At 56.5% G+C, this 60,353-nt stretch overlaps 2 protein-coding genes, 2 long non-coding RNA genes and 1 pseudogene across 4 annotated transcripts; 3 read left to right on the forward strand and 2 right to left on the reverse strand.

Annotated features, from left to right (window-relative positions):
- Window positions 1-1,182: 1,182 nt before the first annotated feature.
- LOC125120462 (uncharacterized) lies at window positions 1,183-4,762 on the forward strand. The gene is made up of 3 exons (XR_007133324.1): window positions 1,183-1,777; window positions 2,184-2,348; window positions 4,635-4,762. It is a non-coding gene; the product is annotated as an uncharacterized LOC125120462 (long non-coding RNA).
- A 737-nt stretch (window positions 4,763-5,499) lies between these two features.
- Window positions 5,500-18,131, reverse strand: FAM78A (family with sequence similarity 78 member A). The gene is made up of 2 exons (XM_047768721.1): window positions 17,346-18,131; window positions 5,500-6,028 (listed from the first exon to the last, which is right to left on the reverse strand). The coding sequence occupies exons 1-2, from the start codon at window positions 17,666-17,668 to the stop codon at window positions 5,500-5,502; spliced, it is 852 nt and encodes a 283-aa protein (XP_047624677.1). The 5' UTR covers window positions 17,669-18,131.
- An 11,452-nt stretch (window positions 18,132-29,583) lies between these two features.
- Window positions 29,584-44,403, forward strand: PLPP7 (phospholipid phosphatase 7 (inactive)). The gene is made up of 2 exons (XM_047768723.1): window positions 29,584-30,587; window positions 43,112-44,403. Exons 1-2 carry the CDS (start codon window positions 30,137-30,139, stop codon window positions 43,474-43,476), a joined length of 816 nt encoding a protein of 271 aa, XP_047624679.1. The 5' UTR covers window positions 29,584-30,136; the 3' UTR covers window positions 43,477-44,403.
- On the reverse strand, window positions 36,773-38,151 carry LOC125120464 (uncharacterized). The gene is made up of 2 exons (XR_007133325.1): window positions 37,583-38,151; window positions 36,773-37,195 (listed from the first exon to the last, which is right to left on the reverse strand). It is a non-coding gene; the product is annotated as an uncharacterized LOC125120464 (long non-coding RNA).
- A 492-nt stretch (window positions 44,404-44,895) lies between the features above and the next one.
- Window positions 44,896-51,864, forward strand: LOC125120957 (U6 snRNA-associated Sm-like protein LSm3; annotated as a pseudogene).
- Window positions 51,865-60,353: the final 8,489 nt, after the last annotated feature.

Here is a 60,353-nt window from a genome sequence, read left to right on the forward strand (position 1 = left end):
CAGTAACACTGAGACCTGTGTTGGGGCCAAGCCGAGGGAGGAACCAGCCCCGTCTCTGCATTCCCGTTTGCAGAGACAAGTTGGGAGGGCCCGCCGGGTCGGGCCGGGCTGGCTCCTGCCAGGACCGATGTCAGCTGTGCGGGTGGGCCTCTCTGGACACAGGCGCAGAGCCCGAGCTGGTCATCAGATGTGTTGTTTTGCATTTAATGATTTCCGTCTTCCAGGGCCAGCGGGACCACTGACGACTCGTGTCAAGCCTCATGCTCGGGGCCTTCTGTGCCCGTTAACGAAGGAACAGTTACGGACGGTGTGGTAGAAGTGGGATGTGGGAAAGCCAGGGACGAGGTAGCCAAAAAGGCAGTGACAGAGCCGGGTCAAAGGGCAGCTATTTGGAACCAGCCCAGGTCTGCAGCTTCCCTGCCAAGCGACCTTCAGCAAGGCCCTGGCTCTTTCCGAGGGTCAGTTTCCTCATCTGTGAAAAGGAGGAGCCGGCTAATGTATAGGGAGAGGCAAGGGCCGTGGCAGCACCAAAACGCTCCCTGTTCGGACGCGTGTCATCAGAGGATCTCGTGGCGCTGATGAGCTGACAGGTCGCTAGGGGATGGTGTGTGCGCAGTGGCCTGTGGCTGCCTACAACATTCGCCTTAATTGAGGGCCTGGCCCCCAGCCAGGTGGGAAACAGTTTCCATGGGGCCGCTCAGGCCGGATGGATGAGAACCAAGAGGCAACTCTCAAGCTGGAGGTGAGAGAGGGCACCTGGGCGGTGAGAAGTGGCCAGCGGCCTGAGAGCCCTCGCCTTTCTGCAGTTGCCTGTGGGCTGCCTCCCTCTTGGACCCAAGTGGGTTTTCTCTAGGCCTCAGGGCTTAACCTATGGTGAGTCTTTGTCCAGCACAGAGGTTGGGCTACACCCACAAGTGGCTTAAGAGGTAGAAGGCAGGCTGGGGGCGGGGGTGGTCCCAGTGCACCTGCTTCTCCAAGACATCTTGGGGCAGGTGGGCTTAGCCCAGCCCGGACAGCCGGCTCCTCAGGCCTGGGCTCCTGGGGAGGACCCTGCAGCAGCTGCTAGAGCCTGGGCTCTGTGTCTCGTCCCAGTCTGGGGTTTCTAAATTTAACCTGCCATCAGCTAGAGGGGCTAGAGGGCTTCCACAGGGTGATCAGATGCCACTCGGAATCCACTTTACTCATGACCCCCTGCCCTCTGCACACATTCCCCTCCAAGCGCTACCCCCAGATGCAGGCAGCCGTCCTCGCATCCTTGCATGTCTCCAGGGTGAAGATTGAAGACCCGAGCCACCCTGGATCCTGATCAGATCCAGCTCACTTTCTTCCTGCCATTGGCCAGGGTTGCACCCTGTTCTCTGTTCACACGCAGACGCACACACACCCACCATGGTCCCAGGGGCAGAGCCCAGGAGCTGACTCCACAATTGAAAGCCAAACCACGACAGAGCTGCGCCACCCATAAGCCATCTGGGTGGAGGGCGGCCAGCCGAGCCCATTACACAATTTCCTGCTTTGGTGTCGCAGCCCCAGGAGACAGGATGCAGAATGCCGTTGGGTTGCTGCAATGTGGGAAGCCCAGAAAAGAGACCAAACCTCCCATGCCCAGAGTGGATAAGGCCACCGCCTGCCCAGCAGATGAGCCTACGACCTGCAGCTGCCTGGACAGCCCTCGAAAGGAATGAGCAGGCCCCCCATGGGCCACAGAGAGCCGAGAGCACGAAAAACTTCCTGTGGGCAGAGGAAGGCGTTTCCTGTGGGGGGAACCCAGGATAGAGTGAGCCACAGGCAGGGGGCCGCCTCATCATTAGGCACCATTAATTACTGCGCCAGGAATTCCCATCATGGCTCAGTGGAAATGAGTCCGACTAGCATTCGTGAGACCCCTGGCCTTGCTCAGTGGGTTAAGGATCCAGCACTGCCATGAGCTGTGGCGTAGGTCGCAGACGTGGCTCCGATCCTGCATGGTGGTGGCGGAGGCGGAGGCTGGCAGCTACAGCTCCGATTCGACCCCTAGCCTGGGAACTTCCACACGTGAGTGCGGCGCTAAAAAGACAAAAACAAAACAAAAACAATGCAAAAACACTACTGCACTGAATGTGTGACCTTGCGACTGAGAGCACGTGGAGGGAAGGTTTGGGTCCCGGGGCGGCAGTTCCGATCCTGTCTCTGCCTCTCCCCAGACGCATGGCTTTGGGCGGCTTCTCCCCTCTGTGAAGCGGGGATGAGGAAAACCCCTAAACCTCAGGATTCAGCGAGTTAACACCCAGAAACCAAGTAGAATAGCCGTGTTGTCGCTGCATCAGCCAGGAGGCGGCTGCTCGGAGAACCCCCATCTTCCATACAAGGTAAGTGGCTCGGTGTCTTGCCCAGACTCACAAAAGCGGCCTTGGATCCGTGGTCCACCCTCAGAGGCCCATACCCACTCCAAGACCTCTGGCCGCCCGACCTCCCATCCTTCCATAAGGAAGTTCTGATCCAAGGAGGATGCTTACTCTCAGCGCTCCGACCCCACACAACCCCTTCCAGCAGCCGCGGGCGAGGGCAGGGCCAGGCTCTAGGCTGACACGGTCCTAGCATCCGCATCCACGTCTCCCTATGAAGACAGGTTTGCAAGTCTCTGGGGAAAGACTCAGTCTACACACCAACCCCCCTTGTCACACCCCTTTCTGCTGTTTGCCAAAAAGCCAAGCTGTCCTGGTCCCCTGCCCCTCCTCCCCGCAGGGCCCCAGCCAGGGGGCCCTGTGGGTGGGACTGAGGTCCCAGGGCGGAGACCGCAGAGGAGGCATCCTTGAAGGGGCCCGCCTTCGCCTTCCCAGGCCCTCAGCACAGGATGCCCACCCCCAGCTCCCACCACACGCCCACCCCGCCCCCCAAACACATTCATCCTTAGCGCCTTCGTCCACCGCCCCCCCCCATGAACCGCCACTCCAGAAACATCCAGATCCTAGCCAGGCCTACTTTAAAATTACACTTTATTTCTCTTTGTGAATATTCCTTGTGGTTTTATTTAAAAAGGTTCATTTTACATTTTTCTTCAAGAGTCTCGCGCCTCCTGGTAAGTGCATTGGTTTGTTTTCACAGTACTCTCCACGACCACGGACGGTCCTTATTGCTGGAGGAGGGTGTCCATGCTGGACAGCAGGACACCAGAGGGCTCGGGGGCCCCAGGCGAGGCCTGGGGTCTGTGCTCCTGACATGAGGGAGAGGCCGGGGGACCAGACCCAAGCTAAGCCGAGCATCCTTAGCCAGACCTGCAGCCTCCCCAGGGTCTTCCCAGCCCTGACTTCAGAAAGGCCGGGAGAGGCAGAAAGAAAGGGCCAGGGGTTGGGGGGGGAGGGATGAGCCAGAGAGCAAGGTGAGCTGGGGGCCCAGGCCTGCGGCAGGTGGGGGGGGGGGAGGCATCCAGAGCAGCGTTGCCCCTCCAAGTGGGCACAGCACTGGGCCCCTGCCGAGGGGACCAGCTCACACGCAGGAGACAGGGCCCCCTGACAGCTCCAGGCCACCCCCCGCTGTTCCTTCCTGCTCCCACCCCGACCCCAGTAAGAACTCCTTAGCTGTGACCCAGCCTGGAACCCCAAGTCCGGATCCTGACCCCTCGCTCAGGGCCCTTTCTCCTTTTTAGTGCAAGAAAAGACCTGAGTTCAGAGAAGGGCCTTGCCATCAAGAGGCCAGGTCCCGCCACGGCAGCCGCTGCCACCCAGCCCCTCCCCAGCCTGTTCCCAGAGGAGGTGCCGGGACCCCTCAGCCCCCTCACTTGAGGCTACAGCCTCTCTGTGGGGTGGGCCTCCAAACACACCCAGGGGGCCTGGCACTTCCCAGGGGGAAGATTCCGGGCCTGACAGGGGTTCCCCCAGCACCAGGCCAGCCGCCGGCCACACCAAGCCCTTTCCTGTCCAGTTGTTCAGGATGGCTGCATGCCCCCCATCAGGAGGGGCTCAGGAGACGGCGGCACGGTAGCACCCCTTGAATAAATACAGTGTCTCATGGGTCAAGGAGCAGAGCAAGCATTTAGTGACCCACACCTGCCCACACTGTCACTGGGACTCCTACAAGTGGCTCATCTGCAGCAGAAATGGAGTTTGTTTCGTATGGGACAGTTTTCTGTGCTTGATTATTCTTAGTTCGAATGGGGGGCCCAGGTGATGTGGCTGTGGGTTTGGCAAGGCTGGAGGGAGGGGCTTCCGCGGGGTGTCACCTCCGCACCTGCAGGCAGCCCTCAAGACAGACACTGTTACAAAAAGCTCCAGGCTCCGGGGGGCCCAGGCCCTGAAGGAGGGTGTCCGCAAGGACTGGCCCACCGGTCACTGTCTCAGACCAGCCCTGGGCCCTGGCTCACTTCCTTGAGGGAAGGCAGCCGGGTGGGGTGGGTGGGGGTCTGCCTCCCACCTCCCCAGACCCAGAAGTGCCTACTCTGGGTGTCCTCGCCTCCGGTGCCTGGCACTCGAAGCCTGTCTGTGTCCCCTGAGAAGGTGCATGGAGGGAGGGGACTATGGCTGGTAAAGCAGCTGGCCCTCGGAGTGTCTGGGACAGGTGCGGGGGAGACAGAGAAGCTGCAGACCCCCCGAGGACCGAGGCGGCGGAAACTCCCAGGGCTCGAGCTCGAACTCAGGACCTTCCCTCTCTCCTCCTAGACCCACCCGAGGCTAGTTCCAGCTGCGGAGAAGAGAGACAACAGAAGCCCCTGGCAGACCTGCCCGGACCCGCGCTCACACAGGCACAGGGTAGGGCAGGGCTTCCACCCGGGGCGGGGAGAAGGGGCCTTTTACGCGCCGTCTGTCTGTGGTCCCAGCTCTCTGCTAAGGAAAGAAGGAGCAGCTGGTTTTCGATCGAAATTGGTACCCGGGCCCCCTCGGCAACATGCAGGTGGGGGGCAGGGGCAGAAGCATCTTCCTCTCGTCCCTGACCCGGCCCCCTCCTCCCGCACCTCTGGCAGAAGATGAAAAGTCCAGTAGAAAAGAGATCCTGCTTTCTTTGTTTCGGGTTTTTTTTTTTTTTTCCTTTAAATTCAGCTTAAGGCAAAAGTTTGGCAAAGCAAGTCTACGTAAGGCCGCGTGACGGAGGACGAGGGGAGCTGCCACGGGAGGGGCTGCTGCGCCCACGGATCGGCCCCCATGCCAACCGGGCTCATCACCAGCTCCTGCTCGTCCCACCCCTGAACCTCATAAAAAGGCGGTTTAAAAAAAAAAAAAAGAAGAAGAAGAAGAAGAGAAAAAGCAGTTGTTTCAGGGAGTCTGTTGCACGTGAATGACTGAAATGATGAGAAAAGGAGAGGGAAGGAGACCCAGGGTGACACCGAGGGCGCACGCGGGGTGGTGGGTCCGCCTGGGTCTCCACCTCCCCCGGGAAGCAGGTCCTGGGAGGGCGGGGCGTTCGCGAAGTGAGATCCGCCCGCTGGAGAAGGTAGAAAGGTTGTATTTTGCTGGATGACTGCAGAGTCCGTGTGGGTGGTCTGAGCAGTGCTCTGGTTTGGACGGAACCTCAAGGGCGCCCCGGCTGTTACCGGTGCTTGGGCGGGATCACCACCAGCGGCTGCCCATACTTGGGCCGCCACATGAGGACCTGAGCATCGTTGGCGTTGGGCTTGACCAGGGCGCTGGGCGGGATGGGCTCGTTCTTGCTCAGGATTTTGGGCTGGTCCTGGGCGATGGGCTCCCGCAGCCGGGCGCGCTGGCCCAGGGGCCGGGTGGGGTTCACCTCGATGCTGAGCTGCATGCGCCAGTGCAGCGTCTGCAGGACAATCATGTCGTTGGTGGAGGTGTTGGTGGCCACCAGCCACGTGGTGAAGCTCTGGTCCCGGTAGATGTTGGTCAGTTTGGCCACGTTGCTCTCGCTGACGGGCACGGCCCACGTGACGCTGGGGTAGAAGTTGTCGTTCATGCTGATGATGAACTTGGAGTCTCTCTTGGTGGGGCCCACAATGGTGCAGGTCTCCGTCGTGTTGCCGTACCAGGGGTAGTTCACCCCGTCCGAGTCGCTGATGGCCTCGATCTTGCCTTCCTGGAGGTCCGGGAGCTCCCAGCTGGACCTGGAGATGGGAAGGCCAGTTGACTCAGCCAGCCACCCACAGGCTCCTCTGCGTCCCTTTGTCCCTGGGGTCCAGCGGCATGTGGGGAAATGGGGCTCCCCTAGACACGGTCCCGCTCTCTGCATCAGCTCAAACGGGTCTCCCCCCGAAACCACTGTCCACGGGACTGGACTCCAAGGGGGTTTCAGGCAGCCCCAGCGGCCCTGCCCTGGGCAGGGGGGGAGCTGGGAGGGGCCTCATGGTGGTGCACAGAAATGGGGAGCCCTGGCATGCATGGTGCCCCCACCCCGTGTCCCAGCAGCTGATGGCATGGCCACATGCACCTGCAGCCAGATGACCTTGGTCAGGGTGGAGGCCAGTGGCTCCAAGAGGCTGGGATGGGGGGACTCTCCTGGCCACACATGCGTCCAGGGGGCCTGGATGGGATGCGAGGGGCAGTGAGTCTCCTCCTCTTGGGTGAGGGGCCTACAGGGGGCTTCAGAGCCCAGTGGCCAGTGGGGGTGGCATATGTGGGAATGATTCAGGCCCCGCCATTGATCAGCATGTGCCCTGGGTCAAGGCAAAGGCCCGCCCTCTTGGAGCTTCTGAGTCTGTCCTCACCTGTGATGGGTGCTGCCACCTGCTCCCTCCACACCCCCACCCCACCCCCAGCACTGGAGGCACAGGAACCAATGCCCAGAGTCCCCCCTCGGACTCAGGCCCCTCCCTCCACCTCTCCTCCACCACGCACGGGTCCGAACTCCCTGGCCCTCCATCCAGCCACAGCCAACACCGTGAGTGGTGCCCCTTCTCCCTACCACCCACTCTTCCCCCTGCTTTCTGCTCACACCCACCTAGAAGAGGAGGCACAGTGCAGCCAGAATTGCTCCTGCCTGGTTTGCCCTGTTTTTGGAGCAATAGAACTAGTAAAACCTAACCAGCCCCTGTCTCAATACACTCTACTCCGTCCCAGCCTTGGGACCAGCTTTGTAACTAATGCCTCCTGGCCTTGATGCAGCTGCCAGGGAACCTACCCTTGCAACTTTGGGCTGGTCTGAGTACCAGCAGCACTTGGTCAGCCTGACTTGCTTTCAGAGGCTCAGCCTTCCTGGGGTAGAAGCAGCATCTGGGCTGTCCAGAGCTTGGACTCGGAAACCTACTGTCCCTGCTACAAGTCTCAGCCACCCCCTCACTGGTGAGACCCTGGGCAAAATCCCAACCCTCTTGAGACCCCAGACTTACCGCACACATCCCACCCGAGGTCGCAAAAGGACTGGGGCAGGAGCATGCCAGCCTAGGGCAGGGCACGAGGCAAATGCCAGTGCCTGCTGGCTGTTAGCGCCATTGTCATCACCACTGTTGCTATAATAGCAACTCTCAGACAGAGGAGGATGCTGGCCTGTCCCAGGTTGCTCTGAGGACACAAGTGGCTAGGGGCACAGCAGCATCTGGGGAGCCCCCCCCTTAGAGAGTCGTCAGCAATCACATCCACCCCACTAGACAGATAAGGGAAGCTGCAGGTGGGGGTCTTTTTTTCCCAAAGTGAGTCAGCTAAGCAGTGAGGCCTGGGTACCTGGTGTACTGAAGCTCAGGACGACTTGCCCCCGGAATTCTGCACACCTGCGTGCACTGGCGGTGCATGCCAGCACATAGCGCTTTACAAAACACGGTCCTGTTCATAACAGCGTTATTCACAACAGCCAAAAAGTAGAAGCAACCCAACTGGCCATCAACCGATGATGGATAATGTGGTCTCTCCATACAATGGAATAGTATTCAGCCTTGAAAAAGAGGAGATTCTATAATACCACAACATAAATGAACCCGAAAACATGATGCAAGGTGAAATAAGGCAGACCCAAAAGGACAAAAGCTGTATGATTCCAGGCCAATGAAGACCTGAGAGGCGTCCCATTCATAGGGACAGGAAGTAGAATGGTGGGTGCCAGGGGCTGGGAGCGGGGAGTGGGGGGTCTGTGTGGCATGGGTGCAGAGCATCAGTTGGAGAAGATGCAGAAGTTCTGGAGGTGGATGCACAACAATATGGAGGTACTCGGGGCCACTGAGTTAAAAATGGTGAAAATGGTGAATTTGATGTGTATCTTATCACAGTTTAAAAATGCATTCCCCCTGCTGAAATGCATTGTTTAATGAGAGCAGTTAGCAAATTTGGGGCCCCTACAGGAAGAATGATTAGGAATGTGATTTTGCAAATTTTTCAGTTTATCTCCTTAAAAAGGTCACAAATTAGGGTAACCCCTGCTGAGCAGGCCATCTCCTGCCCTGGGGCCTTGCGCTCATCAGACTCCAAGGAAGGAGCTAACAGCTGTGAGCTTGCGGACCCGGCTCCCCCTGGGGGCGGGGCAGGCGCCCTGGACCAGAGAATGGGGTCAGGGTCCCTGTCCTGAATTTCTCAGAAGCCTGGGCCCCACCCGTGCCCAGCGTCTTGCCATGGAAGGTGTCCGCTCTGCTCTCTCTCGGTGGTTACACTCGCTTGTACAAGGGTTTTTTAAGGCAGAAAGCCATCTTGCCAAAGGACTTGGCTTTTGCCGCTTACCCCCTAAGAGCTGGTTTGTTTGGGGGAGTGGGTCTTGGCACAAGAATGCCCCCCCCCAAGCCTCTGACCACCAGCTTCGGGTTGCCTTTCTCCCCTCCCAGCCCCCAAATGCCCCAGCCCTGGCTCTGTCACAGACGGATGACAGTGCCCATGAGCTGGCAGACAGCTCATGTGGGGTATTACTCAGAACCAGGGCCCAGGGCGTCTGTTTTCAAATCATCACAGGCCAGCTGGGACTGGCTCTGGTCCCGGGTCCCGTCTCTGGGTCGAGGCGATGGGAGGGAGCGCCCTTAAGGGCGCAGCTTCTGAGGGATGGGGCGCAGCACCGGGCTACTAGCTCTGAGCAAGTCAGGAGTCTGAGCCCCACTTTCTCATCAGCTCACCATGGTCGTCACACCCACCTTGCAAGGTTTTTGTGATGATTAAATGCGTCGATACACACCACCTGGTACGCAGCAAAAAGCAATTATGTGGAAACTTCCAGAGACCATCAGAGGGAGGTGTGCCTCTGACACAAATGGATTTGCCAGCCCTGATGTGACCTGACGCCTTTTTGACCTCATTTATGTTTTCAGGATTCCATACAGTTCCTGCCTCTAAGACTTCCTGTTTGTTCTGGAATGACCTTGGGCTGACGTCAAGGCAGACCCTCAGTTTTCAGCTCCTGGGGTGGAGGGGCGAGCTCGGACCCCCACCCCGCACACCCTGAGCCTTCTTGTTTGCACAGCGGGGACAGTACAGGCTCTGATGGGCAGATCCCACCAAAGGGTGTCGGCGAGGCTCCCAGCTCCGTTCCCGGGACACGGTGCTCACACACCAGATCGGGGTGCAGGAGGGGGGCTTTGTGAACGTACGCAAATGCCCATCCCTTTTTTTTTTTTTTGTATTTTTGCCTTTTTTAGGGCCGCTCCCGCAGCATATGGAGGTTCCCGGGCTAAGGGTCTAATCGGAGCTGTAGCCGCCAGCCTGCACCAGAGCCACAGCAACACCGGATCCTCCACCCACTGAGCAAGGCCAGGGATGGAACCCGCAACCTCATGGTTCCTAGTTGGATTTGTTAACCACTGCACCACAACGGGAACTCCGGCAAATGCCCATTCCTGCCCCAGCGTCTTCTCTCCAGACCTCAGACGAGGTCGTGTCAGGCGCCCCCCACAGGCAAGCAAGAGGCACTGATCTCCCCCTTTGCTCGCTGGCTTGCGCTGGGCTTCGGGGCAGCACTGGCTACAGGAATTGTGGCCAAAGTGCAAAGTGAAAACATGAGGCACCTTGTTCAAAAATTAAGAACTTCAGGAGTTCCCATCATGGCGCAGTGGAAACGATTGTAACTAGGAACCATGAGGTTGTGGGTTCGATCCCTGGCCTTGCTCAGTGGGTTAAGGATCTGGCATCGCCATGGGCTGTGGTGTAGGTCGCAGATGCGGCTTGGATCTCATGTTGCTGTGGCTGTGGTGTAGGCTGAAGCTATAGTTCCGATTAGACCCCTAGCCTGGGAACCTCCATGTGTGGCGGGTGTGGCCCTAAAAAGACCATGGAACAAAGAGCATGGAACCACGCAAGGGGCCCCTCTGACCGCAGGACCCAGTGGGACCACCACTGGCCTCTTCCGTGTGCCCTGGACACTGCCGCCCTTGTCCCAGAGGTATAGAAACCCATAAGACAGCAGGCAAGGCCAGGCTTGAAGCTGGACCTCAGAAAGCTTGCCGGGCCCCCACAGCATGTCTGAAACAGACTCCTCCACGTCCCTCAAGGCCCGTTCCTTCTGCAGCCTCAGCAGACGTCTGCGCGGACCTGCCATTGACACTGGCCATGGCACCGTGGAAGGGATTGTCAGAGCTGCTGACCTGGTTGTCAGGGATGCTGGGGGTGGGGGTGGGTGGGCAGCACTCTCAGAGCACCCATCACCAGCCCTGACTCTCCCTCTCGCCTCGAGACCACCCCTCACCCCTCCCAGGTCTCTCAGCCGCCTGCAAGCTTCTCCCTAAAGCCTGTTATCTTTCCCCAAATCTGATGGCGCTGTTCCTCCCTCCAACCCGTTAAGCCTTCCGAGACTCCCCATCACCCTGAAAGGTGGATGCAGATGAAGCCAAGGGCCCTGCGTGCGCATGCATGCACACGCACACGCATGCACACACGCATGTATGCACACATGCTCTGAGCAGCATGGCTGACCAAGAAGAGAGTGAATCTGAAAGGGTTACAGAAAGGCTCTGCCAGAGGCCAGAGGGGGACAGAGGCTATGCCGAGGGCATCCACAGGGCTGGGGAGGGTCACCCTGGGGCTCCGGGCCCAGCCACCAGCCAGAAGTGGCCCCGCTCACAGGCCTCTCGGCGGAGGGGGAGGAAACCAGGGAAGCCCACTGGCCAGAGGTGTGCCTGGGGCGGGGGAGGCAGGGGGCTTGCCCTCTTCGTGACCTTGGACCTTCAGGAACGCACCGTTCCCGGCGGCCTTGTGCCAGGCCGGGAGGCAAGCCTGGGCCTGGGCTCTCCTGGGCATGGAGGGGCCCTCTGACTGTATTTTGAGTTCTGGACGCCGGCGCTGGGCCATGCCAGCCCGCCCAGTCTCAGAACAGAGCTCCCAAACCTCACACGACTTTCCTCATTTTGGTTCTGGTCTACGTATCTCCTGCGGTCATTATCCACTTACTGCTGTTCCTTAAAATTAGCCACTTAAAAAAAAAAAAACTCAACTAAGTGTTTCCTAAGAAACACCTTTGAAATAATGAGTTGGACATGCTCATATATATGTATATAGCTCATATATGTTTCTAATATACATTAGAATAAATGTTGCTTTACATTGCAGTTCCACTTAAGCTGAAACAAGGTCACCTAAATATTAGTTCATGTCCCACAAGGGGCCCCCTCGGGCACTCTGAGAAACATGTTTACAGATGGCGACTTGGGGCTCGAGGGCTGCCCGGGGCACAAAACTCTTCTGCCCCGAGCAGGTTTCAGTGTCCTTGCATCGGCCAGATGGCACTTAGGGGTTATCTTACCTGGTCCCCAATTTTACAGAGTTTACTGTTCTTTTACCACCTGCAAAAACTTCAAATTCGGTAAAATTGTGCAGTTCTGCAGGAAATGAACCCAAGAGCCCCCCTTCCAAACCCGACTGGGCCCCTCGTGTCCTGACTCCCGCCCCAGACGGCCGCCCCCGGGGCTTGGCCCAATCCCACCGGACAGGTCACTGGGCACCCGTTCCCCCAGGGAGAGGCTGGAGGTGTCCCCTCCATGTCTGCTCCTGGGGTACCCCCCAAACAACACATACCTCTTTTTCCTCCCACCTCACCCACCCTCACCCAGGCCACAGCCCTGGGGCCTGACACCCCAGAGGCGGGGGAAGGACCAACAGCGCCTGTTTCAGCTTTGAGTCATAAAAGCCGTGTTTTTGTTTAAAGAAAAAAAGGCAAGCCATAGAGAAGTACATAAAGTGAGAAACGAAAGTCCTGTCTTCCTGCCTCCCCCTCCCTTGCCGACGTTACTCACTCTGGTAAACATCCTTCTAGAGCTTTCTCCCTGCACAAACACTCAGTGTCTGTTCCGGTTTTAGCGTTTTCTCTTCACGGAAAATGCGTCCCCCCGCCACCTGTTTTACCCCTTTGTTTAGTGCAGCGATGAGAAAATGATCTAGAATCTCTAGGTCCTCCTCCTCGTGTGGAGCAGCCACGTCACACACAGCGCTAAACACAGACGGGAGTTTCACCCCCTATGATGGGCGCTTGGGTTGTTCACGGCTCTTTGCGACGGTGAACAGCGCGGGCTTCTGTCCCCACGCTGCCATCCATCCTTCTGCTTCTCCCATTCATGGATCCGTCAATTCATTTGTTCCGTCAGTTATTTTTTGTGTGCCTACTATAAGCCAGGCACCGGGCCAGGGGCTCCCTTGCTGCAAGACAGACTCTAGAAGCAGAATGGTAGCCTTGGAAGGTGTCTGGACTTGAAATTGCAGTGGATGCAGCCACGCTCACCTTCCAGAAGCTGCCCAGATTGTACCCCCACCCCCAAACAGTGTGGGAGGCTGTCCTACCGCCTCCACCCAACGCCGGGCATTATTGGTCTTTTTCATGTGTATCCTGATCTGATCAGAAAAAAAAAAAAAAGCAGCAGCACCTGCCGCCTGTCCGTATTTCATTTGCCGTTTCCCCGGTCACTGCAGCTGTCTGTGCTTCCCTCAACATCTCCGGGGGCCGCCAGCTTCTGTCTTCCGTCCCTCGGAAGGTGAGGGCAGGCGGGATGGCTTGGCCGGGGCGGCCCAGGGGGAGTTCTTTGGGGACTGGGCCACCCCTCTCCCCCACCCCCACCCCCACCCCGCACTTCCTCCCACCCCAAAGCCTGGAAGCGAGGACTTCCCTCTCCTGCCTCCTCCAGGGCCCCGCGGGTGGGGGAGGCCGCCTTCCGGGCACAGAGAGGAAGCGCCGTCCTCAATTGTTCTGCTCAGCCCGCCTCAGGCCCAGGTGCAGGAAGAGGCCACGTGGTCACCAGGACCATTCCTCCTGGCCCGGCCCCAGATCCGCTGGAGCAGAGCAAGCGGGGCAAAGCGGCCTCCGGTCTCAGTGGCCGTGGCTTCATCATAAAATGAGGACCTCACGGGTCCTTGGGAGGCGAGAGCGTGGACGGGAGCCGCGGGCAGCCACGCAGCCGTGCCCATCACCCCAGCTCCAGCATCCCTGGGCCAGAGGCCTCAGCCCCTCCACCCCTGCCTGGCCCCCTCTCCCCAGCCTCTTAGTCCTGTGACGGCAGATGTCACCGCAAGTTCTGGCTGGAAAGACCCTCGGAGGTCTCACGCTGTGGACGGGAACGTGAAACCCAACCCGGGAGAAGAAAGAACAGCAGCTATTCCAACACAGCCATCTCATGGCCGCTCGGCCGGGTGCTGGGCAATTCATGATGGATTATTTCAAGTTATGACATGGACAGTGACCACACACCCAGGGTTTCTTGTGCATCAGGCTCTGTGCTGAGTTCCCGCCATGGAATATCTCATTTAATGCTCCCACCAACCCCGGGAGGAGGCACTGTTCTGCCCCATTTCATAGATGGGAACAGTGAGGCTCCGAAGAGTTGAGAGCCCGGCACAAGCTCACCACACCAGCATATGATGGAGCTGGGCTCCATGCCCCACTGAATGAGGGCACAGGGAGGCCGCCCCGTCAACTCAGAGAGACCCCGTCGTTTGAGCTGCTCTCCTTCCCTCACCCTGCGCCTGCCCTTTGGCAGAACCCTGAGCCAGAAGCTGGCCTTGGCCTTGGCCTTGGCCATGGGCCAGGTTCCCTGGGGGCTCCAGGGAAGGGCAAACCGGGGATAAGGTGAAGCGTCTCCCACACAGGCGAGAAACTGTGACTTGTCACTTGGAAGACTGTGCCAGCTGACAGGTGGCGGCTGAGGATTGCGGAGGATGGGGGTGTGGGGGCAGGCATCTCCAACAGTTTTGGGGGGGTGCCTTTTAAAGCGATGTGGGTTGGACCCCAAGCCATATAGAACCCTCTCAAGCTGGCACAAGAAACTCACCATTTTCTAGCTCTCGTCTAAGGTGGGGCATGACTGAGGTGGCGTGTGGCATTGTTCCACTTCAGATCATTCAAACCCAGAATGTCATTCAGAAGAGTTCTCCTCCTGGATTAGAGATTAATTTCAAGCCGGGATAACGTCCCGGGGTATTATGGGTTTGGGTTAAGTATCTGGAATTAATATGTTTAATACAAGCCCGTTAGTCAAGAACGGAAGCCCTAACCTAACCTTTGCCACCTGGCCGTCCCCTTCCCAGGCCACTAAAGCCCAGTGTATGGGCTTCATTTTAAGGGTTCACATGGTCTGGGTCTCAAGCAGGGGTGACTTCACACCCCTCCTGGGGACCTCAGGCAGTGGCTGCAGATGGTTTTGGTTGTCAGGCCTGGGGGAGGGAGGCTTCTGGGGCTGAGTAGGAGGAGACCAGCGACGCTGCTCCATGTCCTGCAGTGCACAGGACAGCCCCGGCCCCAGCCAAGTTAGGGGACGGTTGCAGGCAGCCTGAGGTCACTGGTCAGGCCCACTGCTCACCGTCCCTCACATTCTTACACATCATGGGGCTAAAGACATACAGAAGCCGAGTCCCCACAGGAGGCTCGGGATGGGGAGGACGGGAGGGGCTTTTTAAGCCCCTCAAAACGCTTCTGTCGACATGCAAGCAGGGGCAGCTGTCCAGCTTTTTCTAGATGGACTTTGTGGACTACAGAGCCTCCCCACGGCCCGAGGAACCACGCTATCTGGTGATTCGGTTTCTTAATACAATTTTGTTGATTAATAACCAATCGGGAGCAGTTCCCGTCGTGGCGCAGTGGAAACAAATCCGACTAGGAACCATGAGGTTGTGGGTTCGATCCCTGGCCTCACTCAGTGGGTTAAGGATCCGGCGTTGCTGTGAGCTGTGGCGTAGGTCCCAGATGCGGCTCGGATCCAGCGTGGCCGTGGCTTTGGCGTAGGCCGGCAGCTACAACTCTGATCCGACCCCTCGCCTGGGAACCTCCATATGCCTCAAGTGTGGCCCTAAAAAGATAAAAAAAGATTTTTAAAAAACGGAGAGCCAAGAAAACAGCTGTTAACCACTTGAAAACCCCTATCATTCATGACTTCTACACTCTCGTTCAATGTTGAAAAGTCAGAGAGTGGGCCTGGTGTAAAAGAGGAAGCCCTGGGCTGGGGAGAAAATTCCACGCAAGGGGTGATTTACGTCCGTCCCAATTCTGTTGTTTCAGCCACGATGCGCAGCTCGTTACAGATACCATCGCCCGCTCCCCACCTGACAGAACAAAGATCACAGCGACAGTCCCTTGCAGTAAGTGTTCACCCTGGGCTTGGCACCGTGCCGACTGCCTGACCAATGTCATCTCCCGTCATTCACTCAGCCCTGGTGCGGGGGCTGTGACTGGCCCCAGTTTGCAGACGAGGAAACCGAGGGTCAGAGTGGCTGAGGTCGCACCTGGGGAAAGTGGCAGAACCTGGACTTGAGCCCAGGCCTGCTCGACCGCGGTCTGGGTGTGCCCTGGGTTCCTCTCGCCAGGAACCAAGGACTGGCGCAGACGCAGAAAGGTCATCTCAGGTCTCCTGACCCAGGCCTGCCACCAGCCCTAGTGCCCGAACACGAGCACAAGGCCTCGAAGGCTCTTAAACCCCTTGCCCTGATGGGGAAGCTGAGGCTTCGAGCCAGGCCTGTTCCTTCCCGACCACAAACCACTTCCATCTCCTGAGAACTCAGCCCCTTGAACGCGCCCCAACTGTCTTCCTACTGGCCCTTGGATCTTTCCAAGTTCAGAAGGACCCTCTGGCTTCCCTACCCTTTCGAGGGGAGAAAACAGGCTTAGCCTAAAAGCCCTAGAGAAACCTTTGGTCTTGCCACTTGTCCTGGATGGCTTGCAAAGCCGGAGAAGACTGGGGGCCTAAGGCTTCTTAGGGAAGGTCCACAGCAATAACTAAGCATGGTGTTTCCCTTCTTGGAGTGGAAAGCCAGCCCCCAGCCTGGTTTCACGGCCCCCCTGAGAGGCAGACTTGGATGTCGCATCAGGCTGAGGGAGGGGGGCTGACGGGCTCCGGACCAGCCCCCTGTGCACCCCTGGGGCGGCCGTGGTTCCGACTCGTTTTCAGTTTTTCCGTGATTCTCTTGTTCCCCTTGTAATTTCAGAGTCATTAAGAGGAGAAACCACAAGATGTGGGACCCCTCCCTACCCTCTCTAATTTCGGGTGGCCCGGGATGTCTTTAAATCAACGACAAGGCCTAGGTCCTGGGGAAAGTCCCTCGGTCCCTCATCTGCAGAGTCAGGAAGGGACAGTGCACAGGGTGGCCCCTGAGGGGCAGGCCGTGGCTGAGAGTCCGCGCCACGGCCCAGTCTCGGGGGGTCAAGGTGGGGGGGCTGCCCACCGGGCCTGCCTGGCCCTCTCAAAAAGCTCCTCGTGCTCCGAAACAGCTATTGTCACCACCTGTCTTAGGGCGGCCCTTCAAGTTAAGTCACTTCCCCCTGCGTCTACCACTGCTCTTTCCACACCCGGGATGGCCATCTCTAGGAACAGGGACCATGCCAGGGCCCCAGGTGCCACACCAAGAGCCACATTGCTCTGGGGACATTCTGGGGCCCAGGCTGGAGAGAAGAGGCCAGCGGGCTCCTCTCAGCTGTTAGGGGCCCACTGGCACCTTCTGGGCACAGACACTGGACGTCTACAGAAAGCGGCCTTCTGTCTCTGAGACAGAAAACACAGCACCGCAAGGCCAAGCAGGTCTCTAAAACAAGCCATCCTCTCCAACACAGCTCAGAGCATTCCCCCAGGTTCCCATGTGCCTCTGAAAACGCCGGGGGACAAGTTCAGGCCTAACACGAAGCCCTGCACACTGACTCCGGAGGCTCCAGGGGTCCGGCCCTCCTTCCCTGAGTACCCGTGGGCGGGGGCCTGAGCCTGGGCCGAGCCCGGCCAAGCCTCGGCCTCTCTAGGGAGCCAGGGCAGCCGGTGTGCTTTGCCAGAGGCACCCGGCGGGCATGTCCCTCTCCTTTCCGGGCCTCGTGCAGGGAGGGAAACAAGAACCCCAGGGGCCAGGGACAGTGGAAGGGAAGGTCCTAGAGCCGGGACCCCAGTGTGAATCAGCAGACAAGCCCTCTAGTGCCCCTGGCCAAGGAGGCTTCAGAGGCCACTGCCAAGTCTGCCTACCGCTCCCCTCTGGCCTTGGCGAGACCCCTCTGGAAGGCCACCCACACCCCGGCCTCCCAGCTCCCTGACCCCAAGCGGCCCCTGGAGCTTGCTCCTAAGCGGTACTCACATGCCCTGCTCCCCATACTGGTTGTAGAACTCCATGTGGCTGCACGCCTGAATCCAGCCAACTATCCAGGTCTCCTTCTTGGGGATGGGCGGCATGACCACCTGGGCAGAGGCACGGAAGTGGGGTGTCCGGTAGCGGAGCACCACGCTGGAGGACTCATCGATGCTGGTGGGGATGGGGTCGATAGAGGCCTTCACGTCGATCACCGTAATGCCTTCCCGGAAGACTCTGGCTTTGCCCCCGATGCTCTGAATACAGCCCATGGCACACAGTACCGCTCTGATCCCCAGGGAAGGCCAGCAGTCCCAGAGGAAACTGGGCATTGAAAGGACGGAGGCTGCGGGACCCAGTGCAGACGGTACTGCTCTCCAATCTCAAATCTCAAGGCCGATATCCATAGGATAGAAAACTCACTGAGCAGAGGGGGTTTGCATGTCACTACCTAGGGCCTGGTTTTATAAATAAGGATTTTGCTGCATTTCAAGGGCCTTGGGTTCTCTCTTCTTCTGCTAGCAGTGGACAAAAATCACCGATATTCTTTGGGTTAAAAAAAGGAGAGTTTGGAGGTTAGTGGATAATCATGTTGTTCAGACATCCAGCCCTTCCGTGCCTCACGCGTGGGGAACGCAGCTCAGAGACGCTCCCTGAAGTCTTGGGAGAAGAAGGCAAATGCCGGCAGACACATAAATAAGGAAGGCTCCGGCGGTCCCCTGCGCGGTGCCGCCACCCTCGCTGCACAAGATCGACTTCCTGCCCTTCTGCCTTCCGCACGCGCGCTCGGGGCACAAGCAGCCGGCCGCTCGCCCAGCCCGGCCGAATCAATGGAAGAGCGGTTTCTGTTCAATCCGCCGAGGTCCGGGCGCCTTCAGGGGCTTCCAGGAGGCGAGCTCCCGGCTCCGGTCGCCCGCAGCGTCCCCGAGGAGAGCGCGGCGCTGCGCGGGTCCCCGTCGGCGCCCACTCGCGGGCGCGGGCCGAAGCCCCCCAAGCGAACGCACCGCGTCCCCTTCGCCGCTGGCGCTGGCGCTGCCCGCCGCCGTGCGGGGCCCCGGGGCTGCGATCGGGCCGCTGCCTGGTTCGCCGCGGCCGCCGAGGACCTGGTGGGAAGTGGAAGGGACAGGGCGTCAAGGCCCGCCTCAAAGTTGAGCCGAACTTTGCTGCGGGGGGCCCGCGGGGCGGCGACGCGTGTGCGCAGGGAGCGGGCTGCAGAGCTGACGGCGCAGCTCTGGGCGGTCTCCCCGGAGGCGGCGGCCCCCCCCCCGCCCCGCTCCCGCCCCGTCAGTGGCGGGCACACCACCGCGCGCACCAGCGAATAATCGCCGCCCGTGACATCTCCGCTGACACCTCTCCGTCCGGAGGCGGGGTCGGGGGGCGACCGGCTGGCACTGCAGTGAGCCTTGTGGACTTTCAGGTCCTGGCACTGTCCCCACCGCCCCGCCGCCGGCGCAGCCGTCCCTTCCCCGTCCGGGCCCCTCTGGGCCCCTGGGGGCGCAGTGCCTCCCCGCAGGCAGGTCTGATCGGGCTCACGCCCCTTCCCGGGCTGGGGTCCCCCGACTCCGGAGAGTGCAGTGCCTCAGCCCCGCCGCGTCCGGCGCCTCTGTCCCCACCTCGCCAGCCCCGAGCGGCCCCCGATCCCCGCGCGTCCGGCGCGCTCGCCACTGCCGGGGAACTTTGGCGCGCACGCCCCCACCCGGGCAGCGCAGCCGACTCACCTGCCCCTCGGGCCGCTCCGCGTGCCAGGGCCGCCGCCCTCCGGACGCGCCTGACCCCGCCGCAGGCACGTCCTCCGGGCGCCCCCACCCCCTTCCCCGGGCAGGGTCCTTTAGCTCTACTGGGGTCCGGGGCCGGCGTGGGCGCCCCCGGCCCCCACGTTCTCCTAGCTCGGGCTGCTGGGGGGTGGCCGGGGGCGGAGGGGTGAGGCTGGTGGCTCTCTCGTCCCCACCCCGCGCGCCTGCTTTTATTTTATGATCATTGTGAGCATGCTGTCGCCGCTCAGCCCCGCCGCCGCGCCGCAGCCGCCTGGCGCGCCCCGCGCTGCCTGCTCTGCTGCAGCATCGGAAAGGCAACCAGGTCAAACTTTGCAGAAACTCAGCCCCTGCACCAGCCTGGCCCCGGGTCCGCCCGCAGCCGCCGGCCGGAGCGCAGCGCACGCAGGGACCGCCGCCCGCTCGCCGGCCCCGCGGGGATGCAGGTCCGCAGGCGGCGGCGGCGGCGGCGGCGGCGGGCGGGCGGGCGCCGCCTCCTCCTCGCCGCCCGCCCTGCTCTCCACCCTCGCTCCCGCACTCAGCCCGCCTCCCCCTGATAATCCTCTCCCCCTCTCCCCCCTCTCGCTCCCTCGCTCTCTGCAGCTGCTGGGGGAGCTGAGCCTCTCCTTGCAGAAACGACATTTCCTTTCTGGCCTCCCCGGGAATTCTGGGTAGTGTAGTTCGGCTTCTGTCTCGGGTCCAGGTGGGCTGCTCCTCGTGTCCTTTGAACTCGGCAGGTTTTGCGGGGCTCAGGGCAGGCGGAGAGGGGTTGCGCTTCCCTGGCATTCCTGGCAGCAGTGGGGCCTGGCTGGGTGAAAACGGTGCAGGGCTCTGGGAGGCTCCAGGGCTGGGACGTTGAGGGTGGGGAGAGAAGTTTGAGGAAAGGGTCTCTGTGTTGCTGTGCTCTGTGCTGGGCCTCTTGGCGCCCTGGCAGATGATCAGGCCTGTTGGGCCCCAACCGTGATGGGCACTGTACAGGCTTGATCATTTCATCCACCATCAGCCACCCCTGGGTAGGAGGCCTATCATGTGTATTTCACAGAGCAGGACTCCAAAGCTAGAAGATTCCGAGACTTGCCCAAGACCCCACCCAGGCAGGTGTCCCAACTGGAGACTGGGATCCAGGACGTCTGTGTGCAGAGGTTCAAAAGGAGTGTGATCCTGGAAGCGGGGAGGGGTCCCTGTTAACCCCTCTAAGCATCCTCTATCCAGGAGCCCCACCCCCCCTTGCACCCCCACCCCCACCCCACCTGCCCACCCAGGGAAAGGCCAGGTGGTTTGTGACATCAGAAAACCTGTAGCCACATTAGAGCCAGGATCTTCTGCCCATGACTCTGACTTCCAAAGCTCCCTCAGACGGACAGGTGCAAGGCAGGTGGTTCCAGCTGCTCCCAAGCCAGAGCATCTTGAGCACCAATGAGGGCAGGATCAAGGGAACAGAGGATTCCGGCCACACTGAGGTCTCTTCTTTGAGAGGTATTGAGCCAGCCTAATGCTCCATCTCACACGAGCACCAGCTCAGGCCACAGGCAGGAAGTAGCCTGTTAAAGTGGCCACTGCCTCTTGCCCAGCTCCATCCCCTGCCCTCGCCCTACTCACTGCCACAGGCCCTCTGCCTAGTGAGGGGCCTTCCCTTCGCAGGTCAGCTAGTAAGTGGCTTATTCCTAGTCCTGCTGACTGAGGACCAAGGTGGAAGGGCCCTCAAGATCTGCTTACCGCTAGAAGGCAGAACACCAGGCAGCACAGGTCTCCCAAGGCCCCCGTGTAAACTTCCGTTTCTAGAAAGAAGCTTCCCCTGGCCTCTCAACCCACAGTGTCCTCTCCCGGCCTTGAACGCATGTCCCCGACAAAACATTCTGCTCCCCTGGACACACTTCAGCCTTCGCGTAATTTTTATGCTATTCAGTTTATATATAGATATTAATTGGGGGGACGTCCATCACCCCAGTGTCTGGAACAGAGCAGACCCCAGTGGCCGAGGTGCCCCCTGAGGGCAGGGACACTGTTCTGGTTATGAGGACATAGGCGCTCCAGGAACCGGTGCTGAGCAGTACATCTTGTTCATCTGATGTGAAAAGAACAGAGTTCAGAGCCCTAACCTGCTTGCTAAGCGGCCAAGCCCGTGGAGGTGGTTTCCTGGAGTCATGGCCTTGATGCCTGTTGGAAGTGAGGTTACACCCTGCAGCCCTGGGCTTGGTAGGCCCGGGTTTGGGATGGTGGTGATAAAGCGCCCACTATGTGTCCACACTGCTGAGCAAACGTTGTCTCCTTTATCCTCCTTGACCCCCGCAGGTGGGCTATGCAGAGACACCCAGGGGTCAGGTGACAGTGGCTTTCCAGGGTCTGGATGCACACTCAGATCTGGCCAAATGCAAAGCCCACTTATCTCCTCCTCCAGGCACACCACCCTGCTAGCTGGGGCCAGCCCCTCCAAGCTCAGATGGAAGTAACCAGGGGGCCCTGTGTCTGATAAGTCCCACCAGAAGACTGCTCGGGTGCCCATGGGGCGAGGAGTCTTGCAAAATAAAAGACCCTGGGCCCCGGAGCTGCTTCCTCTTCCTCATTACCTCCTGTGCAGTGCTGTGTCTTGGGCTCGTTCAAGGGCCAGTTCTGTGGAGGGGGGGCGCAGGCAGTGTCCATGGGCCTGTTTGCAAGACTCTAGGCTGGGGACCAGCTTCCGCAGGACCAGGCCCGACAGATGGAGGGTCTGAAAGGGCTCAGCTCACGCCTGCACCCCCTGTCCCAGCTCCCCCACGGACCCTCCAAGGTTCTGGCTGCGTCCCCAGCTCTCAGCCCCTGCAGCCCTCCTGCCTCCCCACGCAGCCCTTCTCCCTGCTCAGCATTTTCTGGAGGTCTGTGGGTGTTGGGCACAGACCCACGGCTGTCTCAGCATATGTGGAGGCCCAGGATGCATCCACCCGAGAGTGAAGTGCTGGCGTCTGCAGAACAGAGGAGGGGGACATCTGTTTGTGACATGCCCAGCACCACGGAGACACTCACAGGACCCCCCAGACACAGCCCCCGCTCTCAGATCTGTCTCCCCAGACTCCTTTGCCAGGATGTCACCAGTGAATGGAAAGGGGAGGGGGTGTCCAGATGCATAGCCCCAGCCCCTCCTCAGAGGGGGTGAACGCCTCAGTGTGGCCACTTGGGAGCTCCAGGTGCTGTCAGGGGAGGACAAGATCCCTCAGTTCCCAGCATGTTGGCCCAGGGAGGTCGTCGTAAAAGCCCAAAGTCACACAGCAAACCAGAGGTGGAAACAGTATGACCCCATCCAGCCGGGTTTTAACACGCTGCCCGAACGTGTCTTCCAGTTCTGCAAAAAGAGCCGGCTGCAGCGTCTCCTTGCTGAGCACCGCTGTGGCTGGGGCCTTGCCAGGCATCACCTTCATGGCGCTCCACAGTGACCCCGAGAGCCAGTCCTGTCACCATCCCATTCCACAGGTGAGGACACTGGGCCCTGGGAAAGAGGGACGTGTGCATTGAACCTGGCCGCCTGGCCCGGAGACCCCGAGGCTGCGAGAGCCGATGTAGTAGATGCCCTCACCGACATTCTCTGCATTGTAGGAACCTCATTTTTATGGCCAGTGGAGACAGACGCAAGGTTCCTCGTGGGCCAACATCCAGGGCCATAGCCTGTCTTCCAGGAGCCCTTGGCCTCCCAGGGTGCAGTCATCCCGAGACCAGAAAGGCATTTCACAGGCGGGAAAAGCCCTGGTTCTGCAGACGGAAATGTTAGCGCTGGAATTCTGTTGCCCTGGGAGACGTGGTTCTCTCCTTAACTGTTTAGGACCAGCCTGGAAGCCAGTGGTGAGGCTCGAGCAGGGCCGGAGGGCCAGGCAGGTGGCTGGCAGGGCTGCCCCGAGAGGCAAGGAGGCTGCAGAGCCCAGCCGGCCTCGCTTTCACCTGACCTCCGCAGGGGTGGGCTCGGCCTGGCCAGGCCAGTAGGATCTCAGAGGGCTGGCCCCACAGCCTCCCCTACAGATGGGGAACACAGGCTCTGGGACTAGAACCCGGGCCCCCTAGCCCCCAGACCCATGATAACCTCTCTCGCTTGAAGGGGCAGCAGTGCGGCAGGGGGTGGCTGGGAGGCCCAGAGCCCTGCGTGAAGCCACAGCGCTTTCCAGCCAAAGGTTCAAAAGGACATTTCTTCCAGGTCGTGTTAGGTTTGGGATGGATGGGCTGCCGCCCGCCCGCTTCTCACGCCCGTGCATTCCTCCCCCAGGATTGGCTGGACACCTGGGCTGGGGGCTCAGAGGACACCAGGGAACACAGCCAGGACCCAGGCAGATGGCAGGTGAGGTCCGGGCAGCACTCACTTCCTCGTGGGTGAGAGGTGCCAAGGGATAACTCAGAGAATGATGACGAGGTATTAATTAACATAAATAATAAATAGGTACAATTTCATACTCAAAACGGTTATGCATAGGTATCGATTGCTATAAATCAGGCCAAGTCTAAGCTGTCTTGATGGGTCTGTGTCCAGCATTGAGCTTGGGGAGGGGACAGTGAAGGATGCCTGTCCCAGGGGTGGGAGGGGTGGGGTGGCGGGTGAGGTTACAGTGGTGATCGTGTGTTTAAGTGAGTGTGCGATGGTGTGAGTGTGTGACAGTGTGAGTTTGTGTTGTAAGGATATCGGTGGCAGTTGCGTGTAACGGTGTAGACTGTGTCTGTGTGTCCCTGCGGGAGTGTGTCCGTGTGGGTATGTGTATGAGTGTGTGCCTTGTGTGAGGATGTGTGTGTGAGTGCAGACGGATGTGTTTGTGTTCATGTGTGTCTGTGAAGGCGGATATGAGTGTGTATGTCTGTGGCTGAGTGTGTGTGTCCTTGTGAATGTGTGTGTGACAGTGAGTGTAGGTGGGCATGTTTGTGGGTGTGAGTGGCCGGGATATGGGAGTGTGTGTGGGTGCGCGTGTCTGTGCCCGCCGGTGTGTGTGTGTGTGTGTGTGTGTGTGTGTGTGTGTGTGTATGCGCTATTTGGGGCTCCTTAGTGCCTGCGAGATGGAGGAGATTCCCGGCTACATCAAGGTCAGGGAGGCAGGGGACGGCTGCTTCGCCCAGCCTGGCTGAAAGGGCGGTCTCTCTGCCCCTCTTCCCCATCGGAAGCCCGGCTTCCCCATCGGAGCCCAAGTTCTGGGCGAGAAACGCCGTCTCCTGCCCGGACGGACGGCCTCTCGCACGCACCACCGTCCCGCTGGCGAGGAGCGAAGGCTCAGCCTGCAGAGAGCACAGGTGTCCCCCTCTCCCGCCGGGTCCCCTGGCGCCGCCCCCAGCATCGTCGGGCACCAGGATCCCGCGTGGGGCAGATGCGGGAGGACCCGAGCGCCGCGCCGCCGAGGCCGCCCCTGCGCGGGGGCCTCCCCACCCGCGGCGCGCCCCGCGGCCCGGGAAGGACGGGGACGGCTGGGGGCGGCGTCAGCAGGCTGGGCGCGGCCCTGGCGCGGGTGCGGCGCTGGGAGTTCTCCAAGGTGCTAAAATAAACCCAGGGAAGGATCAGGTTTCCCGACCGAAATAACCCAGGAGCGGCCTTGGAAATGCGAACGGAGAAAGCGATCCGGGCGGGCGGGAGCCCGCGGGGTGGGGAGGCGGTGAGGAAAAATGCTTTCCGCGGGGCTGCCTCGCGGTCCTGGCAGGCGACCCCGCCGCTGTCCCTCCATCCGCGCCCCCGCCCCCAGCTGTGTGTCTCCCCAGAGCGGAGCTTCTCAGCCCCTCCCCTCCTCTTCTGGGGTCATTACCCCAAATAACCCGGCCCCTCTTGGCCAGCCCTCTTTGAGGGCAAGATCTGTAGCGGATCAGAGCCCAGGCTTGGGATGAGACATGGCCATTCATTCAATAAATACTTATTGAGTGCCTACTAGGTGCCCAGGTGGGCATCTGCCACGTGGGCTGACACTCTGTTAGGAGGACACAGGCCCTAAGCGTACGTGGAATAAATAAGCGTGGCCCGTTAGAAAGGATACTGACCCAGGAAAAAGGAGAAGAGTGGGCGAGGGTACAGGGTATTGAGGTGATGTTCGAATCCTGGGGTACCCTGCTGGCACGGGTGGGCCCGACAGAATCCCTTCACCTCTGAGCTTTGGTGCTCATTTGTGCCATGGGGACAAAAGCCTGTCTGTGAGGTCGCTGTGACAGTTAAGGGACGTGCACTTAGGTCCGAGTCTGGCACAGAGCAGTGTTTAGTACAAATGAATGATAAACATGCTAGTGGTGGCGGTAGTCAATTGATCTTAAATGTTTAAAAAAACAACACGTAACAAGTGCCTACAATGTACAAACGGCTCTGGGACAAAGGTTCCGAGAAGCTGCCTGAACATCTCTCCCGATCTCAAGTGGGAGGCAGTATATACAAAGGGTTGGGGCAAGAGCTTTAGTCTGAGTCACTTCGTCCCCCACCGCAGCCCTCTCTCAACAATGGATAGTGCTAGAACAGGGGAACTATGTGGACCAGAGGCCAGGTGGGGCAATGGTTCAGGGAGACCAGGTGATCTGCAGGCACAGGGCCACCTCAGAGCCATCTTTACCTTTCCCCCGGTCCTCGCATGAGGAGGGGGCTTGGCACACAGCAGGTCTCAGAAAATATTCCAAGGGTGAGCGAACAATGAGTGAACGACAAATGAGGCCAAACGGGATCAGAGAAGCCATGGGACACATGGCCAGGAAGAAAGCCTGAGGGCTCAGAGTTAAGGGGACCAGCCAGCCCACATCTTCAGTCTGGCCTTGCTTGGTCAGCTCTGTGGCCTCACAGATGTTGTCACCACCCTAGACCTCTCTTCCTTGACTCTAACATGGAAAAAGTGTGGTTGATTTGCCCTGTTGCCTAGACGTGTCTCCAACACTGCTCTTCCCCAGTGTCCCCTGTTCTGCTCTTCCAGGTCTGGGCTCTGCAGTTGGTGACTCAGGATGACCCATCCAATCTCACAGGGATGCGTCTGAGCTGCTTCACTTGCTACCTGCCACTTTAGCCACTTATTTATACTCTGCTTCAGCACACGGGGGTGTATTATAAGGATGACTATGCCAGAACAGTTTTGAATAGTCACAAAATAGAAGCAATAACACGTCAAATTGTAGGGAATTGCTTACGTAAAGTACGGCCCATTCACCTGACAGAACGCCAATCCGTTATCAAAAAATGATGGATTGTCATGGAGACATTACCAGGTTCATACTGTTAAGTTAAAAAAATGTAGGTTATTTTTGGAGTTCCCATCGTGGCTCAGCGGTAACAAACCTGACTAGCATCCATGAGGACTCGGGTTCAATCCCTGGCCTCCCCCAGTGAGTTAAGGATCTGGCATTGCTGTGAGCTGCAGTGTAGGTCACAAATGTAGCTCAGATCCAGCGTTGCAGTGGCTGTGGCATGGGCCAGCAGCTGCAGCCCTGATCTGACACCTAGCCTGGGAACTTCCATATGCTGCAGATGCAACCCTAAAAAAGAGTAAAAAAAAAAAAAAGTAGGTTATTTTTTAAAAGAGCAGGTAATACAATCATATTTTTAAATGTCTATTTGTTTATATAAACACGATATGCATAGATATAGTTGTTGGGTTTTTTTTGGCTGTGCCTGCAGCAAGTGGAAGTTCCCGTGCCAAGGATCAAACCCACACCACAGCAGGGATCCGAGCTGCTGCAATGACAACGCCAGATCCTTAACTCTCTGCACCACAAGAGAACTTCTAGATATAATTTTTAATAGAGGCGCTTTTTGATTATTAAAGGAACACTTGGTTGTTGTAAAACATTCCAGTATTTGGAAATGAGACAAGTGAGAATCCCTTTGTAATCTGACCGCCCTCTTGTTAACAGTGGTGACCTCCAGGCAGTAGGATTGCACCTATGTCATCTGTATCTATTGTATTTATTACAGTGAGACTGTAACATTTTGACAGTAAGAACAAAAAAAGGCTCTTGGTAAAAGTATATCGTTTGTAAGCCGACTAGTTGTTTCTTGGGTGTGTATGCTATCAGCCCAACTATACTGCACGAAGAGGTCAATGAAAGCATCAGTTCAATGAATGAATGGATTCTAAGACTCTTTAGAGGTGGGACTGTGTGGCCCATGGCAGGTGCTCATAAAGAGATGGTTCCTGCTTCTCAGCTGCTTGAGAATATGAACAGGAGCACCCTGACTTACAGATGGAAGATCAGCCCAGTGCTCCCAAGACACCACTGATCCCGTTGCACCACAGTCAGAGTGAACCTTTACATAATCCGCTCGCCAGCCCCCTGAGGGGAAGACAGAGGCCAAGAGTGCTGGCGGGACTTGCCTGCAGTTGCTAAGGTGGAGATGGTTGAGCCAGGGTTTGAACCCAGGGTGGTTCCAGTCCAGAGCCCACTTTTCACCACTCCTAGGCCAAATCCCAATCTGACTCCCGAGCCCTCTCCAGCCTGGAGCCCACCATAGCCCTCAGAACCAGCTGGCAGCTCTTGCCAGGCCAAGAGGCTGACACAGGCCTCTGGGTATTAATAACAACTATCTGGGCGGGGTTCCCCTGTCCCTCCTGAGGTCAGCCCAGGTCACAGTCCCCACCCAGGGAGAGTGGGTGAGCGCCCTGATGGAAGGCTGAACAGGCACATCCAGGTCCCTGTAGTCTGAGGCCCATGTATCCCACCCCAAGGTCTTCTTGGCAGTTGGGCCTCACCCTTTTTGGGTTTCACCCCTCTGAGCCTCAGCTTTCCCATCTGTAAAATGGGGATGAGATCATGACTTCACAGGAAGTTTGGTTAGACGGTGTCAATAAACTAAAGTACCTAGAGAGTGCGGTACACAGCCCACTCTCCATATGCTCAGGGTACAGTTCACGTGCATCTCCAGGGACCAGGATGAGGCAGCATAAGCCATCATGGCCACACCCAGAAGACGGGATGGGACATAGTCTGGGTCGTCCTTCTCCGTGGCTGCATGGTCTGAGTGGAACTCACTAGAAGGGGAGTGCCAGGGAGTCCACAAGCATCAGACTGAGGGCTCTTGGTGTCGGACTTCACACCAGCCAGGCATGGAGTGGGCGCCAGACCTTCGGGGTGGGCCCTTTGGGAGGGGTACTTGGGGGGAAAGAGGACTTTGTCTCATTTGTTTTTCATTTGTTTGCTTTTGTTTTCTTTTTGGCCGCCCAGCACGCAGCACGTGGTGTTCCTGGGCCAGGGATCAGACCTAAGCTGCAGCTGCAGCAACACCAAATCCTGTGCTAGGCCAGGGATCGAACCTGCATCCCAGCGCTCCCAAGATGCCACTGATCCCGTTGCACCACAGCAGGAGTTCCACGTTTCATTTGTTAAACAGCATCATTCCTAGCCCACAGGCTTGGAGGCTAACTACGTGGCAGGGACCCTAACCAGCATCTCGTAAACATGATCTCATTGACTTCACGACAGCTCTTGGAAGACGGACACCGGTACTCTCTCGTTACGAGTGGAGAAATCGAGGCCCAGAGAGGCCAAGTGACGTGTTGGAGGTCCCACAGCTAGTTGGTAGCAGAGCCCCGGGTCATCCCCCACCTGTCTACCCCTAGAGAGCAGTCACTCCCAGCCCAGGTGGCGTCCTGTCCTTAGGAAGCTCTGGACCTGCTACGTGGGAGGCTGTGGGGTGGGCCTGGGTCTTCATGGGGGCCTGCAAGCTTGGAAGCACTCCTGCCTTCATCCCAGCCAGGCAGGCAGGCCTTGGCTGCCCTGAATCATGAGATGGGGCGTTCACTGCCGACTCTGCTGACTGCCCTAAACCAGGGGCTTCCACTTGGACCCAGGCCTCCTGGGCTGTGGAGACTCCAGGTTCACACAGTCATCCTGTGAGTGCAGGTTGGCCCGAGTCAAACCCCAAAGCCTCAGCTGGGCCGTCTTGGCCTGCCCCTCTCTGGGTCTGCAGCCTCTGTTGCCCCCTGGCTCCATGCACCACCACACAGGCCTCCCTAACGCCACGTGGGGTAGGCGCTCCCCTGCCTGGGACCTCTCGCCTTCTCTTCCTTCCAGGGGAAAACGCTTCGTAACTCCCAGGCCAGGCCGGGGGCCCTGGTCTGCGATCCTGCAACACATCAGCCCACGTGCAGTCATTCCACGTGTCATTTGCTTAACTCCTGCTGAACGATGAGCTGCCCCGGGGACCCGGACACAGCCTGTTCCGCTTACTGCGGTATCCCAGGCCCCAAACGCAGGGCCCGGAGCTTGGTGACTATTTATGGGTTGCCTGAAGCTGCTGGAGTGCTCCCGTCCTTCGCAAAACTCTGGGCAGTGGAGGCAGCGGCCTCCAAGGGGCAGATGCGTTACCAGCCAATTAATTACCCCTCCTTCTAATGGAAATCAGATCTTACAGATGGCCATTTGATGAAACTGTAAGGCATGGAAGCCAGATCTGAGACTGACTGGGAAAAAAACAAAAAAAAGCAAAAAACATAACAAAACCCCAGCCTGCCAGCTTAATGACATGCTGTCATGGAGGGGAGGGGCTGGGCCGGCCCCCGAGGACCCGAGATGATGCTTTCAGTGACGTCATTCACTCCATCTGGTGCCCGGAGGGGCCTTTGGCCTGGACTCCCCAGGTCTCGTCTGCGGGACCAGGTCCAAGCTGTCCCAGGCCAGTGGGGCCGGCAGGCCTGGCTCACCGGAGGTGTGGTCTGCTCAGAGGGAGGCTGGTCAGGGCAGGGGTTCATCGGGGGCCCACATCTGGGCCTCTAGCCCCGGGCACAGCCAAGGCCAGAGCAGCAGGAAGACTACATTTCCCAGAGTCCCCCAGGCCCTGGGAAGGAGCCATTGGAAGATTTAAATAGCCAGGCCTGAGGCAGCCAGGCCGCAGCTGTGGACTCGTCCGCCTCCCGGGTGGCTCCATTGGCGCTGGCCCGCGCTGGGGGGCTCGATTGGCTGCCCAGCTGGCACTGACACTCCCTGGGCGCCTGGTGGCAGCCGGAGGTAAACAGCCATGTGCGATCCTGCTCTCTATATTTAACAGCTGCCGCAGAGCAGGCAGGGAGGCAGGGAGCAGTGGCGGCTCCCGGGCTCCCGTCTTGGGGAGAAGGCCCTTGCAGCCAGGCTGGCACCGGCCCTCGCCCTGTGATCGTCACCATGCCTGCCTCCCAGAGCCGGGCCCGGGCCCGGGACCGCAACAACATCCTCAACCGGGCCGAGTTCCTGTCCCTGAACCAGCCCCCCAAGGGAGCCCCGGAGCCCCGAGGCTCGGCCAGGAAGGCCTCCGGCCCCTCGGCGCAGCCCCCACCCCCTGGCGACGGGGCCCGTGAGCGGCGCCAGTCGCAGCAGCTGCCCGAGGAGGACTGCATGCAGCTGAACCCCTCCTTCAAGGGCATCGCCTTCAACTCCCTGCTGGCCATTGACATCTGCATGTCCAAGCGCCTGGGGGTGTGCGCCGGCCGGGCCGCGTCCTGGGCCAGCGCCCGCTCCATGGTCAAGCTCATTGGCATCACCGGCCACGGCATCCCCTGGATCGGGGGTACCATCCTCTGCCTGGTGAAGAGCAGCACGCTGGCCGGCCAGGAGGTGCTCATGAACCTGCTTCTGGGTGAGTGTGCCCACCGGCCGCGACCCACCCTGCCAGGCCCTGGAAGGGAGCCCGCCCGAGCGAGGACCAGCCGGACCCTCAGAAGCCGGTTGGAACAATCAAATGAGGTTAGGCAGGACGGGTGCCCCAGAAACAGGCAAGGCTCTGGCTTGGGAAGGAGTGAGCTGGGGACGTGCAGACGACTGCCCCCTACAAAATGGGGGCCTCAAGGATGGGGGGCGCAGCGGGAAGCTCGGAGAAGGGCCTGTGCAGGGCCAAGTGCACGGCCGCCCCAGAGGCAGCTTGAAGTGGGGGTGCTGGGGGCTCTGGCCAGGAATCTGGGGGGTTCTCGGCAGTGGGGTAGTGAACCCTGTAGCCCACATCCCGTGGCTCGGGGTCCTGGAATGGAGGTCCCAGGCTGCTTGCAGGCCGCACTTGTTAGCTGCCTCTCCCTGTCCCCCGCGCCCCCCACTTGGCTCAGGGACCCTTGAAGCTGCCTAGGATCCTCCCACAGGGCCTGGGGGTTCAGGAGCCCCATCTGGGGCTCCCACCCACTCGTGGCCTTACCTGCTGCTCCCCTAGGTGTGTCGCTGGAGGAGAGGGCCTGGTGAGCTTGGGTTGGTTTTTGCAAAGTCTTTGCCACCAGCGTCTTTCAGTTTAGCGTTGCCCTGTGCCAGGTGCCACGTGGGCCCCATGTGGAAGGCAGGCCCTCCCCTCTCCCCAGAGGAGACGCCCAGCCCCCATCCGGCCCACCCTCCAGGCACCTCCAGATCCCCAAGGTGCTCGGGGAAGCTCCACTTCCACCCTCCGTGTTGATCTCCTGGCCCTCCCCCCAGTAGACAGCATTTGGGACGCAGGTGCGGGGCCGCTGGGGGCCAGGGAGTCACAGGCTAAGCCAACACTGACAAGGGGTCCCAGTTCTAGAGGGTGGTCAGTGGCTGTGAGCACTAAGAGCTGCCGTCCCAGAGGAGGTGACAATAACGTGTGTCTCCCCACTTGGCCCCAGAGTGTCTGGGGCTGGACGCTCTATGGGTGGGACGTGGGGAGGGGGAAACAGCAGACGCTCCGTGCAGGACAGAGCTGGGCCTGGAACCGTCACGTTTTCTTGTTCTTATTATTCATTTATTTACATCACTGGTTATTATCCCAAATGAACAGTCCCGTGTGACTGGTGCTGTTATCATCCCCACTTTACGATTAGGAAACTGAGGCTCCTATAACTAGAGCAACCTGGCCAAGTCTTCAGAGCTGGAGATTTGTACCAGGTCTGCCTGCTGTCCTGGCCAGTGCTCTTTCCAGGCACCCAGCCATGGGCTTGGGAGGGACCCACACAGCAAGGCGGCCCCAAAGCAGGGCTGGGGCTTTGCGGGGCAGAGCCCTGGTCTCATTACCCACAGTTTCCCCGGTGCCTGCTGCAGCCTCACACAGAGCAGCTGCTCAAGAAAGCTGTGCTTGGGGTCAGGTTGCCTGGTGTCCAAGGACGGGGTGGGCAGCGTCCTTGAAGCTTCCTCTCAACTCCTCCCCGAGGTGAAGCTGTGTCTGCGGTTTGTTCAGGGCTTACTCTGTGCCCGGATTTGCATCAGCCGCGGTTCACCTCTCACCCTCACCATGACCCCACAGGGAGAAGCTGTTTGTCTTCCTCCTTTAAAGAGGAAGAGGCACAGGGAGACGATTTTCACCCAGCCATGCAGCTAGCTAGTCAGTGAGGCCGGGATTAGAACTGGGGACAGCTCTGGCTTGTTAAGATGAGGCTTCTGGGGAGTTCGCCTTGTGGCTCAGCAGAAATGGATCCGACTAGTATCCGTGAGGATTCGGGTTCGATCCCTGGCCTCAGTTAGCAGGTCAGGGATCCGGCGTTGCCACGAGCTCTGGCGTAGGTCACGAATGTGGCTCAGATCTGGTGTGGCGGTGGCTGTGGCACAGGCCAGCAGCTATAGCTCCAATTCAACCCCTGGCCTGGGAACTTCCATTTGCCGCAGGTGTGGCCCTAAACAACAACAGCAACAACAAAGACGAGGCTTCTGGCTCATTCCAACAACCAGATTCTGTGGCCACAAAGGTGTTTGCTTCAAAGAACAAAGAGCAAGATTCCAGATGCCTCCCCTCTTGAATGACAGTCATTTCTAAGTTTTTTAAAACATCATTTATTGGGCCTCACTATGTACCAAATATTATGCCACGGATGTTCTGTATTTCATGATTTTAAAATCTTTTGAATGACCACATAACGTAAATATTAAAACACCCACTCTACAGATGCGTTAGCTGAGGCTCAGGGACAGTCGAGAGACTTGCCCACCCCACACACCTCTAAGTGGTAGGTCCGGGAACCAAACCCCAGTCCTCTGGGCTTCAAACCCCTCAACTTCCACCTCACTGTCGGTCTGCAGGTTGGGCGTTCAACCCAGTCTTCGCCAAAGCCCGTGAGGAGCGAGGCCTCTGAGAGGTTTCCTGTTTCCCAGCATCACTGCAGGTGCATCGGGTACCGAGACCAGGGAGTGATAAGAGCCTGGCACAGAGCAGCTGCTCAGAGCAGGCGGGGTGGTCTGTGGGGCCCGGGGCACTTCGTGGGGGTGCGGCTCCCACCCCTGGGCCTGGTGGGGGCAAAGTGCAGCAAGGGGCCAGGGTGGGTTAATCCCACAGCTCTGGACCGACCCACAGGAGCGGCTGTCTACATGGCTCCCCTGGGGAACACAGACCATCCATGGAGCGCGTGGTTCTAGCCATTCTTTAGTCTTTGGGGGCCTGGGGGGCCTTTCAACCCTCGAACCCCAGGCTGCTGCGGGCTTTGTCCGGGTGCTTGTCTGAACCTTCCTCGCTCTGTGAGCCTGGTCAAGTCAGATCCATCTCTGAGCCTCCATTTCTGGATCTGTACCTGGGGCTTTGGGGCTGTGGTGGGGATTGAGGGGGGCACGGGTCAAGCACTTGGCACAATGGGTGGCAGGCAGACGTGGACACGGTGGGGCCCAGAGAGGTGAGGGGGCCCCCTACCGCCCACTCAGCACCAGAGCACCTGGCAGATTCCTGGGGGTGGAGGCTGCCACCTGTACAGTGGGCCCTGAGGTTTCCTCAGCCCCAAAGGGAAACTCAGCAGCCTTAGGAAATGGAGCTTCGGCGGCTGGACCAGCTGCTCCCTGTGTCCCCTCCCCAAGGGTGTGCTGCCCAGACTCGGGAAACCTCAAAGCTGGAAGGGGTCTTAGCAGCCGGCAAACGCCTGGCTCCTGAGTCGGCCGGACCTGGCTGCAGATCCCAGCCCAGCTGTGGGGACTTGGACAAGTGACTTGGCCACGCTGAGCCTCCTTTTCCTCATCTGTCAAGTGGGTTCAGCTGGGATACTTCACGAAAGAATTACACATCGACTGCCCGTGGCACAGACCGACCAGGCAACGCGCGTACCGCAGTGTTGCCCTCCTCCTCGCCATTGCCATTGTCAGAAGGGCTCCCAGGTCCAGGCTCTCCCACTCCCCGCCAGGCGGCAGACACCTGCGAGATGACCGGTCCCCTCCTTTGCCCTTCCCCTGCATCGCCCAGCTTGATCCCCCAAAGAATGTTGACTGAAATTCCCTGGTTATACAAACTATACATTCTTTATTTTTCTATGTCATTTTTTATTTGGGGAAAACATATGTAACGTGAAGCCATGTTAACTGTCTTTATGTGCACACGAGCCTCGAGGGCATTCACGTTGTTGTGCACACACCACCACCATCAGCTCCAGAATCTTCCATCCTCCCCAACTGAAGCTCTGTCCCCATCAAACACTAACGCCCATTGCCCTCCCCTGGCACCCGGCACTCACCATTCTTCTGGTTTCTGTGATTCTAATGAGTCTCAGGGTCTCCCATGAGTGGCCTCATGCAGTATTTGTCTTTTTGTGTCTGACTTATTTCGCTTAGCACCCTGCCCTCAGCGTTCATCCATTGTTGTAGCAGGGGCAGCATCTTCTTCCCTTTTTTTTTTTTTATGGCCACACCTGTGGCCTAGGGACGTTCCCAGGCCAAGGATTAAATCTGAGCCACAGCTGCAGCAACACCAGATCCTTTCACCCCCTGCACCGGCCAGGGATCAAACCCATGCCTTCGCAGCAACCCGAGCCACTACAGTCAGGTTCTTAACCCACCATGCCACCATGGGAACTCCTTCCTTGTTAAGGCTGAGTAATATTCCATGGGGATAGATCACATTTTGCTTATCCATTATCTGTCAGTAGACGCTGGAATTGCTTCTGCTTTCTGGCTACTGTGAATGATGCTGCGATGGACACGGGAGCATAGATATTTGCTCAGATCCCTGCGTTCCCTTCTTTGGGGTGTAAACCCAGGAGAGGAATGGCTAGGTCAAACGGTGATCCTGTGTTTGATTTTTTGAGGCGCACCCCAGTACTGTGTTCCGGAGCAGCTGCACCATCCTACCTTCCCACTGGCAGTGCACAAAGGCTCCAGTCTCCCCACAAGTGTGTTTGGCCAGGGCTTATTTTTTCAATGTAGCAGCCGGCCCAATGGGCAGGACGAATGGTCCCTCCCTGCGGTTTTGACTTGCGCTTCCCCAATGATGAGTGATATGGAGGCTTTTCATCATACATCCGTATGGTAAGGAAAATTCAAACAAGGACGGACGATGAAAAGAGGGGCTCCCTTAATCCCCTTCCCCAGGAAGGACCCCCATTGCCGTTTGGGTCACTGGCCTCTGGATTTTTCTCTGCGCTGATAGTAACCGACCGTGGACTTCTAAAAATGGCCTCCTGCAGCGTCTTGCCCAGCTTGGCCTCATTCTCGTGGCCCTGCAGGGCCTGCTGGGCCCTGTGCCTCCCACCTCGGCCCCCAGCATCTCTTCCCATCAAGCACGAGGGTTCCAGAGCCAGAGCCAGCTTCCCCAGCCTGGCAGCATCCTGGGCCTCTCACAGCATCCCCTCCCCCCACGCAGCCCCTGCTGTCCCCCCTCCGTATAATCTGTTCTGTCAGCTCTCCCACCCCCGCCCACCGGCTCCTGCTCTGGGGGACAGCTTAGGTGACAACCCCTCCGCAAGGCTTGTATTGTCCCTAATTGATGGATATTTAGACTGATCCCAAACCTTCACGGTCAGGTGCCCTCCTGCTGGAGATGCCAGCTCAGCTCTGCAAAGGTGGAACCTTCCCCAGCTTCCCTTACCACCATCTCAGTGGGGGCTCAGCCAAATGGTCCCTCCAGGTGGCCTCTGGCCACCCACAGCGCAGGTCAGGGCCCCCGTGCCCTGTCGTGGCAGCTGCCCCTGCGGCTCGTACAAGAAGAGAAGTTGGGAGGGGCACCGCCTGGGGGAGGGGTCCTCTTCTGCATCCCCTCTCCCCAGAGCCCATGCCCTTGGACTTCTATGCCGATGGTTTGGATGTCCTTGCACCCTGACAGTCTTCAGAACTAGACCGAGACACTGTAGTATCTGGATTCCTCAGGTGAGACCAGTGCAAGTTATAGAGCTCACCCAGAATCACGCAGGCCAGGGCTTTAGGCACAGACCGGGACTCGTGTGAGCCGTCAACGCTGAAGGCAGGGCACCCTGGTCAGGAGACATGCCAGGTATGGACACACACACACACAGACACATGCACACACGCGCGCGTGCGCGCACACTGCTCACACCAACAGAGCAGAGGTCCCAGTGCCCAAAGTCTGGAGCGTTCCTGCCTCCTCTCAGGATTGGCCTTCCACCCAGCCTCTCTGCTCACTGCACGCCTCCCAAGGATCTCTGTCCTTCTAGAACAGTGCCCTGGTTTTTGACATAGCTGCGTGTATGCACTAAAACACACATTATATAAATTCTCCACATAAGTATTTCTTTTGGCTGCACCCACGGCACACAAAACATCCTAGGCTTTGGATTAAACCCGCACCACAGCAGTAACAATGCCAGATCCTTAACCTCTAGGCCACCAGGGAACTCCTTTTTTTTTTTAAATCTTGTTGAAGTGTCCAGTTCAGTGGCATTAAGTACATTCCCAATGCTGTGCAACCAACTCCACCATCCATCCATCTCCAGAATTTCTTTCTTCTTCCCCAACTGAAACTCCGCTCCCATTAAACACGACCTCCCCATTCCCCCTCCCCAGCCCTGGCAACCTCTAATCTACTTTCCCTCCCTGCGAATCTGCCTCCTCGAGGGACCTTGTAAAAGTGGAATCATGCAATATTTGTCCTTTTGTAAAAATAGCTTTTAAAAAATGTGCACGTTCATGGTAAGAAAAAAAATTTTAATGCGGAACTACAGAAAGTCAGCAAAAATCACCCTCATCCTCCCACCCAGCAAGAAGCACTGTCAACAGTTAGTGAGGTGCCTTCCAGACTTTCTTCTCTGCCTATAAACACATTTACATCTTATTTCACAAAAGCAGCATCCTACTGTAAATCCGGTTTGGTAGTTGGCCTTTTCCACTTAGGGCCCATAGCTGTCCTTCGGTGGCTATAAATACACACCGGCTTCAGCATTCGCAGTGGCCCCAGAGTGCTCCATTGTCTAGACTTGGCCGCGGTCTGTCCCATCTGTCTCCGGCTCAAGGGCATTGGGTCGGTGCGGGGTTTTCAGCATCCTGAGGCGTGCTGCAGTGGACATCCTTGACCGTGAGTCGTGGTGCACCTCGTTCTCTCCCAAGGAGATATTCCTACAGATGGAAGAGCTGACTCAAAGGAGGCCTGTGCTAAAGCCTCTGCGTCCGAAGCCAGGTGCCCTTGAGAAAGTTTAAGCCGTTGTACACCGCTCCAAGCACTGCCGGCTCGTGCCAGGCTCCCGGGGAGGCAGGATGGGGGATCAGAGGCCAGGAGAGCTGGGGCCCCTCCGCCCAGCCCCAGCCAGTGAGAGCTGTGGGCTCTCAAAGCTGCCCCTTCACCAGCCAACAGGGAGCCCCTGAAAGGCCCGGACTTTGCTCCCCGACCCGGCTGGTCCTGCAGGGCAGCTCTGGGAGGAGGCGGAAGAGGCCGAGCCCAAGGGGCTGCACCGCAGGGGTCGTCCCAGTCCCCACCCCAGGTTGAGGGAGAGGAGTGCTCGTCACCAGCACGGCGGGGCCTGGAGACTGGCTGTGCTTCCTGCGAGGAGGCTTCCGTCGTCTGGGCGCCCGGGTCGCTGAGACGGGGCGGCGAGGAGCCCTGGGGGGAAGGCATCCGCGGTGGCTGGCGGGTGACGGCCTGCAGCCTGGCGCTCTCCCTTTTCCTCCGCATGGCCCTGCGTCGCTTCTGGGATGATCCCCACTTTGTCCTCAAAGGAAGGAAGGAAGCTCGGAGGGCGGGATGCGCCAAGGTCACAGACGTCGCGAGCAGCTGACTTCGGGCCTGTCTCTGATCCCAGAGCCCCGGTGCACAGCCTCTAACCTAGTTGACGGCGGTGAGCAGAGGCCCGGGGAGGTTCGGTGACCTGCCAGGTCACAGAGCAAGTCAGGGCGACAGGGCCTCGGCCCCTCCTGACTCCAGCCCCTGAGCCGGCTGCCCCCAGGGCGGGAGCACCTTCCTCCCAGGCTGGGAGGGAAAGTAGGTCAGCGAACTGGGGCCATGTGAGCGGAATTCACGGAGCCTTGAGTGATGGAGCCATTTGCTTCTATTTCTGGGCCCCAGATTATGCGCTGACAGTGTCAGAATGGCAGTCACACGAGGGCTGGCCACCGAGCTGGGGGAGGGGCGCGGCCTGCGGGCGGCAGGAGGGGGCGGGGGAGGAGGGAGCCCCCCCCAAGCCGGCGGCTCTGCTGGGGTTCCATCCCCGCCCTCCTCTCCACGTCCATCCCTCAGAACCGGACAGTGGCAGGTGAGGGGGAGACCGCGGGCCATCACACCTGCAAGGAGCTCCCTGTATACCTGTTGCTCCCGGCCCCTCGTCCCCTCAGCCTCCTGGCACGCTGCCAGCCTGGTTCCCCAGCCCCAGCCCTGGCCCTTGCCTGACATGCTCAGGACCCTGGAGGTCAAGTGAGTGAATGAATGAAACAAGCCCGGGCTGGGCTGGGCCAGCTGGAGAGCCAGGCTGGCCGATGGTCGCGAGAGGTCCAGGGCGGAGGGGTAGTCTCCATTACGGGCCTCAAGAGACAGAGCCAGCCAGAAACAGCAGAGTCTCAAAGGCCCAGATGTGGGGTTTGCAAATCATGGCCCACAGCCAGCCTCTGGGAGGGCAGGGCCAGGGTTCCCCGCCCCCCCACTCCCCCAGCTTCAGCCACGGGGCAGCCTCTCATCTGCTCCCTATACCGAGTCTTACAATGGAAAAATGTCCTGCTGCTAAAAAGGTTTGAAAGGTGTGGGCCTCGCTCAGTTCTTGGCCTGTTGTCCTGATGGCTGGACACCTGCGGAGGCCGAGGCCCCGGCCGCCTTGCCTTCAGCCGCCGTATCAGAGGGAGACCCTGAGCCCAGCATCCCACTGGGCGGCCCCTGGAGGTGTGCCAACACTGGCCCTCTCCCGGAGAGCCCTCTGGAAGCCAGCAGCTTTCTCTGGGCCCCTCTGCTGCAGTTTGCACGTGTCTGGGAAGGCAACCTTGAACCAGCGAGAACTTGCCAACTTGCTGAGCCCGTTTGGCTGAGGAACTTGGTCGCCAATTGGGTAGATGGCCCACATCTTTCCAGTGGCCAGTGTCATGGTCTGGGCTCCCTTGGGGCGTGATCCTCTCCCCATCAGCCCCCACCCCAGCCCCCAGCCCAGGATGCTCTGACTTTGGCTCAGGTGCTGAAGGCCTCGGGACGTGGGCCAGGTCATTTTGACCCTGGTGGGGCCTCAAAAAAGGAAAGCCTTTCACTGATACCCCTACTTGATGCCAGCTGGCCTCCAGGGTCTGAAAGCCTTAAATACCTTACCTGGATCAGGCCAGACTGGGACTAGGTACCCATATCCTTGGTAACCACAGTACTTCCTGTGGTTTTGGTCTCTGTCTTGGTGTGGGGGACTGGGTAGCAGTGATAACGGCAGCGGTGCCATTGACCGCCGCCTACCAGGCTGTTCTAAATACTTCACGGGCACTAAGGCGCTCATTTCACCTGTGATGACCCCTGCTACAGGTGGGTAGACTGAGGCTCTGACAGGTAAAGGGACTGAATGAGCAGAAGAGCCAGGACTTGAACCCTACCTGTGACTCCGGAACCTGCAAGTTCAACCCCCACCCATGAACTGCCTCCTCCTCAGTGGAGAGATCCTGTCGTCACCAGGGGAGGGAGTGGCCTCCCCGGGCTGGAGAGGACCTGCTGTCTCCTCTGGGCCTGGTCTCTTGCTGGGTGACTCCATTAGGTTCAGGGGCCCCAGGGTGAGAGGCAGCCGCCTCCCTCCAGCTCCCTCAGCTCTGCTGGTCCCTGTCCCTTGCTGGGACCGTGACCTCCTACGGTCTCCTGATGGCTCCCAGCCTGGGTCAGCAGCACCTGGGAACACGTTGCCATGGAAACACGAGGGTCCTCCCTCCTTAGGCTCCTCCCCTCGTGGCCTGGCAGCCCCTCCATCACCACTTCCTGCTTCTGCTTCTGTCCCTTGCTGGCCCAGGGTGGGCAGACATCAGCTGGCCCTTTGGCTAATGAGAGGGGAGGCCCCAGAGAGGCCAGGGGTTCAAATGCCAAACCAAGAGCCCAGACAGCAAGCAGCACCCCTGCAGAGGGCAGGAAAAGAAGCTCCGCCCCAACCAGGGAGCGCTGTGTTATCTAGGAGCCATCTGGACATCCAGGGCTGGGACGGGCAGGTAAATTCGCCAGGGTGCCTCGGACCCTGCAGCTGCGGGGATCTGGGGGCGTGTGACATGGCTACTTTCAAAAGCAGGTTACAGAACAGCATGTATAGAGCATGTCACAGCTTTTATTAAATCTACGCTCTATAGATGGAGAGAAGGCTCTGGAACAGTGGCTACCTCTGAGTGGCAGGATTACAGGTGATTTAAAATCTTACTTTTGTTTTCTGGAGTTCCCGTTGTGGCGCAGCGGAAACGAATCCGACTAGGAACCATGAAGTTGCTTGTTCGATCCCTGGCCTTGCTCAGTGGGTTAAGGATCCGGCGTTGCCGTGAGCTGTGGTGTAGGTCTTAGACGCGGCTCGGATCCCGCGTTGCTGTGGCTCTGGCGTAGGCCGGTGGCTACAGCTCCGATTCGACTCCTAGCCTGGGAACCTCCACATGCCGTGGGTGTGGCCCTAAAAAGACAAAAGACAAAAAAAAAACTTTTGTTTTCTATTTTGTAAGTTTGCTACAGTGAACATCTATTGGGTCATTCATTTTCTTAAAGTTTTTTTTTGTTTGTTTCTGAACAAGAGCAGCTACAGGCCACCAAGCTTCTAGAAATCCCCCAGCGTCAGGCTGCATTGACCTGTCATTTGGTGAAAATCCTCCATCCTTCCCCGCCCTCTCGGTGTGCCAGGCATGCAGGGGACCAACCTGTCCGCTTTGCTGGGACTTCCCTCTTTAGCCATGATGGCTTGTGTCCTTGGAGCCCCTCGGTCCCAGGCAAACCCTGGGACAGTCAGTCCCTCTGCAGGCGTCGTGCCAGGCCCCCTCGGGAGGCAGGTGTTTGTGATCTCATCTTACAGGCAAGGGGAGTTAGGTGACTTGTCCAAGGTCACAGGCAGGCGGCTCCACGGCTGGGACACAAACCCGGGTCTCTGTGATACTCGTGAGCCCCCATCCGTATTGGCTGACTGGGTGCCCCTGCGATCTGCTGGGTGAAAATGAGGCCTTGCTATAAGGGTACAGAGAGGCAGAGCAGCCTCTCCGAGGCCACACAGCAGGGTGGCGGTGGAGGCAGGATGGATGGAGATCCAGGTCCCCCGAAATGGAAAAAGAGCCCACTGTGCCCCAGGCCAGGGACTCAAGCAACATGCAGAGGCTACCGTTGTGTGTCTGGCCCCGGACATGAGCGTATGAACAAAGTAGGCTTGGCTCTGCCTCCACGAAGTGATGGTGCGAGGGAGGAAGCAAGGAGCTGACCCCGACCTCTCACCAAGCCGGCAGGTTCCCTAGGTGCCCCTGGGCAGGTGAGGGGGCTTGGGTGTCGGAAATGCGCTGCCTGACCTGTCGGGAGGGCAGGGAAGGCCTCCCTAGGGACGTGATGTGTAGGCTGAGACCTGGGGATGATGGAGCAAAGGACAGAGGGAGGGAAGGAGAAACATCCAGAAAGAAGGAGGAATGGGTAGCGCTGCTCCAACCTCCAGGGTTTGGTCTCATCCTCTGTACCATGACGACGTGGTTCGGCTGCCACGTGGAAAACGGTCTGGCTGGTCTTCAAAAGTGGCACATAGCAGAGTGCCCCCTGTGGCACAAAGGGATCCGCAGCATCTTGGGAGCCCTGGGACACAGGTTCGATCCCCGGCCTGGCACAGTGGGTTAAGGATCTGGCGTTGTTGCTGCAGCTGCAGCTTAGGTCAAAGCTGTAGCTCGGGTTTGATCCCTGGCCCAGGAAATCCATATGCCATAGGGTGGCCAAAAAGGGAAAAAAAGAAAAAAATGACCCATCGTTACCAGGTGATAGACAAATTCCATCTGGAGGAATATGCCCCCAAAGCACTGAAAAATGGGTGTAGCCGACAGTTTCTTGTACACAAGTGACCACAGCGGCCAGAGGTGCAGGCAACCCAAATGTCCAACGGGAGATGAATGGATAAACAAACTGTGGCGGGTCCACACGGGGGAATAATAGCCATAAAAAGGGAGGAAGTTCTGACACCCATACAGCATGGATGAGCCTCAAGGTGCGTGAAAGAAGCCAAGACACACAAGGTCATGTATTGTGATTCCATCTATGTGCGATGTCTGGAAGAGGCAGGTCCGTGGAGACAGAGAGGGGAATGGTGGTGGCAGGGGCTGGGGAGAGGGAGGCCGGGACCCATTGCCTAATGGGTGCGGGGCTTCCTCTTGGGGGATAAAAATGTTTTGGAGCTTCATCGAGGTGTGGTTGCACAATGTTGTGAATGCGCCAAATGCCACTGAGCCGCACCCTTAAAAATGGCTACCTGGGGAGTTCCCGTGGTGGCCCAGCAGGAATGAACCCGGCCAGTATCCACCAGGACACAGGTTCAATCCCTGGCCTCACTCAGTGGGTTAAGGAGCCCATGATGCTGTGGCTGTGGTGTAGGTTGAAGATGCGGCTCGGGTCCTAAGTTGCCGTGGCTGTGGTGTAGGCCGGCAGCTACAGCTCCGATTGGACCCCTAGCCCGGGAGCTTCCATGTGCCACGGGTGTGGCCCTAAAAACCAAAAAAAAAAAAAAAAGGTTAATTATATGTTATATGAATTTCACTTCAACGTAGAGCAGAGGGCAATGTGACTTCCCGCTCTCGGAACTGATGGGGGCTTCGGTGAAGTCCTTGGAGAAAACCTACCAGCCTGAGGCCCTGGTCAGTGTCCCCCGAGGTGCCTGCAGTGGCCCAGGAGACCCCTGGCCACCCCTCTTTCCTTCCGCACCTTATCCGTCTGAATGTCCCAGCAAGGCCCTTCCAGGTAGAGGGAACAGCACAGACGAAGGCCCCAAGGTGGGACCCTGTCGGAGGTGCGCGCGCACGCGGCTGCTGTGAAGACGGGGCGGGGGCGGGAGACGAGGTGGGAGGCGGCACTGACAGCCCCTGGGGGCCCCTCTCGCCCGCCCGCAGCCCTGCTCCTGGACATCATGACGGTGGCGGGCGTGCAGAAGCTCATCAAGCGACGCGGCCCGTTCGAGTCGAGCCCCAGCCTCCTGGACTACCTCACCATGGACGTCTACGCCTTCCCCGCCGGGCACGCCAGCCGCGCGGCCATGGTGTCCAAGTTCTTCCTCAGCCACCTGGTGCTGGCGGTGCCCCTGCGCGTCCTGCTGGTGCTCTGGGCCCTCTGCGTGGGGCTGTCGCGGGTGATGATCGGCCGCCACCACATCACCGACGTCCTCTCCGGCTTCGCCATCGGCTACTTCCAGTTCCGCCTGGTCGAGCTAGTCTGGATGTCCTCCAACACCTGCCAGATGCTCATCTCCGCCTGGTGAGCCGCCTGTCTGAGGCCCCGGGGCCAGGGGTGGCCCGAGAGGCGGCCGGAGGACAGAGCCCCGGCAGGGGAGGGGGCCCCAGGCAGCCCCGGTGCATCTTCCCATCTTGGAGGCTGGTGACCGCAGGTGTGGCCCTCCAGTGACTGGCACACCCCTGGGTGCTGGGTGCCCCTTTCATGGGATGCTGGTCCCTCCCCAGGCAGCCTGGGCCCGGCCTCGGGAACAGCGCCCCTCGGCTTCCGCTCTGAGATACTGGGAGAGAACCAGGGTGGCGGGAGAGCGGCCCAGCCTTGTTTTGTCCTTTCATCGTCATGACTGTTGAGTTCCTGGCTGTGCCCACCCCACCCCAGCACGACGCCAGGCAAAATAGCCACCACCCAGACAGGTGCCATCACCATTTGACGGGCATCGCTAGCTTAGGGCAGCGCTTTCCGAAGGGTGCCTCACTGGACACCAGCCTGCACGATGCTTTGGGAGGAAAAATGGTTTTGTGGTCAAACACGTTTGAGAAATGCTGCATATCTGTTGGACATTCGCAAGGGCCCGTGTGGTCGTAAAGGCTCTAAGTCCTGTAGGAAAGCTTCCATCAAACCTTGTTGAACCCCTGTCTCCTAAACTTATTTGACCTCAGAACCCTTTTCTCGAGGAACAGCTACGAATCCTGCAGGGAACCGCATTTCCCCAAGCATGTTGGGAGATGCTGCCTGGGAGCAGAGGGGCCGGAGGGCTGAGCTGGCCTCTCCCCACACCGGGCCCAGAGCCTGGGGGAACCAGGCGTCTGCGGCACGCCTGCAGAAAGCCCCTAGCCCAGGGCATCGGTGCCGCTTTGGCCCCCAGGGGCCGGACTCCGTGTGACCTAATAGGTCGTTTCCAAGTCAGCCGTTTTGAATGTACACTTCATGTGACAATACAGATGACATGCAAGCAGCCCCTCTCCCCCGCGTGTTCTTTTCCTCATGCAATGCGATTTCCAAGCAGGAGAGTCGCTGTTAACATGGGGCTGGGCGTTGGGGGGGGGGCTGTTTTCTTTACCCCTCAGCCAGGCTGCGGTGTCAGGGGTCAGGGGGCAATGGGCCCCTAGACTTTTCCAGGCTGATTGGTCCCTTGCCTCGGAGGTCCCTGCCGGGCCCCCACCTCCTCCATCCGCAGGCCCTGCAGCAGACTCCCGCTGGGGGGCCACGGAGCTCTCACCTGGGAGCTGAGACCTTCTCACTCCCCGCTGACCAGACCCCTGCCACCCAGAGCGGGAACAGTGACCAGACAGACACAATCAAAGCCTTAAGGGGAGCTGCAGGATGTGAGAGAGCTCGGCCCCACTGTGGGGCGCCAGGGCGGGGGTCCTGGGCCAGGGGCGTGGGGGCGGGGAGTGGAGTGAGCCAGGAAGGAGGGAAGAATGTTCTAGGCGGAGGACGGGCGGCCATGACAGGTGAGCAGGATGCTGCGAGGGTGTGGCGGGGCTGGAGACCGTCCTGCTGAGGCTGCGGCAGAGGCTCGGGCTCCCTGGACGAGCGCTTTGTGCGGGGTGCCCATCACCGCCTCGACGGCCTTCTGGTGTGGAGTCATCAACATGCCTCCTGACGGACGAGGAAAGTGAGGCCTTGGGAGGGCAGGGGACTGGCCCGAGGTTGCCCAGCACAGGGGGGCGAGGATGGGCGTCAGCCTGTCTGCAGCGGCCCGTGGCCTGGGTCCCCCGTCAGCTTCCCTCACAGGCTTTTCACGGTAGGTACCGGGATGGAGGAGACAGGCCGTGGACTCGCTTCCTGGGCTGCCGTGACAAAGAACCACGTCCAGGAGGCTTAAAACAACAGCAGTGGGAGCTCCCGTCGCGGCTCAGTGGAAGTGAACCCAACCAGCATCCATGAGGATGCAGTTTCGATCCCTGGCCTCGCTCAGTGGGTTAAGGACCTGGCGTTTGCCCTCCGAGGCCCACATCCCCGGCAGGGATGCGGGCTCCCAGGGCCTCCGGCTCTGCAAGGATGGGGGGGTGGTCTTTGGAGTCTTTGGGACAAGGAGGAGGTTTCTGAAGACCGGAGGGCTCCCAGGAGACAGCCAGCCCCCCAAGCTCAGGCAGGCAGTGGAGTCCACGTGCCTAACAAAGATTAGGAGGAAAATGTCCCTGGAGAGGCCTACCCTGTCCTGCGAGGGGTCAGTAACGTGGCAGCTGGGGAGCCGGCTCAGTGCCAGCATGGACACAGTGGTCACCCGCCCTCTTGAGCCTGGTGTCCTCATGGTCAGACAGGAATGATAGTGGCCCCAGTAGTGTCCTGTGTGTCCAGGGGTGCTCCTCACATCTGGGAGCCTGGCATCCACCCGGCTCTGCCAGATGGACCCCACCCCAGGGTGGGGGGCAGAGCAGAGCCTGGGGGGCAGGGGAGGGCAAAGGTAAGTCCCTCACCTGCCTCAGCCCTCTGAACCCTCACGAAGACAGTTACCCCATTTTTCGGTGAGGCTCAGAGAGGGAAAGTCGTTTCCCCAAGGTCAGCCCACTGGGACGCGGCGGAGACAGGATTGGAACCCTGGCTTCGGGCTGCAGGTGGGCAAAGGGGGTGTGACCTGGGTCCTCCCCACCCTGAACTGTCACATTTTCAGGCTGGCCAAATCCTCTTTCCCGCCCAGCGGGGGTTCAGGGCTGAAGGGGGCCCCCCCCAAACCTGGCTCTGCATCGTCGCAGAGCCTCTGGCCCCCAGCAAAGTTCTCAGTTGTCAGTATAAAGAGCAGGAAGTTGGGGCTCTGGTGATCCCCAAGCCTATAACCTGGTGAGGGTGGGACTGGGATGGGAGGAGCTGCCTCCCAGAAACATGCTGTGTGGGTGTTAACAGGCTGGATCATGCCCCCCCCCCCAATTCACATATTGAAGACCTCAGACTGTGATTGTAGGTGAAGATAGGGCCGTTAAAGAAGCAATTAAGTAAAAATGAGGTCATTGGGGTGGGCCTTAATCCCATAGCACAGGTGCCTCTTTTTTTTTTTTTGGCAACACCCAGAAGTTCCGGGGCCAGGGATTGAACTTGAGCCACAGCAATGATGACACTGCTGTGCACCAGGGAATGCCACAGGTGTCCTTTTAAGAAGGACATTTGGACATAGACACACAGAGGGATGACCACGTAAGACACAAAGAAGCGGCAGTCGTCTACGAGCCAAGGAGAGAGGCCGCCATCCCGGACTTCCGGCTTCCAGAACGGTGAGGAAACACATTTCTGCTGTTAAAGCCACCCAGTCGGTGGTCCTTTGTGGCAGCAGCCCTGGGAAACTAAGACCCCGGGCTTCTCAGGTCAGCTGGCCATCACCTGTCCCCCCTGGAAGTGCGAGGCTCAGAGGACAGTCGGACCAAGGCCAGGTAGCTGGGGGCAGGTCTGCTCTGCGTCCCCGCCACCTCGGGCTGCTTCTGGGAACCGAGGGGGACCTCCGAGCTGGGTCCCACCCAAGTCACCATTGCAGTGTCCTGAGCCCCTGCCAGGACAGGGGGTGGGGAGCCCCTTCCCCGCCTGGGGAAAATGTCAGAAAGAGCAGGAGAAGGAGAGGGCAGGAGCTAGAAAAATGCGCGAACTCCCGGATCCGCTGCCATCTGGCTCCAGGCAGAGATGGAACATCTGGCTGCAGCTCCGGGCCCCAGCGTTTACGTAACCCACGTGCAGGCACACGTGGCTGGCCAGGCCCCGGTGAGGCTGTGGCCCCACCACGCTCCCCGTGACCTTCCCCTGAGAAATGGGCCTTCTAAGAAAAGGGCTGTCGTGGCGACACAATGATGCTGGACTGCAGTGCCCAGCATGAAGTGCCAGAGAGCCCTCCCGAGCCTCTCCAGAGCTTGGGCGCACTCACACATGTGTGCATGTGCACTCACACATACTCAGACTTGTGCACGCACACACACACACACACACACGTGCACGCAGCCTGGCCAGCCTCAGTGTTCTCACATGTAAAGTTTTGTTTGTTTGTTTGTTTGTTTTTGTCTTTTTGCCTTTCCTGGGGCCGCTCCCCCAGCATATGGAGGTTCCCAGGCTAGGGGTCGAATCGGAGCTGTAGCCTCCGGCCTACGCCAGAGCCACAGCAACACGGGATCCAAGCCACATCTGCAACCCATACCACAGCTCATGGCAACGCCGGATCCTTAACCCACTGAGCGAGGCCAGAGAACGAACCCACAACCTCATGGTTCCTAGCCGGATTCTCTGAGCCAGACAGGAACTCCATATGTAAAGTTACACATGGGAGATCTCCAAGCTTCCTTCCAGCTCTAATATCCTGTAAAGTGCATGTGGGTGGGCACTTCCACACCCGACACTGCATGAGCTTTGGTGCACACACACGTAGGTGCAAACAGGGGAACGTATGCAAGACCAGCTTTGCACACAGATATGTTTACACCCTCCCTTACACACACCAAGTGTTCCACAGCCACGCAATGGCTCACACACCCCGTGCATCATCTACGCCTTCGTTCTGTCGCGCCCTCACCTTGGGGTCTAGGTACACACCTGGCCTGGCATGGTTTACACACACACGCGTGTGCTCTGGCACAGTGTACGCACTTAGACACTTGCAAGTTCTCTGCAGGCCCATATGTACATGCATCAGCCTTGCCAGATACAGCAGATAAAAATACAGGATGCAGGAGTTCCTCTCATGGCTCAGCAGGTTAAGAACCCAACTAGTACCTACAAGGATGCAGCTTTGATCCCTGGCCTGGCTCAGTGGGTTAAAGGATCTGGTATTGCCGCAAGCTGAGACGTGGGTCCCAGCTTGGACCTGGAGTTGCTGGGGCTGTGGCGTAGGCTGGCAGCTGCCACTCCGATTCGACCCCTTGCCTGGGAACTTCTAGGGATGGCCCTAAAAAGAAGAAAAAACACACAGGATGCTATCTCTGGGACACCCTTTCTACTAAAAAATGGTTCATTTATCTGAAAATCACATTTAACCAGATGTCTGTATTTTATTCGGCAAGCCTAATTTGTATACATCCATACACACACAAACGCACACACGCATGCATGCACAGACACAAGGACACAAACTCATGAAGCCATCAGGGTCCCCAGGCCCAGCCAAGGTCATTGCCATTGCTGTTGCCCTGGGAGAATTTCTAAGACCTTCTCTCCATCTGGTAATTGGAGCCACAGCTCCTCCCTTGGCCCCAGCGCAGCTCCAGGCCCCTGTTACGGCGTAGGAGAGCCTGGCCCCGGATGGCTTGCTGGTGGGAAAAGGAAGGGCTTCCAGCAGGAGTAGGGGGCTTCCGGGGACCCCTGGGAAAACTCCTCTTGCCATCAGCCCAGCTGCGAGGTCTGGAGCAGTGACCAAGCCCTGGGAACTCCACCCCGAGCCAAAGCCTGGGGCCGAGCCCCAAGGAGGGACATCCAGCTGGGGTCAGAGATGCAATCTGAGCCCCCTGGGGCCCGGCTTGGCCTCGTCTCCATCTGGTGTTGCTTCTACCGCTGGGAGGCACGTCGGGGCAAGGGCGTCTTGTCGTCTTGATTGCTCAGCTTAGATCCTTCAGCCGAAAAAGTTTGCAGAGGGACAGTGATGAGCAAGGTTCTAGAAGGGCCTTAGCTCAGAGGTAGGGGGTCCCGGGGGTGGGTGGACACAGACTTGCCCCTCCCCTTGTGAGCTGGGTGGCCTCCCCCTGCCCCACCCCCTGCCTCCTTTGCAGGAGTCCCAGGCACGGAGCCAGCAGATCTGTGCAGAGTCTCCCAAGAGCCTCGCAAAGAACAGGATGATTTTCTTTAAGGAAGTATCTCCCTGCCTATCATAGTTTTTTGGTTACATAAGAACGCACTTTCATTATTTCATGAAAAATACGGGAAAACCGAAAGCAAACATTTTTCAGTTACTCCCATCGGGCATTTTTCTCTGCATTCATTGACAAAGGTGTTTTGACAAAAAAAGGCGATTATATGGCACAGTTTTATGATCTGCTTTTATCATTTACTAACATGTTGTGAACATCGTATTGTATCAATAATGCAACATCTAGGAGCTTCCTGGTGGCTCAGTGGGTTAAGGACCTGCTGTTGCTGCTGCTTTGGTGTAGGTTCGATCTCTGGCTCTGGATCTTCCGCATGACGTGGCTGTGGCCAAAAAATTATAATAATAATTCAATATCTACCTCCTGATTGCTAGCAGCCTCAAGTGATTCCTTGTATGGAAGAGCCTCTTTTTTGATGTTTAGATTGCTACCAGTTTGTTTTTTAATTACAGTGAAATTCACATAACAAAATTAACTGATTTAAAGAGTACGATTCAGTGGTATTTAGCTCATTCACAGGGCTGCGCCACCACCCCTTCTGCCTAGTTCCAAAATACTGTCACCCCAAAATGAACCCCCATGCCTGTTAAGCAGCTGATCCCCATTCTCCCTCCCTACAGCTCCTAGAAAACACCAGTCTGCTCTCTCTGTGGATTTGCCTATTTTGGGCATTTCATATACATGGAATCATAGAATATGCGGCTTATTTTTTTTTTGGTCTTTTTGCCATTTCTTGGGCCGCTCCTGAGGCATATGGAGGTTCCCAGGCTAGGGGTTGAATCGGAGCTTTTAGCCACCGGCCTACGCCAAAGCCACAGCAACGCGGGATCCGAGCTGTGTCTGCAACCTACACCACAGCTCACGGCAACGCCGGATCGTTAACCCACTGAGCGAAGCCAGGGATCGAACCCACAACCTCGTGGTTCCTAGTCAGATTCGTTAACCACTGCGCCACGACGGGAACTCCCAGAATATGTGGCTTCTGTGTCTGGCTTCTTTCAATTAGTATGATGTCTTCAAGGTTCATCCATGTTGTGTCAGGTATTCGTAGTTGGCTCCTTTTTACGACTGAATACTATTCCACTGTGCGGCTAGACCATAGTTTGTCTATTCACCCCTCTGTTGGTGGACACGTGGGCTGTTCGCACCTTTTGGCTGTTGTGAACGATGCTGTGATGACCACGCAAGCCGAAATATTTGTTGAGAACATGTTTTCAGTTCTTTTCGGCACATGTCTCAGAAGGGAACTGTGGGTCCCTGGTAATTCCACAGGTAACTTTTGAAGGAACCACCCCAGCATTTCCCTCCGGAGCTGTGCCTTTTTACGCTCCTTCCAGCGGTGGGTGAGGGTTCCGGTCCCCCCACCCCACCCCACCCCCGCCCGGTCCTGGCCTGCACTTCTTGTCTGTGCTTACATTACAGCTGTTCCTTGTAGCGTCCCAGTGGACCTCAGATTCTCTGCAAATCCAGGTAACACGGTATAACCCTTGTCTGTGCCTCTCTGCACAGTGGTCCTCTTTTGCCGCGTTAAAGTCCTGGCAGTGGAATTGTTAGGCCCAGCAGTGGGCCTGGGCGTACGCACACCGTGTGTGTGTGTGTGTGTGTGTGTGTGTGTGTGTGTGTGTACCATTCCTTAAAAGATTTTTGGTGTTACCAACAGACCACCAGAGAAGTTTTACCAGCTGACTCTTTCTTTAGGACAATAAGAGAGTGATCATTAATAAAAGTTTTCTGTCTTTGCAGTTCCTATTGTGGCTCAGCAGAAACAAATCCAACCAGTATCCATGAGGATGCAGGTTTGATCCCTGGCCTCTCTTAGTGGGTCGGCAATCCTGCGTTGCTCCGGCTGTGGTGTATGCCGGCAGCTGTAGTTCCAATTCGTCCCCTAGCCTGGGAACTTCCATATGCAGCAGGTGCAGCCCTAAAAAAAAAATATATATATATATATTTTTATAAGCATTGTCAACCTGATTGTCAAAGTTTATATTCCCTTGTTTTATTTTAATTTATTTATTTCTCAGCCATGCCTGAGGCATACAGAAGTTCCTGGGCTAAGGATCGAACACAGGCTACAACAGTGACAATGCTAGATCCCTAGTCACTAGGGCCACTAGGGAACTCCTCCCTTGTTGGATTTTTGCCTCTTACAATTGCTGTGCTCTGTGCTCTCGCGAGAGGCGGGAAAGGGCACAGGGTTTGAAACCTAGCAGGCGACGTGGACCGGCAAGAACTACCCACACAGTAGAAGAGCCCCTAGATCTCCTGAGGCTCAGGATGAGCTGACCTCTGTGCAAACGAGAAGCGACAGAGAGACATGCCTATGATCAGCACTTAAGTATGACATTGGCAGATGCCGAGGAGAGTGTGACAGCTCCAGACATTGATGAAGAAATAGATATAAATCAACGAAAGAGAATATTCTGATGCTCCTTGTGTGGGGAGATGGTGTCTTGCTAGTTGCCCCGCCATTGAGAGTTGGCTGAAACGAAGGATTTATGCTGCGTGGAAATGGGAGATAACGTCACTGGCTCTTGAAACATAGAAGACGCCCAGAAAAGAAACCTGTGTATATTCTGATATTAAGAAACAACTGAGAAGTTCCCGTCGTGGCGCAGCACAAACGAATCCGACTAGGAACCATGAGGTTGCAGGTTCCATCCCTGGCCTCACTCAGTGGGTTAAGGATCCAGCGTTGCCCTGAGCTGTGTGGTGTGGGTCGAAGACGTGGCTCGGATCCTGTGTTGCTGTGGCTGTGGTGTAGGCGGGCAGCTGTAGCTCCAGTCCGACCCCTAGCCTGGGAACCTCCATGTGCCACAGACACGGCCACAAAAAGAAAACAAAAAACAAAAAACAAAAAAAACCCGAGAATGCCTCTACTGCCAAAATAAGCTGATTTGCAGATAATTCAAAAATTCTTAAGCTAAACTGCATTTTTATTTTTCTTCTACTCGTCCAATAAATGTCATCCCCAAGGTGCAGACCTCTTTCTTTCAGGAGTTGATTTGCTCCATCGTTTTATCAGTTTCTGGGTTGGTTTTTTTTTCTTTAAATTAGATTTGACATGGAGTTCCCGTCATGGCTCAGTGGTTAACGAATCCAACTAGGAACCATGAGGTTGTGGGTTCGATCCCTGGCCTCGCTCAGTGGGTGGAGGATCCGGCGTTGCCATGAGCTGTGGTGTAGGTCGCAGATGCAGCTCGGATCTGGAGTTGCTGTGGCTGTGGTGTAGGCCAGCAGCTACAGCTCCGACTGGACCCCTGGCCTGGGAACCTCCATATGCCGTGGGAGTGGCTCTAGAAAAGGCAAAAAGACCAAATAAATAAAAAAATAAATTAGATTTGATGTTTCCTTTTTTGATTTTATTTATTTCTTTATTGCTTTTTAGGGCCACACCCATGGCATATGGATCCCAGGCTAGGGGTCGAATCGGAGCTACAGCTGCCCGCCTACACCACAGCCACAGCAACACTGGATCCTTAACCCACTGAGCAAGGCCAGGGATCAGACCCACAACCTCATGGTTCCTAGTCCGATTCGTTTCCACTGCGCCAGAGTGAGAATTCCTCCTTGTTTGGTTTTTTAAAAAAGGAAAATAAGGAGTTCCCATCGTGGCACAGTGGTTAACGAATCCGACTAGGAACCATGAGGTTGCGGGTTCGGTCCCTGCCCTTGCTCAGTGGGTTAATGATCCGGCGTTGCCGTGAGCTGTGGTGTAGGTTGCAGACGCGGCTCGGATCCTGCGTTGCTGTGGCTCTGGCGTAGGCCGGTGGCTACAGCTCCGATTCAACCCCTAGCCTGGGGACCTCCATATGCCGCGGGAGCGGCCCAAGAAATAGCAACAACAACAACAACAAAAAAGACAAAAGACAAAAAAAAAAAAAGAATGTGTATGTGTGACTGACTCTTTGCTGTACAGTGGAAAATTAACTGTAAACCAGCTATAATGGAAAAAATACAAATCATTAGGATAAATTGCTTTCCTATTTAAACAAACAAAAAAAATCTGTCACTGTTTCATTTTTTGAATCATTTAGAGACTTGCAGTTTTATTCATGGAAAAGTGGGCAGCGCCAAGGCTTCCCGTGATCACATATAAGGAAGCCCAGGTCCCACCTGCAGACATTTGGGTGTAATTGGCCTGGGGTGTGGTCTCCACAGGGTGGTGGGTTTTGTCAAGCTCTCCAGGTGATTCCCGTACAGCCAAAGTTGAGAACCACCAACCCTGACCTCTGGGACCCTCAGCTGGAGAAGCCAGCAGCATCCACCTAGGGTGTGGTCAGAGCCTCAGAGCCTTTAGTCCAGGCTGGTCTGTGAAGGTCTGGGCGCCTGATTCTACCATCCCTGCCGTGGCGGGGGAGGAGGGGAGTTTCGCCTCCGGATCACGGTTTGTGTGAAACGTGCTACTGTCAGAGATGGGCTGTTAGTGCAGTCATGTTTCCTCCTGGAGTTGAACCCCAACACAGGCTGTGGGTCAGCAGGACTGGGCTGCAGCACCGAGCTCCTATCAGCGTCTGTGCAGCCTCGGGAACATCTATTGGCTGCTCGGAATCTCAGTTTGGGCATCTCTGAAGTGGGGAGAACGGAGTTGTTTTGAGGATCAGCCACCCCGGAGTCTTGATACTTGGATGTCTCAGGTGGGTGAGCGGTTCAAATCTCTTTGCGGGCTGCAGCCGGTTGGAGGTGGGTTTCTGTGACTTGCAACCAGCAGAGCCAGGTGCAAACAGGAGGCTCTTGGGAAACAGTCCTAGGAATGCAGGCTGTGCACTTTTTTCAGGCTGGGGCTGAGCAGGCTCACAGGAGACCAGACCATCCCTCACCCCACAACCCCCTCCCCAGGAAACAACGAGAAGCTAGATTAGAGCTCTGTCTCTAAGCTGGGGTGATCAGGGGCAAGCGGGATAAAAATAGCTTCCACTGATAAAAGCCCACCAAATATGCTGTTGCTGACACTTACCAAAGCCCTGCACTCGGGCTGCTATTGTCCTTACTTGCTAGGCTTACAATGGGAGGGTCCCACAGTCAGATGGTGAGCTGCACTTCTTATTAACAGATCTCAGAGACTCAGAATTGGTTTAATGATCGTCTTTGGTTAATAACTCTAATTTTTGAGGCTTGATGCTTTTCTGTTTGCTTTTATTTAAAATGTACTTGGAGTTCCCGTCGTGGCGCAGTGGTTAATGAATCCGACTAGGAATCATGAGGTTTAGGGTTCGATCCCTGGCCTCACTCAGTGGGTTAAGGATCTGGTGTTGCCGTGAGCTGTGGTGTAGGTCGCAGATGCGGCTCGAATCCCGTGTTGCTGTAGCTGTGCTGTAGGCCGGTGGCTACAGTTCCAATTAGACCCCCAGCCTGGGAACCTCCATATGCTGCGGTGCAGCCCTAGAAAAGACAAAAAATAAAATAAAAATAAAATGTACTTATTTTCAATGGGAAGAAGAACTGAATAGACATTTTTCCAAAGAAAAATGGCCAGATGGCCAAGAGGTACGTGAGAAGATGCTCAATATCACTAATCATCAGAGAAACACAAATCAACCCCTCAGAAATAGCACTTCACACCTGGAAGAATAGCCATCATCAAAAAGACCACAAACAGTGATGATCATTGTACAACTATAAATGTAATAAATTCATTGAGTAATAAAAAAAGAAAAAAGAAAATAAAAACTTAAATTAAGGATCCCCTCCAGATGTCACTAAAAAGCCAGATTAGAATAAAATTATAGGCGTTCCCGTCATGGCTCAGTGGTTAACGAATCCAACTAGGAACCATGAGGTTGTGGGTTCGATCCCTGGCCTCGCTCAGTGGGTTAAGGATCTGGCGTTGCCATGAGCTGTGGTTGTAGGTCGCAGACTCGGCTCGGATCCCGATTTGCGGTGGCTGTGGTGTAGGCTGGTGTCTATAGCTCCGATTCGACCCCTAGCCTGGTTAGCTCCGTATGCCGTGGGAGCAGCCTTAGGCAAAAAGACAAAAAATATATATATATATATATAATTAAAAAACTTAAATGACAACATATTTGAACACATTAGTGACATGAGAAGGGCAGTAGGAAACCGTCAACCAGGAAAGTGATCATTATGGAGTTTACACTGTTGTCACTGTGTCCCCAGGAATGTGCAGGAAAAAGCTGCAGTGACATCTTGACCAAGGCCGTGCCGAGAACCAGGCAGGTCTGGCTGATGCCGGGTACGGCAAACACGTCAAGGCTCTCACAGCCAGGGTCTCTAACAAGCAAGTCATTTCTTTTGGACCAGCTCTAGGGTCAACCAACTTTCTGGTCGTGATTTGGTTTCCTTGGTGAGTTTATCTACCAGGGAGAGATGGGTTGATAGGCCAATAGGAATGTTTGGCCCGCCTGGCAGTTGTAATTATAAAGTAAATTAATAAATTGTCTTTCAGGTGTCAAAACAAACAAACAAACAAATACCACAAATAGGAGTTCCCATTGTGGCACAACAGAAACAAATCCAACGAATAACCATGAGATTGCGGGTTTGATCCCTGGCCTCGCTCAGTGGGTTGGGGATCCAGCGTTGCCGTGAGCTGTAGGGTAGGCTGCAGACGTGGCTCAGATCTAGCGTTGTTGTGGCTGTGGTGGAGGCTGGCGGCTACAGCTCCAATTCCTAGCCTGGGTACCTCCATATGCTGAGGGTGCGGCCCTAAAAAGCAAAAAAAAAAACCCAAAAAACAAAAAAAACCCTCACACATACTATATATACATATATATAATGTACAGATATAGTAATATATATATACATACACACACATTGCAATGTTACTCAGCCATAAAAAAAGAATAAAATGTTACCATTTGCTACAACTTGGATGGACCCAGAAGGTATTGATGGTTAGTGAAATAAGTCAGAGCAAGACTAGTGTATGACATCACTTTTATGTGGAATCTAAAAAATAAAATAAATGAAAATAACAAAACAGAAACAGACTCACAGAGAGACCAAACTAGTGGTGACCAGTAGGGAGAGGGAAGGGGAGACAAAAGATAAGGGTAGGGAATTAAGAGGTACCAACTCCTACCCATAAAATCAATAAGCTACAAGAATGTTGCGCAGCACTAGGACTATAGCCAATATTTGTCATAACTTGATTTTTTTTTCTTGCTTTTTGGGGCCGTGCCAGCAGCAAATGGAGGTTCCCAAGATAGGGGTCCAATCAGAGCTACAGCTGCCAGCCTATACGCCACAGCCACAGCCACATCAGATCCGAGCCGTGTCTGAGACCTACACCACAGCTCACTGCAACGCCGGATCCTTAACCTGCTAAGCGAGGCCAGGGATCGAACCCACAACCTCATGGTTCCTAGCCTGGGAACCTCCATATGCTGCGGAAGTGGCCCTAGAAAAAAGGCAAAAAGACAAAAAAAAATTTTTAATTAAGATATAGCTAATTTACAATATTGTCACTATAATAACTTTAAATAGAATATAATCTATAACAATTTTGAATCACTATGTTGTAGGCATGAAGCTAATGTAGTGCTGTAAACCAACCATACCTCAATTAAAATGTACCTATTTTCCATAGTAATAAATACCCATGAAACCACCAGGAAGGAGTTCTCTTGTGGTGCAGCAGGTTAAGGATCCAACATTGGGAGTTCCCATCGTGGCTCAGTGGTTAACAAATCCGACTAAGAACCATGAGGTTGCGGGTTTGATCCCCAACCTTGCTCAGTGGGTTAAGGATCAGTGTTGCCGTGAGCTGTGGTGTAGGTTGCAGACACAAGCTTGGATCTGGCGTTGCTGTGGCTCTGGTGTAGGCTGGTGGCTGCACCTCCGATTAGACCTCTAGCCTTGTGCCATGGGAGCGGCTCTAGAAAAGGCAAAAGACAAAAAGAAAAAAAAAAGAAAGGCTCCAACATTGTCCCTGCAGCAGCTGTGGTGCAGGTGTAATACCTGGCCAGGAACTTCCACAGGCTGTGGGTGGGACCAAACACACACACACACACACACACACACACACACACACACACACACACACACACACACACACACACCACCAGTAGAACATGACCATACATATTTATTTTTATGTGCTCCTCCCCATATTCCAATTTTGTGTTTATCATAAAAAAGAGTATTATTACTTTTAAGTAGGCTCAAGCAATATATCTTTAGATTTAGTTGCTTTGTACTATATAAAAATGGTTATCATCCAATGTTATGGTAACAGGACTCACCTGTGTTGTTGCTTATAGCTGTAGTTCATTCCTTTTTCATGGCTGTATAGTATTTGATGGTGCGAATAAGCCCCCGTTTATTCAATGGACATTGGGGTTGTGTTCAGCTTTTCTTTTTAGGGCTGCACCAGCAGCATATGTAAGTTCCCAGGCTAGAGGTCCAACTGGAGCTGCAGCTGCCAGCCTATGCCACAGCCACGCCAGATCCAAGCTGCATCTGTGACCTGCACCACAGCTCACAGTGTCACCCAGGCCAGGGGTGGAACCGCACCCTCAGAGGACTATATGGGTTTCTTAACCCACTGAGGCATGGCAGGAACGCCGTGTTCAGCTTTTTGATAATGTTATTTATAATGTTATTGATGCTGCTACCAACATGCTTATTCAAGCCCTCGGGCAAACCAAGGATTTTTCACACGTCCTCAGGTGACTCCAGTATTTCAAGGCCACCTGAAAGTGAAATTGCTGGGTCAAATGTTACATGAATAATCAACACTACAAGAGATTGCCCCACCATTGTGCAAGTGGTTGGCCAATTTATGTCCATCTGAGTAATCAGAGCTGATTGGTCTGTGTTCTTTCCAGCACTGGGCAGGGTCAGACGTCTTGGTTTTTGCAATGGAATGAGTGTGAGTTATAACTCATTAGGATTTACGTGCATTTCCCTCATCTCTGAGCATCTTTTCTTGCTCATTAGCTATTTGTGTTGCCTCTGCTGTGACACACCTGTTCATGTTTCTTCCCCATTTTCTTATTTTTTCCACTTTTCTTATTGATCTGCAAGTGTTCTCATACATGCTGGATACTAAGCCTTTGTCAGTTACCCATATTTAAAGTATGTTTAGAGGCGCCGTTGCGGCTCAGTGGTTAACGAATCTGATGAGGAACCATGAGGTTGCGGGTTCGATCCCTGGACTCACTCGGTGGGTTAAGGATCCGGCGTTGCCGTGAGCTGTGGTGTAGGTTGCAGATACGACTCGGATCCCGCCGGCAGGTACAGCTCTGATTCGACCCTTAGCCTGGGAACCACCATGTGCCGCAGAAGCATGCCTAGAAAAGGCAAAAAGACAATAAATAAATAAATAAATAAATAAAAAGTATGTTCAATGGGAGTTCCGTCATGGCGCAATGGAAATGAACCCGACCAGGGACCATGGATAAGCACCTGTCCTGTTTCAATTTAAATTATCAGACCTCCTCGCCTTACTGATCTGCCACACCGCCTCTGTAATAAGTCAGAGTTTCATACATGTGAGGGTTAGTTTCTCCACGCTCTATGCTTTTCCACTGGTTAATTTATTTATTGCTGCCCAAACATCATAGCTTCACAGGTCCTGGTATCAGATGGGTCAAGCTCCCATTTATATTCCTTTATCACCCGGAGTATCATGGTCCTTTGATCTCTCATACAAACTTTAGAACCACATCAAATTCTACAAAACCCCCACTGGACCTTTGATTGGAATTCCCTGAGTCTACAGGTCAGTTTGTGAAGAATTGTCATTTTCCTGCTATCTGACCTTCCTGCCCTTACACATGGGTTATCGCTCCTTTTAAGTCTTCTTTAACTTCTTTTCATGAAATAGTGTCATCTTCTACCTAATTCTTACCTCTGTTTCGTTAGACTTATTCTTAGATACATTTTTCATACTCTGGGACTGGCCCCACCTTCACCCCCCTTTTTAAAGCAGATTTTCCAATTGCTCATTCTGGCATCTAGAAATGCATTTAGGCATTCCCATCGTGGTACAGCAGAAACAAATCTGACTAGGAACCATGAGGTTGCGGGTTCAATCCCTGGCCTCACTCAGTGGGTTAAGGATCTGGTGTTGCCATGAGCTGCAGTGTAGGTCGCAGACACAGCTCAGATCTGGCATGGCTGTGGCTGTGGTGTAGACCTGCAGCGGCAGCTCTGATTCGACCCCTAGCCTGGGAACCTCCATATGCTGTGGGTGCGGCCCTAAAAAGCAAAAAAAAAAGGAAAGAAAGAAAGAAAGAAGAAAAGCAGTTAACTTTTGCGTATTGTTCTTATATCTAGGTATCTTGCTAAACTCTCCTTTTGGTTTTCTATGTCATTGAGCCAACCTGAAGATAATGTGTCTATTTTCTCTTAGGTGTTTTAAATTTATTTTTATTGTCTTATTGTTAGGGGAGGACCTCCAGGACTGAAATATTGAGCAGGAGCACTACTGGAAATCATGGAGTTCCCTGATGGCTCAGCACTAAGGATCGGGTATTGTCACTGCTGTGGCTCAGGTGACAGCTGTGGCACAAGTTCAATCCCTGGCCTGGGAATTTCCGCATACCGGGAGCACGGCCAAAAATAATAATAATAATAACGAGAAACATAGCATTTCTTCTTTCTAATCTCAGAAGGAATACTGCTAATGTTTCCCCATTAATCAGGACAAGGAAATTCCCTTCTATTTTTGAATTACTGAGAAGTGTCTAACATGAATTTACATTGAATTTAAAAAAATACTTCAGCATTGGAGTTCCCCTTGTGGCTCAGTGGAAACAAAGCTGGACTAGTGGGTTCATGAGGATGCGGGTTCTATCCCTGGTCTCCCTCGGTGGGTTAAGGATCTGGCATTGCCGTGAGCTGCGGTATAAGTCATAGACACGGCTCTGATCTAGGGTTGCTGTGGCTGTGACTGTGGCTGGCCGCTGCAGCTCTGATTTGACCCCTAGCCTGGGAACTTCCATATGCTGCGAGTATGCCCTAAAAAAAAAAGGGAAAATACTTCGGCATCTATTAAGATGACCCTGCAGTTTTTCCTCCTCTAATCAGTCAATATATTAAATGACACTGATTTTTGTAATATTAAACCGTCCCTTTGAAGCTTTCAGATAGTGCTAATTCCGTCAGGTATATTAGCCTTTTTTATACACTATTGTATTCAGCTTGCTAATATTTTAGTTAAGATTTT

Source organism: Phacochoerus africanus, chromosome 2 (genome assembly GCF_016906955.1).
Source record: "Phacochoerus africanus isolate WHEZ1 chromosome 2, ROS_Pafr_v1, whole genome shotgun sequence".
NCBI classification, from domain to species: Eukaryota; Metazoa; Chordata; class Mammalia; order Artiodactyla; family Suidae; genus Phacochoerus; species Phacochoerus africanus.

Excerpts from the sequence above, each read along its gene's own strand:
- FAM78A (XM_047768721.1), bottom strand. The coding sequence starts at position 17,668 with ATGCCCAGTTTCCTCTGGGACTGCTGGCCTTCCCTGGGGATCAGAGCG. Across the intron at positions 6,029-17,345 it reads CAGTATGGGGAGCAGGGCAT|GTCCAGCTGGGAGCTCCCGG; the intron begins GTGAGTACCGCT and ends TCCCATCTCCAG.
- PLPP7 (XM_047768723.1), top strand. The coding sequence starts at position 30,137 with ATGCCTGCCTCCCAGAGCCGGGCCCGGGCCCGGGACCGCAACAACATC. Across the intron at positions 30,588-43,111 it reads GCTCATGAACCTGCTTCTGG|CCCTGCTCCTGGACATCATG; the intron begins GTGAGTGTGCCC and ends GCCCGCCCGCAG.